The sequence below is a fragment of the Dendronephthya gigantea genome, unplaced genomic scaffold, assembly GCF_004324835.1.
Source record: "Dendronephthya gigantea isolate DGI-Jeju-01 unplaced genomic scaffold, DenGig_1.0 000049F, whole genome shotgun sequence".
Taxonomy (NCBI): domain Eukaryota; kingdom Metazoa; phylum Cnidaria; class Anthozoa; order Malacalcyonacea; family Nephtheidae; genus Dendronephthya; species Dendronephthya gigantea.
The window spans coordinates 702,366-774,454 of NW_021163059.1; the positions used below are offsets into that span (position 1 = coordinate 702,366).

Sequence of the window (72,089 nt, forward strand, 5' to 3'; positions counted from 1 at the left end):
AGTTCCATCCTTAAAGTGGAATTGTTGAGGGCCAAACACGATCTCCAACTGGGGCTACCGATCAGTGAAAAGAGGTGTGCTAACCTAATGAAGCTCATCAACCTAAAGAACACCATAGCAACGAGTACGGCAATTGTGGAGCGTAGCTTTTCTGCAATGAACAGAATCTGTTCCAAGTTGCGATCAAAGTTGACTCCTAGCAGACTCAGGGACCTCCTTTGCATAACCCTCAACAAAGATTTGGTACCGCGACTCGACGTTGATGTACCCATTAATATGTGGGCTTCAAAAGCAGAGAGAAGGGTGAATGTATAAATTCTGTGAAGGATGAAAGTTGCAGTATGTTTGACCAATTGACTTATAAGAATGTTAGAGTTAAACTATTAAAACTACATAGTACAGTCTCAACTCTCAAAGTCTCAATTCTCAAGCTTTCAGGAGATGCATTTATATCAATGGCCTATATGGTAGGCAGATTTGACTGTTCATGAACATTAATTATGTTTGACTGTTTTGATTCTGATATTACTGATCTAAATAGAAGTTGAATTCATTTAGTACTACACAATGTCACATGTATTGCAAAGTTAATTGTTCATTGTAATTTGTAAATAATTAAAATGATAAATCATAAATGTAATTCCAAGCCACAAAATGATACGCAATATACGATGGTCTCACTGCAGTCTCGCGACTCTTGCCGGCCGAGGAAACAACATTTTTATAGAAAATCTATCTTGACCTTTTTTCCGCTGCTGCCGTTGCACCCCCCCAGATATTTGTTCACCCCCCCAAGCCAAAATCTGAAAATCCGTCTCTGATCCACTCCACTATCCACGCCTCGTGCAACGCGTTTTTATCCAATGGATAACTATCCACTGGATAGCAGATTTATCTGTTGGATAGGACTTATCCGTTCGATAAGTTATCCACCTTTCGAACAACCGGCAACGCAAACAGGTCTAAAAATAGTAACTAATGCTACCGATTGTTATATAAGCATGATTTATACGTCAAGAAACTTACCTCCTGTTTTTTATGGTCCTCAAAAACTTTGCGGATACCACCCCTATCTCCTCTCCACATCATATACAAACTCTTATGTACATGATCGCCATCTGCAACACCAAGCGCAATTGATACATTGGACCAAAATCCGCCTGTAACTCTCCATGACTCTTTTGGGAGTCCTGAAACAGCATGCATTGCCAAGGCAACTTTGGACAAATCAAAGTTGTACGACGAACGGATTTTCCTTCTTGATATGACTTCAGTAGATTGCTTTTAATATATAAGATACAATATTTTATAACTGAGAATAAGGGATAATTTAATAAGGATGAAAATAACAACAATACTTTTAATTCTTTCTTTTCAAATTTGATATAGATAAATAAATAAACATACAGTGTAATTTTTAAATATTATTACATAATACTTACTTTCATCGTGAACGATATAAAAAATGATGAAATATAAACAATTTATAAAGTATCCAACTTATTCACAAAGTGTCAAAGTTGAAAAGAACCTTGAAAAGGTTTACAACGTCAATAAATACCAATGAAATCACATGATATCTGACGTCATTCGACAAAAATAATATATTCGATTTCTGGGTTTTTCGGTAGATTTATACAACGTAGTGTGTTTTTTATGTATGATTACTAATGTGTTATGGAGAGTTTCTCAGTATGCTTATCTTAACTAGAGAGTAGAGATAAATTATATTCTTGCGAATTTAGCTAATGACATAATGTATTATTGCATTAGCAAAATAATTTTTATATTGTAGTATACCATACATGCCGATGCATTGCAGACTCGTTCCCAGTCGTTATTTTAAAACCAGCAGATGCACGAATTTATAGTTATTCGTTATTTTAAAACCAGCAGATGCACGAATTTATAGTTATATATATATATATATATATATATAATATTATATATATATATATATATATATATATATATATATATATATATATATATAATATATATATATATATATATATATATATATATATATATATATATATATAATATATATATATATATATATTATATATATAATATATATATATATATATATATATATATATATATATATATATATATATATATATACATACATACATATATGTATATCGGTCAGTGGCAAAGGAAGATGCGCGCAATGGGTAAAGGGAAGGCAAGGGAAAAAATAACGACTGGGAGATTACAGATTCAAAATGGCGGACAATTTTCCAAATCTAGAAGATAGACCATACCACAGAGCTTTTTTAGCTGACAAGCTCCCTTGCCCTCATGAGGAATGTTATAATAACTTATCTTGCTTTGTTCGGGAGGGTTTAGACCATCATTACAGGACAATTCATAAATGCCCGGTTAGTACAGCTGAGATAAAAAAGGCGAAAAATCTTATGGTCGAGAAGCATTCAAAGGAAACATTGTTATGTTTAAAAAAACTCTCCATTAACAATAAGTCAAAGGTATTTGTAGTATATGAAAGAATTATAGCGTAATGAATCTTTTATCGGAATCTTTTCAATCTTTTTTAATCTTTTCAACCTGGCTAAGATAGACTTTATATGTATTCTATAATCTTTAATTTTTGTTCTACTTGTAGATAGATGAATCTGTGAATATAACCGCAGACTTTAAAGTTGAATGTGAGGATATTATGTTGACACTGCATTGTCAAAATGCTCAAGATGCAGCAAAATTGTTTGGTGTATTTCTTTACCACAGAGGTTTATTGTGTTCATACGAGAAAGGAAGTAGTCCTAAAATAGTTTCAGTAATATCAGTGGATATGAATGTCGATTTTAATACCTGGTACCACAAGAAGGAAGATGGATCAGTTGAAATCATTGTTGAAGCAATATATACAAAAATGGTATGTTTATTGTCTTGCAAAGTCTATGGCACCAAACAGGGGGAAGCCTCACACCCCTTCAAGAAATTTCTTTACATTTCATTTTCTTTACAAAATTTTTACATTATTTGTTTACATTATTTATTTTTACAGAAATATGTTCCTGAGTGCACCACTCCCTTACAAGAATGCACAATTCCTGATAGTGAACTGGAACTACCATTAGATGACTCAGATAAGGCCATATATGTTCTTCGTAAAATGTTTGGGTACAGCGAATTCAGGCCAATGCAATGTGAAGCCATTGGATCTATTATTGCAAATGAAGATTCACTAGTATTGCTGCCAACTGGGTCTGGTAAGACTGTGTGCTATGCAATCCCAGCTTTACTCATGCATGGGGTCACAGTTGTGATAACACCACTTTTGTCATTACTAAGTGAGCAGGTAAACAAATTAGGGGAAATAGGAGGCTGATAACAATTATATACTGTATATATTCCTGTTTCAAATCTAAGATGCAGAAATTGTTTACAATGTATATTTTTCTTCTAACCTAAATTAATATCATCTGCTTTTAGGTCCTTAAAATCAATCTGTGAATGGGTTGCAGTACTCGAACACTGAAGTAGATGTTCCAAACCATCCAGATTTGGAAGTATAGCCCCTAGTCCTATAAGCATTACAATAATACTATTAATTATGTAATTGTATATTTATATATAATTATTTAGGCCTTTTAGTAAATGTGGCTCACACATATGGAATTGTATAGGATCCAAAATTAAAGCTTTTATTTGGCATTGATGCTGCATTTGTCACACAGCAAATTATTTACAGTAACCTATAAAGTGCCAGTGCTCTTACCTGTACCTTAAAGAGTAAAATCGTCTGGCATTAGACAAAGCAGAGGTTACATCAAGGTGCAATGCCACTCAATGGGTTAGTATGAAGTTAAACCAGCTATTTCAATCATTTTATTCAAAGGTTGATAGGGGTTGATGCTTAGTATATTAATTTATTCTAACCTGTGAAATTCCACATCTTTGGGCTGATCTTCTTAAACAGCCTATAGTGTCTTTTTTTCCCTTTGTACATGTTAATATTGTCGATTAGAAGAATTACTGGTTTTGTTTTTGGGAATTTTTTTTCAATAATCGATTGGAAGTTGTAGAGGCGTTCATCTAGATGTTCCATTCTAAAATAAAAATTATTAATCCTACCTTAATTAATCAGATAATATATTATCATACATTCCATATAACCAGATCCTACTTTTTCTATATTTAACCAATCAGCTCTGTATGTTAATTGTGACATGGAAAACATATGATCACATTCACTTCAATACATTTGGACAGTCATACATGAAGGCCGGATACCAATTATGATGAAATTCATATTTTCTCTAGGTCTAAATGCAATGTTGACGCAGGTTTTATGAAGTTTTATATGGTAATATTATACAAAAATCAATATCTAGTGGATAGAGCTAGATACAACATCCCTCCGAATAGACACATTCTGTCAATTCTACCAGCGCTCTCTCCTTGATGAGTAAAAATCATCTGGCATTAGACAGAGTAAATACTGAAGTAGGGCACAACTAGGTCCAATGCCACTCAACAGGTTAATGACACGATGATGATAGACCCCCATAAGTGGCTAATGAAGATATGTTTAATGCAACATATATACTTAAGGGTATTCAATTAGTGCAAAACAAATGGCTATAGTAAGTGAAAACATTTGTAAACATCTTCACTTCGTGTTTTTGAATATTGATAATTGAATTACACTGTAATACAAGTGGACAAGTACACAGTGGACTACTACAAGAAATAAAATCCAAGTATTGTGTGAATATGTTGTACAAATACTTACAGTGAATCCCAGTGAAGACATAAACCAATAGAATTGAGCATGTTTATAAACTGTTTTCCTCCTCCATAGGACAAACATAATAATCCAAAAAATAGCTGAATGTCATTTGGATGTTTTTGATTTCCTAATGCAATAAAGCTAGATAGTGCATGACTGGCACGTTTCATTCTTACTTCATTTGTTTTAATTTTGTTGACATCTATGTCTTTAGTATTACCAATCAAGGTTTCCAGTATGTCATTAATAAGAGGGCAATCTTTGGCAATTGTTGTAGTAAAGTTAAGAAATATGTTTGTGGGCACATCAGTGAACCCCTCTTTTAGAGCACCATTACGGAATCCCACAACACACTGATTCTTGAACGTTTCCATTTCACTTTGCAATCTCTTCTTCTGCTCATTTGTGAGAATGCTATCTTTGTTCTGTAACTTTTGAAACTCTTTCTGGTAGCCATTTATTAATGTGGTAAGATAGTTTTCTCTACCAATGGTAAGGCTTCTATATCTTTTCATCAGGGATTTGGCCTTGTTTGTCTGTAAAGGAATTTGCTATGAATATTAATTTTCCAGTAATGAATTACAAGTGATATCTATGAAAAGTCAATCTGATTTGTTAGCAACCATATAAAATAATATGATTGTGAATGTCTGGCTTGGAGTACATCATTAACAATATTGTATTTTAGCTGCATGTCAGGCACATGCAGGTACATATATATTCAGACCTTTTCTTCCAATGCCAAATTTAGTTCTTCCCAAAAACTTGTCATCATTTTTTCCAATTCTTTTATCCTCTCTTTCATTGATGTCTCAATGGAGCTGTCAACTGGCATTTCAATTGATAAATTGTGCTTCAGTGTAATATTTTTATATATAGTTGTACATTAATATTAAGGACCAAAACAATACATACATACATATACATATACATATACATATACATAATACATTACATATACATATACATATACATATACATATACATATACATATTATATAATACCATATGTTATTGACTGTTTGTATAATATGCACATATGTTCAAAGGATATATTTGTTTATCTTTGCACATTACTCTTTTCTTTTCACATTTAGGAAATAAGGCTGTCAAAGCTCTTGAAAGGCAGCTTTTTGCACTCAGGTTATCACTAATACCAAGGATGTCCAAAATATCTTCTTGACTAACTCTTTCCCCCTCACTTTCAATGCAGATATTTTTTAAGGAGTCCTGAAGTTCTCCAGGACCAAGTGTGCTAGCATCACCTGCACATTCAAAGAATTATAATTTATTAAATCTTTTCATATAAATGATATTAAATTGCAGTGCTGATTGACTTTTGAAGTGACTGAAATACAACTCACCATAACTAACTTTCCTACATTTAGTTCTTGGTAAGCCGTGACTTTTTGATTCTGGTGTTAGGTCATGTTTTACGTCAAAATTCAGTGACCTTCTCGCTTCAGGACTCCCAGGAGTGTTGGTCTTATGGCATTCATCTAAGTTTATGCAATTGAAGTTAGTTAAGCAGTGTTGGCGCTAACATAATACGCAAAGCGTCCTGTTTTATATAAACAAATGAAACATGATACTCAACAGAGCGTATTTCCAGTTTCTATTTATACTTGCAAATTTTTTCTAGGGGTCACAAGGTCAACGAATTCAATGAGTCGAATATATTAATATTATATTAACATATACTTGCCTTCTAAGTTCATGAAACAAAATGAAGAATTGAGATCTTCATCATCTGCCATTTTGTAGATTTTGGCGTGCTATTGCCAGTATTGGTCAATGGTTGGACAATTGAAAGTTAAAAAACGAAATAAAAATGCATACAATACCGAGACTACATCATAAAATCATATTTTTATGTAAATAAATCTCAAAACAACCGATCTTGAAGACTACAATGTTAGTTTGCAAGAAAAAACATTTCTTGCTAGAAAATTCACCGAAATCTGCCAGTCGCTTAATTTTCTTTTCTCGCCCTTCCCGTAGACCTCTTCGCGCCCACGGCACAACCCACTGAGCTCTTCGCGCCCACGGCACAACCCACTGAGCTATATAACTAACTAGAGCTACAGCTCAGAAAGCAGTGGATATGATAAAGCGACTGGGGAGGAGTCTGGATGCATTGGCTGTGTTTGTGATTTAAATATTTTAATATGAATAACAACGTTGCCAGATATAATAATGTTATAATGATTAAATTAAAACCTTAAAAGCGTTCTGTTTTGTAACGATTTTACATATCGGCTTCTTTTAATGGAAGCCCTCGGGCCTCGTATAACAAAGATGCGACAAACAAAAACAACAAAGATTTGTTCGAAATAAATGTGATTGGATAAAAATATCACGCGTCATATGACGAAATTCCTGTCATCCAATCGTTTATAACCACGCTTCAATCTGAATATTTAATGTTGTGTGATTTTATTACCACCCTCTTTGGCTCGTTGTCGTCTGTACAGTTTGCAATTGAACATTAGGCAAAATATTTTTTTTGAAGATGGCAGAACAGGAAGAAAACAATTATGGTAAAATTTATATAGCATTATTCGAGGCATAGTTAATGTGGTTAATGTAGACCGTTAAATAAGAATATTACCATTTGCATATTTCTTCTTGCTTCTCATTTTTTTTTTCAATTCAAATACAAACAAAACCCTATCCCTGATCAGGAAACAACAACGCCACAATCAAAACGAAGTGAGTATTGCGCGTTATATACTTTACTTCAAATTCAAATTATACATTTATACACTTACATTTATATTATACATATTTATAGTAAGCTGGTCGATTTAGACATTTTTACGGGTGATGATGCAAACCCGATCAACTCGCGGCGAAATCGATCGAGAAATCCTCGCTTTGCAATAATAATGTTTATACATTTCGAAAAGTTATTAAGTTTGCATGGTTTTTTCACTTTTTCTCCGCTTTTATTTTGGTGATAATTAAAATATTCATACGTGTAAATTTTCAAAAATTTAACGGACACGCTAAATGTGTTGCAATAGATACAAATTCTAAATGTTTAAAATGTACAGCTATAACATTATGTATATTTACTATGTTCCTCTATTTTTTCGGTACATTTTTGCCATTGAAGAAACCCCCGATTATGAAACGAACAACCTGACGAAAGCGAACAACATGAAGAAAGCGAAGAACCTGATAGACGAAGTGAGTAGTGGGAGTTATATATTTTAATTTTATTCCAAATATTAAACGTATGTATAATTATATTTCTAGAGTGCAATAAATGTCACAAGAGGGGGCATCTACAGAAAGATTGCCCCCGTGAAAAGGTACAAACAGGTGGCAGACGTGGCGGCCGAGGAGAGGCCGAAAGAGATATACGCGACCGAGGAGATTGCGAAACTGCCGAAAGAGATAGTCGTGACAGAGGAGATCGCTAAAATGCCGAAAGAGATAGACGTGACCGAGGAGATCACGAAACTGCCCAAAGAGATAGACGCGACCAAGGAGATCGCGAAACTGCCGAAAGAGATAGACGTGACCGAGGAGATCGCGAAACTGCCGAAACAGATAGACGCGGCAGAGGTGGCCGAGGCGGTCGAGGTGGCCAAGGCGGAAGAGGCCGCGGCTATTGCAATAGTAGAAAATGGGGTGGGATAACCTTTAACTTTTACTGAATAAAAAAATTTTAAAAAATTGCGCATATTATTTTATTATAGCACAATAGATCACACTATGGGTAATTTTAAACCAAAACCAAGCTTATAAAATAGTAAAAGAGATAAGCTCCAATGTGGGGATAACTGAGTCAGCAATTTCAGCAATATATACCAGAGAGAGATGAACACATGTTTTTAACCCAAGGTTCCTTGTGCCACTCTGGGAACTTTTATATTTGAAATCGTCATAAAAAATAGTACTGAATACAATATCTGTCGGCTTTGGCACAAGCGTAGTTTTTTAGAAAATCCGCGGAACCTCGAATGTGAGGATAGCATAATTAATTTCATTAAAGCGCACGTCGTGGGTACTAGACATGAGATTTTTGAAATAAAGGTCTCTTGTGCAACTCGGGAAACTTTTATATTTAAAATCTACATAAAAATTAGTACTAAATACAATATCTCGTGACTTTGGCACAAGCGTAGTTTTTTAGAAAATCCGCGAAACCTCGAATGTGAGGATAGCTGAGTCAGCAATTTTAGTAAGTATATAGGGGAGAGAGATGAACACATGTTTTTGAAATAAAGGTCTCTTGTGCCACTCGGGAAACTTTTATATTTAAAATCTACATGAAAAATAGTCCTAAATACAATATCTCTCGACTTTGGCACAAGCGTAGTTTTTTAGAAAATCTGCGGAACCTCGAATGTGAGGATAGAATAATTAATTTCATTAAAGCGCACGCCGTGGGTACTAGGCATGAGATTTTTGAAATGAAGGTCTCTTGTGCCACTTGGGAAACTTTTATATTTAAAATCTACACACAAAATAGTGCTAAATACAATATCTCTCGACTTTGACACAAGCGTAGTTTTTTAGAAAATCTGCGAAACCTCGAATGTGAGGATAGCTGAGTCAGCAATTTTAGTAAGTATATAGGGGAGAGAGATGAACACATGTTTTCGAAATAAAGGTCTTTTGTGCCACTCGGGAAACTTTTATATTTAAAATCTACATAAAAAATAGTACTAAACACAATATCTCTCGACCTTGGCACAAGCGTAGTTTTTGAGAAAATCCGCGAAACCTCGAATACGAGGATAGCTGAGTCAGGAATTTTAGTAAGTATATAGGGGAGAGAGATGAACACATGTTTTTGAAAAAAGGTCTTTTGTGCCACTCGGGAAACTTTTATATTTAAAATCTACATAAAAAATAGTACTAAATACTAGGAGTTACTATCGCAAGTGAAATGCTGCCTGGGAGAAAGATTTTGTGTGCATACCTGCTCAACAGTTGTATTTGCGCGTTACGAGATAGGATGTAAGCTTATCATTCTGCCAAAAAACGTATGCTAGTCAATAGTGTTTAATTTGTTTTTGAATATAAAATCAAATTGCGATTGCTATAATATAAACAGAAGCGCCGAATCGAAGATAGGAACGGTATTGAACTGACGGCTATGGCACATAATTATAGTCATAAAGTGGATTCATCCATTCTTTATAAAAAATATAATTAACATAATATTCACAGTTACACGTTTTTCTATTTGAATATTATTTAACAAAGAAGTATTATTTTATATAAATAAATAAGGAGAAGACAATCACATAACATCACATTACATCACATTAGTTAACATAATTGATTATCACATACATGACATAAAAAAATTAAGAATTCTATGTACATGGTGACACTGTATGTATGCATTTTGTCAAAAAAATTTATCTCAGGTTAAGTTTATCTTATCACATTTTGTATACTACTGAGATGATACCATAGTTCATTTGGATTAATTGATAAGTTGTTCGTTATTCCTCTTTCAGAAAGCTACCATTATCGCATTCCACGTATGAAAATATCTTAAATAATAACATATTTAAATGTTTGAGAATTAGCTTTTTTTTTTGAGGAATGTTTTGGAAGTAAAACACTGTCAATAATACATCAATACATGACGTTATTTGAAACTGCCAGATCCATGAGACTGAATGTTAATTTGGTTCATGTGTCCACTGGTAGCACACGACCGACAGGTAACAATATACCATACACGTTTCTTCACTATAACTGTATTTTTCTTGAGCAACATAATGTCTCATCACTTGCCTCGATGAATCATTTTCAAAAAATGAGTGCACATAACAGTATTGCAGGTTCATTGTGTTTTCATTATTGGTTGTAATGCAATTGTTTGAAGCCATTAAATTCCAATGATTTTGGCAAAAATCAGGGTCCAGTGGCAGAAATGTCATCAGTTTCTGATCAGTATATTTATCCAGAAAGAGGGAATCTACAAAACAAAAGAGCATAACCTTAAGAATACAATTAGCCTAAAATATGTCGTAAAAGGGGAGTGAGTACGAAAACAGAAAAAACTTACCAAATTAATGTGCTGATGATAATATTTTCACACATACAGTGACAATAACATAGAGAAACATACAATAACATAGAGAAACATACAATAAACATTAAGGAATAAAGATAATAATTTATACAGAATAAAGGTTATGGGATCTACATCACAATCCCATGTCTAATTTCAAACCTATAATATGGTTTGTCAATTTAAAAGGCACTGCTGTTGGTTGTCTGTGCTAAACGATCTAGGCGGTTTTCTTCCTCTAGCCTGTATTGTAAATTAGCTGATGATTTCAAGCTTGTTAATCGCTCATATGTCATGGGTTCAATGACGCAAGAAGAAAGAGACTTCACTCTGCTTATGGCCACGTATGAAACTCCAGGATTTCTTTCTGTTTTGCCAATATCTATCCAAGCCTTTGGAAGAGTTAATCCTTGGCTCTTGTGTATTGTTAGAGCCCAGGCGAGTCTTAGAGGCAACTGTTGCCGTTCATGAAAACCTGTTTCTGACTGTGATGAAACTGTGATTGGACAAATTGGAATGCAAGATGGTTTATCCACATTAAAAAAAGGACCTCTATAGTTCTCAAACTGAATAATGACTGCAATAGGTAGGTCAGGTGGTTGATGGTTGTTCTGATAGACAACTGTTCCAGTAGCTCCATTACAGAGGCCAACATTTGACCACAAATTCATGGTTAACATGACCCTAGCACCCTTTGCTAGAAATACAACAGGCTCCAACCCAGACATATCATCTGAGGACATTTTTTTGGCCAATGCAGAAGAATGGCGAGCATTAATATGAGCAATTGGATGCTCAAGTTTTGTTAGTTGTTCATTATTGTAATTTGCAACTTGTTCATTACTATAGAAGAGTCTAGTAGCATCTTCAAAGTCGCATAAATTAGTGACACTTGATGGTTGACGTGTCAGAAGTAATTTCCAGTCATCGGCTGTTGGCTCCCCTTTGCGAAGTCGTAACAATAAATCTCTGAATTGTATTTGTTCAGATGTCATACCTTGCACACGTTGATTTACAGTGAGCTTAACAACTTTGTCAAAGATATGATATGCTTGGAAACCTTGTTCACCAACAGCATTTGATGGTTTGGTATGGTAAAGAGGCTTATCTGCCACTGGTGGTAATTGACCTGGATCACCAGTTAAAATTAATGATTTCCCACCAAATACTTTGTCATTATGACCAGTTGCTTGTTTGCAACGCTTATCTAACCAACCAAAAGTAACTTGGCCAAGCATGGAGTATTCATCAATAATGATGTATTCAATGTTATTAACACTCTCTTGTAACCTACACAAGCTTTGTCCTGTTAGGTCTTTGTTACCTCGAGACCCTACAGGTAACTTTAACAGAGAGTGCACAGTTACACCTTTAACGTTATAGGCTGCTTTACCTGTGGTAGCAGTAATAGCACATTTACTTTGCAGAAGATTTTTTATAGCATTAATAAGATAACTTTTACCCGTCCCGGCAACACCATTTATAATGAGACATAATGGCTCTTTGTCAGAAGATGTATCATCAAAATGGGATTTAACAATGTCAAAAGCAAGTTTTTGCATTTCACTAAAACTGTTTACCAATACCTGTTTACCAATTTTGTATCAATAATATATTCTTCTTTGTTAGTTTTTATCCATGTTGGCATTTCATGGATTTGTTGTTCAGAATAATTGCCCCTATCAAGGTGCCAGTCATATGTCGACGCTGGTGTTTGTTCAGAGGTATCAAAAGGAGTGTGAAGGTCTGACAATATCATCCACTCTTCTCGAGTTACCTCCTGTTCTTCAGAAGGTTCATCTTCTGATTCTTGACTTTGGATGACAGCTTGTAATTTGTCAAACCAGTCTGGGACATTGGATTGTCCACAACGTGTCTGCAAGAATTCTTGCCAAGAGTTGATTAGAACCTCGTCAGTTGGTTCTTGGTCACCCCACGCATTGTTTTGGGTTGTTCTCCAGGGTTTATATCTTAAAAGTTGATACTTACAATATAGGCCAAAATTTGGACCTTTGGGATTAGGAGAATAAGTTGGGAAAATTCTTGGTATAACATTCTCTGGCAATTTTGTCAGTTCATTGTGAACAACTTTATATGTTGTGGCAAATTGAACAAAATTCATATTCATGATATTTTGTGAGCTGTCATATTGCTCGCGATTAGCGTACACATCAAGAAGTGAGTAATCAGTGCATGACTCACCTTCTTCGAGGTGAGTGTGACGTACTTTACGTGAACCATTTAAACTAACTGGTATCACATTAAATGATGAGCTATGAAGTTTTAAAGACAACAAATGATGCATTGTCTCTTGAGCAGCATAATCTCGTTCACCAAGGGATCTCATAACTACCTTCTTAATAGCTCTGCGAGGGTCAGTATTACTGTCAACATTTTGCATAATAGAGTTGAATGCTTGTTTTAATAAAGGTGACCTTGGTTCACCTTTGGCTGCATATTTTGTGAGATATTCAACACAGGCATAGTGATCAATAACAACTTGAATATCACAGTTAGCTCTCCACCCCTGGAGTTGGAGTTGCTGATGGTTATTTAACCTTGAGTCATTTCGCTTAGTCACAATTTTAGCTCTATAATGTTCTTTATCACCTGAGGTGTGGATCTTCTCAAATTCTAACTTTGTTTGCTGACAATTGTCAAATGGAAAATGAAATCTACATTTCAATTCAGTCTCATTTGACTTTTTTCTTAGACAATAGCTAGTACTACGAGTGTGTCGTTGAACCATATTTAATAGATCTACATAATCTGATTGTTTTTCATGTTCAGGAATTTCATTATGGGGTTTCTGACATGGATGAGTCTCAGGTCGTACCCACATATCTTCGTCTGGTGGGTTTGGATTGACAGTTGATAATAGCCAATCAACATACCGACATACTGTTTCAGCTGCTCTCTGACCAGCATCAATATCATTGTCTAGTTCGGTTATATCAGAACAAATGTTCTCATCTTTAAATTTTTGTGCTAAGTAACCTTTCAAAGCAGTCTCAGTAAGTTTACACAAACCTGGATCATTATTTAGTTTAGCAGTACCATGACAATGGATACTGCCTCTACCTTGGTACTCATATCGAAACCAGTGCCATTTTGCACCAAGTGTTTCATAAAGCCAGTGTTTAACAAAGCTTTCTAATCTTTGAGTGAAAAACCAATCCACAATATGGGGATTGTTAATTACATTTTGTCGTCTGACTTCATTGGTATTATTACCAGTTCCACAACCATTATCAGCACTAAATAGAGTGTGTAACTCAGGCCAATGCATATCCGCAGAGGAAAAAGTGAAAAATAATGTTGGTGCTCCAACACTAGTTATAATAGCTTTGAGTTCTTCTCTTACTTTGTTCCAGTAAGCATTAGTACCAGCAATATTCCCAACATATCTAGACACTTTAGACATAAACAGATTAGCATTGTTACTGGCAGCCATTTCCCTTAATTCATCAATAGTGAGATGTGCCTCACCTGGGTTTTGCTTTAGGAATATTCCACTTTGCTGTAGACCCATTTGCCATCTATAACTTCAGCAAATTTCAACAGGTGTTTTATTCACTCCTGAAGAGGGACATCCCGTAGAAGTCCTTGATTAGTAGGATCACCTTTTCCATCCGGAAATAATGTTGGGAATGACATTGTGGCCAAATGTGATACCTGATACTCATTCAATGGCTCATTTTCAACTGAGGGCCATTGCATTGGCTCATTTTCAGAAAGCTGATTTCTAACAGCTTCAATTTCTTGTTGTTGTTGTTCTCCAACAGGTAAAAAACTACTCATTTCAGTCACACCATTATATACCACATCCTCTGAGGGGTTATCAGTTGGAGGACCTACATCAGGAGTAGAATCATTTTCTGAGGTGATTTCATCATCAGTTTCAACAGTCATAAGATCTGGTGGTACACCATTTTCAGGCAATAAATTTAATGCACCTTCATTTATTGTTATTTCAGAATAGTGTGGATTGTTATTTATGAGCCAAATTAATGCATCATGAACTTTTTGTTTTCGTACTCTCACATCTTTGAATGTGTTGTCTACCTTTAACCTTGACAATAATCACAGCTAAGTCTTTGGGGTATCTTGGCAAAGATGTTACAAGTTCTGTGACATTCTGTGGCAAGTTAATACAATGCCCTGAATAACCTCGTTGACCACCAGGTTTGATATAAACTCTCATGATTGGCAAAGCACGAGCAATTAACATTTCCTCAAGTTGAGTTAAACTTTGTAATTCATCTGGAACATGTGAAGGTATCATCAAGTTTTCACAAGAAAATTTTTTAGGCAATTTTTTATCTCTAGAGCATCGTGAACAGACATATGGTGACCTTGGTTTAGATTTCAGAGGCCATGCCTCCTGACAAACTGTACACTGACTGACAATGTATTGCATTGACTTATGAAACTTATTAATGTTAGCTTTTGCCCAACATTGCTCCTCAATATGACCACTACTACTGCTGGTGTCAAACAAATTTAAATAATCATGTTGACTTATTTTGGGTTGTGGCTGTGGCACTCCTTTTGTCTGCTTTTGTTTTTTAGACAATCTGTCTTTATCAAGTCTTATTTGTCTTTCACTGTCAGTTTCTTCTGACCGTTTCCTTTTTTTAGACTCCCTTTCTTTTTGAAGTCTCGTTTCCCTCTCGCTATCAGTTCTTTCTGACCGCTTTCTTTTTCTAGACTCCCTTTCTTTTTGAAGTCTTATTTGTCTCTCAGTATCAGTTTCTTTTGATTGCTTTCTTTTTTTAGAATCAGTTGCTTTTTGAAGTCTGGTTTGTCTTTCACTATCAGTTTCTTCTAACTGTTTTCTTTTTTTATAGTCATTCACTTTTTGAAGCCTTAATTGTTTCTCACTATCAGTTTTTAAATATTTAGTGTTGCGATCACACATTTTACATGTATTGAATTGCACAGATACAATTTCAAATAAGTTGGCATGTAGATCAATTGACAGAGAGTACAAATATTGCTCTAACTCTAGAATATTGTAAAATTTCATGATAACAGCAGTGCCATTAGGATCGGGCATGCCACTAGAATCTCTAGCATGCGAGTCAATGAGATAAAAATTGTCTGTTTCCTTAATCAAGGCCATCATATAGCCTTCTAATATAATAATAGCATAACTTTCATTTAAAAATATATTTGACAGTGCAGTGTGTATATCATAGTAGTGACACTCAATTTCCTGGTTTGTTATAACAAGACCCTGAATTTCCATTCCATACTTTATGAAAACAATATCTTTTTCATTTTGCGCCTCAACAGGCTTCACCACATTAGGCAGATCATTAGTTTGCGCCTCAACGGGCTCTACGAAAATGGGCAGATCATTAGTTTGTGCCTCAATGGGCTCTACCACAATGGGCTCTACCACAATGGGCTCTACTACAATGGGCTCTACCACAATGGGCAGATCATTAGTTTGTGCCTCAATGGGCTCTACCACAATGGGCAGATCATTAGTTTGTGCCTGAACAGGCTCCACCACAATGGGCAGATCAATGTTTGTCACCCTCATAGGTGATGTTGTTGCTTTTTGCTGTGTAAGCAGCTTATTGCCATTTTTTTGTGTGTCAATGTCTACTTCAATTGTGTTATTTTGCCCCTCAAAGAGTTCCACAACAATGGGTAAGTCACTATTTGTCATTGGAGATGTAGTTTTTCCCTGTACAGGACATACCTCATACGAAAAACCATTTGACATGTTCGTGCAATATGAAACACTAACATATGTTGGTAAGTTTTCCACAGACAAAAAATCTGCACCTGACGGTAAGACAATAAAGCCCTTATTAAGAGCTTTTATGTACATTTTGTCCCCTTGTAATAAGACATTATTAAATGTAATCTTCGACCACGACGATAAGGGAAAATTTCGGGCCGTAAGAAGCGCCGATAAACTCATAAAAGCACATTGTTTACCTCTCGAGTTAATACTAAAAAGTTCATCACCTTGATGGACATCGGCAGAAAGGAAAAAAACCATACTTACCTTGTATTTTAGGGAAAATTTCGTTCAATAACTTGGCAGTTTGCATTCGCACTCCAGCACATCGATGTTGCACCAGATTGCACACGCGTTACAATTTAAAAGATATAATCCGTACGTCCCCCTTTAATTTTTTAAACATACGCACGCTTAATTATTCCCCCGGAACAAAAATCTTTCCGGACAGACAGAAATGAATCCAAATTTCGACAATACATAAATGCGCGCAAAAGCCTGGGTCGAGTGAACTCTGGAGAAACATCAGCACGTCCAGAATAGTGTGCTGCCTCGCTGAGGCTCGGCAGCAACAATACCTTTCGACTTTGGCACAAGCGTAGTTTTTTAGAAAATCCGCGAAACCTCGAATGTGAGGATAGCATAATTAATTTCATTAAAGCGCACGCCGTGGGTACTAGACATGAGATTTTTGAAATGAAGGTCTCTTGTGCCACTCGGGAAACTTTTATATTTAAAATCTACATAAAAAATAGTACTAAATACAATATCTCGTGACTTTGGCACAAGCGTAGTTTTTTAGAAAATCTGTGAAACATTGAATGTGAGGATAGCATAATTAATTTCATTAAAGCGCACGCCGTGGGTGCTAGACATGAGATTTTTGAAATGAAGGTCTCTTGTGCCACTCGGGAAACTTTTATATTTAAAATCTACATAAAAAATAGTACTAAATACAATATCTCATGACTTTGGCACAAGCGTAGTTTTTTAGAAAATCCAGGAAACCTCGAATGTGAGGATAGCTGAGTCAGCAATTTTAGTAAGTATATAGGGGAGAGAGATGAACACATGTTTTTGAAATGAAGGTCTCTTGTGCCACTCGGAAAACTTTTATATTTACAATCTACATAAAAATAGTACTAAATACAATATCTCTCGACTTTGGCACAAGCGTAGTTTTTGAGAAAATCCGCGAAACCTCGAATGTGAGGATAGCATAATTAATTCCATTAAAGCGCACGCCGTGGGTACTAGACATGAGGTTTTTGAAATGAAGGTCTCTTGTGCCACTCAGGAAACTTTTATATTTAAAATCTACACACAAAATAGTACTAAATACAAAATCTCTCGACTTTGGCACAAGCGTAGTTTTTTGAGAAAATCTGTGAAACCTTGAATGTTAGGATAGCTGAGTCAGCAATTTTAATGAGTATATAGGGGAGAGAGACGAACACATTTTTTTGAAATAAAGGTTTTTTGTTCCACACGAGAAACTTTGATATTGAAAATCTACGTAAAAATAATACTAATACAATATCTTTCGGTTTTAACACAAGCGTATTTTTTGAGAAAATCGGAGATATGCTCGAATGTGAGGATAGCATAATTAATTTCATTCAATAGCGCACGCCATGGATACCATACATGAAAGTTTTGAAGTAAAGGTCTATTGTGCCACTCTGGAAACTATTATATTTAAAATCTACATAAAAACAGTACTAAATACAATATCTTTCGGCTTTGGGTCAAGCGTAGTTTTTGAGAAAATCGACGATAGTGTGGAATAGCATTTGGTGTATGTATGACGAATAGTGTGATGGAAAATTGGGTTTGAATATTGTGACAGTATGATAATTCCAATTTCCGTTTCAATTTTGACGGCTTTGACGACCTCTACCATTTTTTGAATTTCTCCGTAAATAAAGGTGTGCCGGATCTGAAATTTTACGTACACGTAAATGAAAGATTGGGGAATGTGTTTGTTGTGTTTTACATGAAAATGATGAAATATTTAGGAAGATACTTACCTGTAAGTTCGTCGTATTTTGCAGCTATAATTTTCAGCTTTTATGGTAGATAACATAAGTATTTGGGGTTTATTATGTCGGCAAAGCGTTACACGTTATTGCTAAAGTGTTATTTTAGCTGCAAACAGTGAATTTAGCTGTTTTTAACAATTTTGCGATTTGAATGTCAGGATGAATCTTAGGGATGAATCTTAGGATGAATATCAGAATGAATGTGAGGATGAATGTCTGGATACCTTCACACTAGTCACTGGTTCAGATATGAGTATCAAGGTAGAGGTAGTATCCATTGTCATGGAACTGCTAAATTAAATAACGACCCAGGTTTGTGTGAATTAACTCAGACTGCTTTGAAAGGTTTCTTAGCACAAAAATTTAAAGATGAAAATGACTGCTTTGACACAACAGAACTAGACCAGGATATTGAGGCTGGTCAAAAAGCTGCTGACACAGTATGTTGATTGGTCATTATCAACTGTTAATCCAAATTCACCAGATGAAGACATGTGGATAAGACCAGAAGTTCATCCATGTCAACGACGTCATCAAGATATCTCTGAACATGAAAAACAATCAGATTATGAAGATCTTTTAAACATGGTTCAACGACACACTCATTGTAGTACAAGCCTTGTCTCAGAAAAAAGTCAAATGAAACAGATTTGAAATGTCGATTTCATTTTCCCTTTGAGCATTGTCCACACACAAAGCTAGAATTTGAAAAAATTCACACTAAAGATAATGATAATCATTATAGAGCTAAACTTGTTACTAAACGAAATGATGCCAGGTTGAATAATCATCAACAACTTCAACTCCAAGGATGGAGAGCCAATTGCGATATTCAAGTTGTCATTGATCACTATGCTTGTGTTGAATATGTGACAAAATATGCTGCTAAGGGTGAACCAAGATCGCCCTTATTAAACCAAGTTTTCAATTCTGTAGTTCAAAATGTAGATATTAATAGCCAGCCTCGTCAAGCTATTAAAAAAATAGTTATGAAATCTCTCGGTGAAAGGGATTATGCAGCGCAAGAGACGATGCATCATTTATTGGCATTAAAACTTCATAGCTCATCATTTAATGTGATTCCAATAAGTTTAAATGGTTCACATAGAGTACGTGAAAATGTGCCTTCATGGTTAAAAACAAACAAGGAAAACTTCACTATAGACGACCGATATGATAATATTGATATTGACACTTTAAGTGAAATGCAAAAACTTGCTTACAACATTGTCAAATCTCATTTTAATAATACATCTTTACATAAAGAGCCATTGTGTTTGATTATAAATGGCGTAGCAAGAACTGGTAAAAGTTATCTTATCAATGGCATTCGAAATTTGTTACAAGGGAAATGTGCTATTACTGCTACAACTGGAAAAGCAGCGTATAATATACAAGGAATAACTGTTCATTCCTTATTGAAATTACCTGTCGGATCACAAGGTAAGAAAGATCTAACAGGGCAGAGCTTGTGCCGATTACAGGAGAATTTGACTGATATTGATTACATCGTCATTGATGAGTATTCTATGCTTGGGCAAGTTACTTTTGGTTGGATAGACAAACGTTGCAAACAAGCAACTGCCTGTTATGACAAAATATTTGGAGGAAACTCGTTAATTTTAACTGCCGATCCAGGTCAATTGCCACCAGTGGCAGATAAACCTCTTTATCATGCGAAACCATCAAGCGCTGTTGGTGAACAAGGTTTTCAAGCATATCAAATGTTTGACAAAGTTGTTAAACTCACAGTAAAGCAACAAGTACAAGGTAAGGCGAGTCAACAATTGACGATTGGAAATTACTTCTTACGCGTCAACCATCAAATGTCACAAATATACAAGAATTCGAACATGCTACTAAACTTTTCTATAGCAATGAACAAGTTGCCAACTACAATCATGAGCAACTTTTAAAGCTCAGACATCCAATTGCCCGTGTCAATGCTCGCCATTCATCAGAAATGGCAAAAAACATTGCTTCTGATGAAATGTCAGGATTGGAACCAGTTATTTTTCTGGCGAAAGGTGCCACAGTCATGCTAACCGTGAATCTGTGGTCAAATGTTGGGCTTTGTAATGGAGCTACAGGGACAGTTGTTGATATTATTTTTCAAAACAACCACCAACCACCTGACTTGCCTATTGCAGTCATTATTGAGTTTGAGAACTATAGAGGTCCTGCATTTTAATAAACAAGCCATAGAGTTTGCAATAAGACATGGATTCTGCTATAGGTCCATTGTGCTTTATTCTGTGTTTAGTCTATGTTTATTTGTATATATTTCATCACTTTCATAATTATGTATGATCACTGTATGTATTACAATATCAATATATCATCATCAACACATGCATCAAATGGTAAGTTTTATATTTTAAGTTTGTGTACTTTCTTCTCTTAGAACTTTTCTTGCTATAGAGAAACTAAGATGTTTCTAAAAATGTCTCTTTTGTAGTTTCCTATAACCTGCTCCAACAATTGAAACAAGATAAATAATGAAAACAATGGATCTATGATACAACTATGATGTGGATATAAGATGATTCCAAACTGAAAACAGAAAACATAATTCCGAGAGAGACGTAAGATAAACTAATAAAGTACAACAAGGAAAAAATACATAAACTACATTCTTTATGGACATATCGGCCATGCAGTATCAGCAATAAACTGAGCCAAGTTCATCCAGCATCATCATAGTTCCAAAAGTATTGTACTACAAACACATTCTACAAAAGCAAGAAAAATAATATACAATGTGTTTTAATTGAAGAAACTTTTGGTATTCAATACCATAATTGCCATGTCACTTAATCCCCACATTACAATCTACAGATGCAAATCTAATACAAATAACTTAACTATACCTAAAAACATACCAAATCCGATAAAATGATCTAAAAGAACTTCGCACAAACTACATACATACAGTGTCATTTGTTGGTTATACTGTGTTGTAAATAGAATACTGTGCTGTCCTGTGTTGCCATGGGCTGTAGTATAATATAATCAATAATATGTAACGTACTGTAACAGTAATGTCATGTCCTGTGATTATAATGATGTAATATTCACATAAAACTAATAATACTTTTTATACGAAACACCTGTTTGAAAATGATCAATTGTTATACATGCACACATTACTATTCTTATTTTTGAATTTCATCTTTTTAAATAAACAAAAATTGTTCATTCTTAAAATTGTATTGATTTTACATTTGCATATCAGAAATTCTAAACTGTTACCATAATAACATATTTGCCAGCATGCAGGTTATCAGTCATTGACCTATGTAAAAATACTTTGGTCAGCTCTACTTTCTTTGCACCAGCAGCTGCCAAACTTGTATGTACAAAGTGCTTTTTGCACATGGCAGCACTCCCCTTGCGATAGTAACTTCTAGTATATGCCATATACAGGGTGTATCAAAAAAAATGTCCCAAATGTAAAATTTCCGTTTTTCAGGATATTTTGCAGAATTTGGCAATTTTTTGTGTTCCTAGAGATAGTTAAGACTTATCTGGTATACCTAGGCCAAGTTTGGTTTTTCATTAACAAAATTATGTTACCGGGGGGGAGGTTCCTTTCCACTGATATTGAGACTGCTTGCGCGCGAAAATGTGAAGCTGAAATTGAGATATTATTTAGCTGTCTAAAAGTAGGAAAGCTTTTTAATAAACTGTCAAAGTTTCAGGGAAAATAATGCAAACTGGGAGCAATGCGCGACCCCTAAAAGTGACAAATATTTCATTGCGCGTAGTGGATTAAATGCATGGTTGATTTTAGCGTGACTGATCTGATGCAAGGCTGCATGGGCATATGAATAAATTAAAGCGAGAAACTGAACAAGAAGACGAAGCAATTTAATAACAAGATTTTTATTCTTGATGTTAATCCTCAACATTTCTGCCATTTCTTTCTAAGAAAACTGCGGCTCGTCTGAGCATGGTAAACACTGAACGCCGAACCACATTTGTCTGTCCTGTCTCAAATTATCCATTTCGTTCAAAATTCTTTCTTGCAAATCGCCTACGCTACCACCGGCAAATCTAGGCGAATGGACAGACAAATGGTTCGCTGTTCAGTGTTTAGTATGCTCAGACAAGCCGTAGTTTGCTTAGAATGAAATGGTGGACATGCTGAGGATTAACATCACGAATAAATCGCTTTGTTTTTGTGTTCAGTTTCTCGCTTTAATCTATTCATTTGCCCACCTTGTATGAGATCGGTCACGCTAAAATCAACGATGCATTTAATCCACTGCGCGCAATGAAATATTTGTCACCTTTAGGAGTCGCGCGTTGCTCCCAGTATGCATTAAATTTTCTGAAACTTTGACAGTTTATTAAAAAGCTTTCCTACTTTTAGACAGCTAAATAATATCTCAATTTCAGCTTCACATTTTCGCGCGCAAGCCCTCTCAATATCAGTGGAAAGGAACACCCCCCCCGGTAACATAATTTTGTTAATGAAAAACCAAACTTGGCCTAGGTATACCAGATAAGTCTTAACTATCTCTAGGAACACAAAAATTTGCCAAATTCTGCAAAATATCCTGAAAAACGGAATTTTTACATTTGGGACATTTTTTTTTGATACACCCTGTATAAGCATGTATATGTTGTGCCGCAAAGTCCTTTATGCCACAAAGTCCTACATAAGACGATCTTGAAGAACTTAAAAAACTGCTTAGTTTTTCAATAAACGAAGACAAAGGCAATGATATGATGTCCTTGTTACTGATAGATGATATTGGTGTATGCTATGCGATATATTCCCACAAACAATAAACAGTAATATGATACTGCACTATTGTAAATGCCACATTGCCACTGTTTTGCAATAGCGCGTATCGGAATATATCAAACACACACTAACACAGGTCCGTTTATCTACATAAATACTCAAGAAACACCATCCTTGCTGATTTAAATTGAACCTCAATGTCTTAAGAAACGACATTGGCCGTGCACATTAAGACCCCAAGGCCAACATCATTATAATTCATCATTAATGCATGTGCGCGCAAAGTATCTCGGCATTGATGATAAAATCAGCCTTTGCCTATATATCTGTTAGCTTTCAACTTGTGCTACGATCAGTTCAGACATCAAATGTATGCACAGAATCTTCTTTCAATACTCTTTTAAGGGATCTTGCTAAACAAGAGTCATATACGAATCATTGAAATTGACTTAGCCGCGCGCAAAGAACCGCGAACCATGAAACAGAAAGTCGGAACAAAATTCAATATTTTCTTCGATTTTGGCGATCCATCTTTTTGTTAGGAACATATGTATAGATATTTAACAATTTTGATGAATACTGGCTTAGTAGGGACTGTAAGAAATACAGGTTCTTCGTCGACGAGGCTACTTAACACTAGTATTTTTACGCCATGCTAAGAATCGGTACTCTTTTCCACGTCACAAACTACAATATGGCGGAGCAAAAGTTTGCACAGGAAGTGGCAAAAATCGCGACTTTGGAGAGCTATAAAAATCTTTTGAGAAAGCCAATTTTGATTCTGTTTTCAGAAATGAAATCAGAAAAGTGAGCACTTTAAATTGAGCCAATAAAAAAGGGGTCGAAAATTTCGTTGCAGTAGCACTTTAGGTGGAGTGTAAATGTGTTCACAAGTAGTCGCACTGATGAAGGCCCAGATTAACGGACTGAAAGCTTTGCAATATTAAAAAACTTACGTGGTGTACCTACAAGCTAATTTATTTATAATGTGATATTGCCATGAAAACCTACAAGAATATAACACTATGTAATTGTTTGTATATACATTTTAATACTTATTTAGGTACGGAAAAGAATCCTTTGGAATTAAAACTTAGCTACAATTTTTGGGCCCCTTTTGTTGGACTTAACTGTCGGAGAGGAAAGCTGGTATACAACAGCGAATTTCGCAAAGCCAACCATGGAGATGATATTCGGTCCGCAGGAGCATCACAGATAACCTGTCTGTTGAGAAGTTAATGGATATGTTTTGTGAAGGAAAGGTAGGGACCGTTTTATTATTCTCAAAATGTATATAGCAAATTTGATGCCAGGAATAGTCTTTCCTTTCCCAGAAAAGTATTTTTTTGTACACTAATTATAGGTTCCAGTGATTAGGGATTTGGCAAGAAGCTTAAATATTAGCGACAAGGGCTCAAAACTGGATGTAATTAACAGAATAAAAAAGGCCCTTGACATTGAAGAAAATTTTTGAAACTTTTCTCCAAAATGTGGGGTTGCTCAGGTAGGCGAATATACCACATTGATTTAACCTTTTCATAATGTGAAATCTTGCAATGTACCTTACAGATTATGGCATTAAAATGGTCTTGTTTTTATGTGGGTTATATATTTCGTACGCAAAAAGGTAGGTATATGTCTGTACGTTTTGATGGGCAAAAGATCGAAAATAATCACATGTATATCAGTGCTAAAAATATAGCAATATAACCTGGTCGTGCGCCTGCCACCCAAAAACTGTCATAAGTGGACGCGAGGCCATTTCAGTAAAGGGTAAGGTCTATTGACACGTTTTGGACCTTGCTCATTCTAACAAGGGGGAATTTCGTCCTCAACCAATCAGCATCTTTGTTTACATTTTGACTCTAAACCAATCAGAATGCGTATAACGCGAATGCTTGTAAACAAGCAAGGTGGTCACTCTCGAGCTTCGTTGCCATCGGATGTTTAATATTTTCTCATGAAATCAAGAAATGTTGATTAGAAAGGAATTATCCTAAACTTCACCGCGGCGATTTTTGATTTATGGCGTTTTCGCGAAGATATCGACGTCAAAACTTTGCCCTGGTTATAAGCCTAACTAATACTCCTTCGAATAAACAAAACCAGAATAAAACGCTTTGAAAATATCGTTTGAAGACATTTTAACAGCTTCTCTGTCCATTCCTATCAGCCTATGGATACTAAAATGACTACAATTTAATTTTAAAAGCTATAAGCTTAAATAATGTTAACCATCCTATGATTATAAACGTCTCCTATACATAGACATAGCAAAGAAACCCTGTTCGAAACATGTTCAAACCTCACTGGTTCAATCATTACATTTTCCTTTCCCGCCCGCGGGAAACTTTTCATTCAAACACTAAACACTTTCGAGGTCTGTAGCTTTCTTTGTTGTTATCGCTTTTAAATGCCGAAATTTACGAAACTTTGTAATAATCCTCTTCACCATGAGTGGTCAGGAGCGTGTAAAGGCTCAAGAGTGGTCAAGTTAAAAGGATTTGGTTGGGGCGAGTTGGCAAAAGCACTTGCTCAGTTTTTGGTTCGTGAAAAACAAATTAAAACGACAAAAGAAATCAGTCATCTTTGCAAGAACTGCATTCGCGTGTGTCTCAAAAAGAGGAACTTTACTCGCTATTTGCCAAAAAAACTCACTACTGACGATATTACAAGGAAGGTAATAATAAAAAACAGAATTGTAACTGCATTGCTTTTATTGCTCCGTAACTGCATTGCATATAACTCCAGATAGCACAAACTGTCACTTCTTTGCAAAGATGGAACATTTTGGCAATTAAGATTTTGACCCAAATTATTTTGCACAGTATTTTTTAATAGCTACCTGTTCTTCTCTACCTATATTTTTATATTGTAATTTGGGGTTAAGATTGTAATATTAAAGTTTACATTCTCTAATGATAGCTTGACGGTCTGTCTACTTATCTGCCAACTGAATCCAACAATAGAGAAGATGATGAGATGCCATCCACAAGTATCCTTAACACCCAGTTAACCAACAACCAAGAAAACCAAGCTGCAAGTCCTGCCATTATTCAGTTTTCTAGTAGTCAAGGCACCGAGTCAACTGTTTCGTTGCTTTCCCCAAGTCAAGACTCTAAAGCTGATTTTAAACTGACGACAGCAAGTGTTGAATGCCAGACATCTGAAGGTATTTTCATTTCCAAAGGAGAATATGAGGAGCTTTGTAAATCTTCAGCTGTTAATATCGAAGGTGACCTGGAAAAGTTAAAAACATTTTTTCTTGCATATGACCCACAGCCTACAGTAATGGATCCTGATCGCTTTGAAGATATTTGTACACAAGTTGGAGCTGCAAAAAGTTTCTCAAACTTGTATAGTGCTATGAGTTCAGCTCGGATGTCAGACGAACGGCAAAAGCTGACAAAACTAAGAGTCATGGTTGTACTGTATATCATGATGTACTCAAAGTCACAGCGGGCTAACTGGTTCCAAGTATCTCTAGCAAGAACCCTCCAGCAATTTGGAATAAGCCAACAAGGTTTAGAATCTCTCAAAAACCTGGGTATTGTTGCACACCCCCGTACTATAAAAGCCTCCATGCTAACCTCTTCAGCTTCCCACCTTGATAGAGTAAAATTATTCTTTCAAACTGTAATTGAAAATGAACAATTTATAATATTTTGCATTGATGATTATCATAACATTCACACTAAACACCGACCTGAAGCCAAGACTCAAACCCAAGCAGTGCACACCTCCACTCTATTGGTAAAAGTTTTCCCCAACATCAAGGCTGTCCGTAGCAATTCCCTGCAACCCTTACTACCTGCCAATCCAGTGGAGGAAAGTTTACTGAAAAAGTTCCTAGTTGAGAATATGAGCATTTGTTCCCAAACCTATGCAAGTACCATGCCAGACTGGGCAGTAGCAAAGTACTTTGATCCTGAAGCAGAAAAACAAAGAGTGGCAATTCACGATTACCAACAGACAGAAATTAGAGAAATGCGACGTATGGATAATACTAAGCTAGTAGACAGCCTCAAATTGCCCTTAAAGTCCCACAATGATGTACTGACTGCATTTAAACACATACTGTCTAACGGTTTGGAAGATTACCTCGAGCATTTTATAGCTCCGTTTCCTGCTGATTGGCCCATGCAATTCTTTATGCGGCAACTTGTATATAATACTGCTTCAGCTTCCCTACCCACTATCTGCAAGAATGTGATCCCACTAATTGGTCCACTGCACATTTCCCTAAACTCCCGAGAGTGTGTTTTGCTCAACTTCCACAAAATATTTGCAGATCTTTATTCCTTCTTATTTGGTGCAAAGGCAAAGCTGGCAAAAAAACCAAAGCCATGGCGATTATCACTACTCCTTGAAGTCATGTATGGGGGTTGGACACTTATTCGAGATACAATAATGTCAGTCTTCCCAAATTGTAAGGATATTGAATTCCTCACCTTACTCAATCTTATTGACAACTACATCCCACTTGTCCTCAGCATTTACTCAGTAGTCTTCAAGTGCAGCAACTACGAACTCTATTGCAAATCACTGCTTCGCTGTTGGATTATGATGACAGTATTTCACCGAAGACACTATAACAAGGCACTGCTTATTGTTCTCTCTACCTTCCAATATTGGAATGAAACCACTCACCCAATGCACAAAGTCATTCAGCAATTCCTGGTAGCTCTTGATGAGTACCCTGTGGAGAATTTTCATTCGTTGCTTCGAGCAAGGACAAACGAAACAGACACTGCTGAAAGAATTCAAGAGAAGGCCAAAGAGATTGATGCCTGCAAGCAAGAAATGCAAGAGTTTCAGTCAGCATTTGTCCCTCCCAGGAAATTTAACTACAGCAGAAAGCGGATTGACAACCTGAAAACCAAAGCTGCAGAATTCCTGGTCAACAAGTTTGAAACAATCCATTCCCACCCTGGTCAAGCAACAAAACAACCACGGCAACGCAGGCAAAGAAAGGATCTAACTAAGTGGGTTTTACCAAGTTTATTTGGCAATCAAGTTGTCACCAACAGAGTGCTCCCACTTGGGTTTTCCTCAGTAGAAAGGTCACCTAACCCAGACAAGTAAGTTAGCCTTTAGTGACTGACATAGCAAAAGAAAATTACGCTAGACCACAGTAATGACAATGGAATTATCAAGTTCAATAACCAAATTTTTAAGCAGTTTCTTAATTTCTCTAATTCTTTGCCTTAACAATATAAAGTAGAATTAGAAACTTTTTACCTTCTCTTAAATCCAGATTGTGTGATAGCATTCAGTGCACTCGTCAAAGCACATTATGGCGCATTTTCTATGGCTGTGGGCATTCGTTTCACATCGAGTGCAATCTTCCGGATATAAGCGTGTGCGAGATCTGCAAAGAATTCGTCAAGTCGAAGGCCGCATCACTCGGAGAGACAGCAAACAAAGCAGTCCATGATTTCAATCCTGAATCTGACGAGCAAGATTTCGACGTAGACGACTCGAGCGATGAGACTGAGAACAGCAATGAGTACAGCGATGACGACGATGTTGAAAGCGACATCCAAGATGAAACCACAAACACGCGAACTGTTCTCGATTTGATTTTAAAAGTTTCTGCCTGGCGCAGATTTGAGGGTTCGCCATCTTGACGTTAAGGTTTTATGCTAACACGCCAAGTATATGAAGTGATAGCAGCGCCGGAAATTATTCCGCTAATTGTGAACAGGAAGTAAATCAATACAGTAAGTTAATTTTTAAATATGCCAATTTGAGCTATTTCTAAAACCAGCTATAATTAGACCAATTCGTTTAGGTTTGTCTATTCAGCCTATTCGAAGGAGTATTAGTTAGGCTTATAACCAGGGCAAAGTTTTGACGTCGATATCTTCGCGAAAACGCCATAAATCAAAAATCGCCGCGGTGAAGTTTAGGATAATTCCTTTCTAATCAACATTTCTTGATTTCATGAGAAAATATTAAACATCCGATGGCAACGAAGCTCGAGAGTGACCACCTTGCTTGTTTACAAGCATTCGCGTTATACGCATTCTGATTGGTTTAGAGTCAAAATGTAAACAAAGATGCTGATTGGTTGAGGACGAAATTCCCCCTTGTTGCTCATTCTTGTTTAAAAACATCAGGCCACCCCCTTCATTTATGCATAAATTAATAAAACTAGATACTATTATGAAGTTACAGTATTAAACTCAAGATTCACAACAATCGGACAAAAAACATGCAGCAACATACAGATTTTTATCATGATTCCCACAATTTTTCTTGCGTTTTTGAGTAGTTGAAAATTCTTTGCCTTCAGAAAACTATACAAAAAATAGATTCAAAGAAGGGCCAACAAATATTTTTTCAAATCAGTCTGGCAAATCGCTATATTTTTTTTTAGTTTGGAAACACAATAAACCTCAGTTTATACGGGCAACTGGTAAGCAAACATGAGGAAGACCATGCCGAAAATGCACCGTTGCATCAACAAATGCATCAAAATGCCCTAAAGTTTCGATGGATAAGCCTCACGTTGTTCCCAATGCTTGCCAAAACATCGGATTGAATCTTCCAACGACAATCCACACAGCAACAAGTAGCGCAGCAGGATTAGCGATATCGCAAGCCACTGAGGCGCTTATGGTGGAAGCTGCAGGCAACCACAGTCCTCTTGCTGACAAGTCCTCGTCATTAAACCGTAGGTTGAGCAAAGTTCAGTTTCACAAAGCTGAAGAAAGTTCAATATCTGTATGGTTATTTCAGCCATGGTGTGACCAACCTGTCGAATATCTCAGCAAGTTAAATGCCACCATTTTATCCGGTCTTATACTTGGTAACATGGTGCTGTCTACCGATCAGCGTCTACCAGAGGATGGTCCTCTATCCAAAGACTGGTTTAAAGCTGTTTTCTATGCTGCATGAACCGGATATTAGTTGTCGAATGCATTTGAAGGTGGAGGAAGGCCGCTCACTGCTGACAAAGCCATTTTATACTTAGAACGTGATTTAAGGCTCACTATTGTTTTGCTCAAGACTACCCCAGTTCGATTGTGTGACTCGAATATTATTACACGTTTAGCGAATAATTTGGCGAACTTGATAGAAAAACAAGCAGCAATTTTCATCTACGCAGGTTACACCATATTCTTTTCAGCATCGTCCAGTCATTTATTCATGGTAGATTTTCATGACCGTGGGCATCTCGGTGCTGCTATTATTAAAGGACGCAAAAATTGCTTGGGCGAGTTCATCACATCCATAGAAAGCATATTTGATAAAGGCGCAGACTCTTATGGAACCTTTGTTTTATTTCAGTAACAATACTTCACTGAAGAGTTCAGTGCAGCTTGAAAAGAGTGGCAATTTCGAACTTAGAGCCATGTAACAGTAATTGAAAGTGTTTTAACACAAAAGCATATGTCAGCCTTTACTCCAGACTTTTTTGTTTGCATTGCGCGTAAATGAACATTCTTCTTCTGGAATACGGCATATATGCACAGACCATTCTTTCTCGCAATTTCTATACCAATAGTGTGCACAAATTTCTAAACCTTTTGAATTGCAGAACTGGGGTCGGTTGTATCAAGCCCATTTAGCTTAAACGGCGGATAAGTCAAAATTAAATAGCACTCTTAATCTCTCTTGAATGAGTCAACTGGAAAATGATGTATTGAATATGTAGTTGTTAACAGTATATTTGCATTAAGGTTAAAAACATTTTGTTTGCTTGTTGAAATAAACAATAGATGTGATTTCTTTTTTCAACTTATCCGCCGTTTAGGCTAAACAGGCTTGATACAACCGGCCCCAGGGTAGCATTTGGTAGCATTATGTTGATAGCATAGGATATTTTATTACCTACAAAGAAACTATATATTTTAATCTCATTTCTATCTCCAATTTTACCTTTTTCAGCGGTTTATCTTTTTTACATATTTTACCTTTTTTACTGTGTTTTACCGTCTTTCACCTCTTTTCTGCGTTTTAAAACTTTTTCCACATTTTCCCCTTTTCTTCGCGTTTTACCCTTTTTCTCGCATATTATCCTACTTTCCGCCTCTCACCTTTTTTCCGTGTTTTACCTTTTTCCGCGTTTAGCCCTTTTTACGTACATTTTACCCTTTTTACCACGTTTTACCATCTCTCACCTTTCTTCCGCGTTTTAAACTTTCTTCCGCATTTTCTCCTTTCCTCCACATTTTACCCTTTTTCTCGCTTTTCACCTTTTTTCTGTATTTTACCCTTTTTTCCACATTTTACCTTTTTTTCCGCATCTTACCATTTTTTCCGCATTTTACCCTTTTTTCCATCTTTCACCTTTTTTTCCGCATTTTCTCCTTTTCTCTGCATTTTACCCTTTTTTCCCTTTTTTACCTTTTTCCGCGTTTTACCTTTTCTCTTTGTGTTACCTTTTTGTGTATTTTACCCTTTTTTCCGTCTTTCACCTTTTTTTCGCGTTTTACAAATTTTTTCCGCATTTTCCCATTTTATTATTATTATTAGAATGGGAAAATCCCAACTTACTAACTTTTTAGAATATCTGAACTTCTATAAAACTTGGATTACAGAAAACCTTGATCCTATCGTCAATGACCACATCCGTAAATGGCTCGAAGTGCCCATCTCAGGAACATTGAGCAACGTGTATATTACCCGTAATAAATTTGGCCTTAACATTATCACACCTTCAACAAAATTTGTCCATTATCAGTCAACAATTCGTAATGCCTTAAAGTTGTCTCCTAATGAGTCTATATGGGGAATATCGTCATCTTCTGATTGTTTTTTTTGCCTCCATCCGGAGACCTTGCTTCATGTAGTCGCTGGCTGCAACTCATACCTGGATCGATTCACATGGAGACATAACTCGATTCTAAATTTCATTGCCAATAATCTGCCGTCAGAGCATTTTCAAGATATATTTGCCGATATACCGGGATTTTCTAACCCCTCAATAATAACTGGTGACAAGTATCGTCCTGATTTGCTCATTACAACAGAGGCCAAGCACCTATATATACTAGAACTAACCGTCGGATATGAAACTAACCTCAGAAATAACATAAGTCGCAAACACGCAAAATATAAAGAACTTATTAAAGAGCAAGAGAAGCACTTCAAATCTGTTAAATTTATTAATATATCAATCAGTGCTCTTGGTGTTTTTGACAAAGAATCGTCCTCTTTCATAGACATGCTCGAAGATATAAATGTAAATAAACAACATACTAATTACTTAATTCGAAAGATTATAAATGTAGCCATACGATCAACTTGTTATATTTTCTGTGTTAGAAACAAAGAATGGTCTAGTCCTGATTTGATGAAAATCTGAAATTGTAAAATATATTGTGTAATGTGAAATCTAGTTTAGCCCTTTGTAAAAAATGTAACCTCAAGTAGCCAATTGTAAGTTACCTTTTAAGCGAGATTTGCAATTGTATTTTTTAAAAAATTGAATAAAAGTTTTCATTATTATTATTATTATTGTCGTCGTCTTGAGAAGCAGATAAATGAAAACAGCACTCATCTTAACAGCGCGGAAACTGATTTAACTGAGGTAAATGTTAACATGGATATTGCGGAAAAATTGCCCGAATTAAAAAGAGGAATAAAGCTTCCAAAATGTGAGCATGAATGGCTAACAGCTAACGAGTATTTTAAATTATCTCTGCAATCAAACGCGCCAATCACAACACAAGATTTAAATTCAAATATTTCATTCCTAAGCAACCTAATTTACGATTATTTTTCGGAACACTTCGGGTACACTGAATCTGTTCCTGATAAAACATTGGTAGAGAAATACAAGAATCATACTGTTAAAGAATTAAAAAAGGCACTACATATTCTAAAATGAAACCATGATGACCTTACTGAAATCAAATATGTCGCCCGTGCGTTATGCAACAAATTGAAAAATGTAAACATCACAGATTACCCAACGTCAAATACCGCAGAAAATTTAAACCATGACAAATTTTTGGAACAAAATTTCAAAATTTTTGGAACAAGTCCTGAATGATAAATCGTCACCCCTCCCAACATTCAGTGTAGAAGATTGTCTCAAATACTTCACGAGATCGCTTGAAAAATTGCACCCAAATAAACTGTTTGAAATTCCTAATTGGATTCCTAAGTTATCTGAGCCTAAAGTCGAATTTAACCTTGACCCTCCAACATATCAACAAATAACAAATGTGTTACACAAAATGAAATCGTCTAGTTCGCCTTGCCCGCTTGATCAAGTTTCTATTATATGTTTTAAGAGATGTCCATATCTTAGAACTTATCTAACGGAAATAATACACTGCGTTTGGTTATCAGGAAATGTTCCTTCTCAGTGGAAGAAAGCCTGTACCATATTGATTCACAAAAAGGGAAACACTAATGACCCCGGCTAATTTTCGTCCTATTACCCTTGAATCCATACCCTTAAAAGTATATACATCTTGCCTCTGTAATGCCATCTACTCCTTCCTTGAATCTAACAATTACGTGGAAAGTAAAATCCAAAAAGGATTTACACCGCATCTCTTTGGAACTTTAGAACATACCTCGCAAATGGCAAATATTATAAATAAAGCTTGAAGCAAGCAACTTTCGGTTGTTATAACTCTCCTCGATCTAAAAAATGCTTTTGGTGAAGAACATCATAGCTGAATCAAGTCTGTCCTAAATTATCACCATATTCCAGACGAAATAAAATCAGCTATTGAAACCTTGTACACAGATTTCCAAACATCAATAATTACATCCGAATTCAACACCCCTTTTGTCACAGTCGGTCGTGGTGTATTACAAGGAGATTGCCTCCGCCCACTCTTGTTCAACATGTGTTTTAACACGTTCATCCAACATATAAAGTCTGAAAAGTATAATCAATTTGGTTTCTCCTATAATCTACTAAATCCTGTCCACTGGTTCCAATTCGCTGACGATGCAGCCGTGATCACAAGTCAAGAGTCTGAAAACCAACACCTACTAAATCGTTTCTCCATCTGGTGTAAATGGGCTGATATGATCATACGTGTTGACAAATGCAGCTCATTTGGCATTAAAAAGGCCATGACTAAATCTATCCAGTATCTTCCATAACTTCTAATAAATAACCACCTAATACCAACAGTTAAAATTGACGGAGACTTCGAATATCTCAGTCGTTCCTTTGATTATAAAATGACAGATAATACTCATAAAGATGACCTGATCTCACTTGCTAATGACCTGATGACAGATATAGATTCTAAACCACTTCACCCCAAGAATAAACCACATTTGTACAGTCGATATGTCTTAACCAAATTATCTTGGCAGTTCACTGTTTCAAGTATATCACAAACGTGGGTAATTGAAAACATTGATCAAATTATAAATTGTTTCGTCAGGAAATGGCTAGACATACCAATATCTGTAACTCTCAGTGCTGTATTTTTACCTCAAAGTAAATTTGGTTTAAATTTTTATCCCCCATCAGTCAAATTTGCTCAATGTAGAACGATTCACCGTTTAGCTTTAAAATCCTCTCCAAATGAATCAATTAAACATCTATGGAAATTGACTAGCATGGACTGCAATCTTCAATACGACGCCTATAAATCGACTAAAGAAGTGATTAAAACCTTCCATTCTAAATGTGAAGACAAACTACATAATGAACTAAAATCCCAAGGGTCCTTTTTGTCACATATTTCAAACCTGTCTTTATCGGAACTTAACAAATTGTGGTCTACCGTTCAATCGAAGCTTCTGAAAAATATTTATAACTTCACTGTTCGCTACATAAATAACTCTCTTCCAACACTAAAAATCTTCATAGATGGGGCCTATCATCAAATTCCGAATGTTCGTTGTGTCTTAATCAGGGAACACTATTACACGTGGTTGCTGGATGTTCATCATATCTTGACCGTTTCACATGGAGACACAATTCAGTACTAAAGTTTCTTGCTGAAACGTTATTACCTTTACACGAATATAACATCGATGCTGATCTTTTTTGGATTCAGTAATCCCTCAATACTTACTGGAGATTTATATCGCCCTGATTTAATCTTAGAAAGTAAAAAGAATTCCCTACTCTACATAGTCGAACTTACAGTCGGGTTTGAATCAAACTTGAAAAACAATGCTTTTTGGGATAAATTAAGGTACAAACAACTAATTATTGAACAGAAAAGAAATTATAATGATGTTAAATTTATTAATCTATCAATAAGTGCTTTAGGTGTTTTTGCTAAGGAATGTAGCCTGTATCTAGATATGCTAAATGACATAGGTTTTGACGAGAAACATAAGAAATACCTAATTAGGAGAATAATGGCTGTCTGTATCAGGTCTACATATTATATATTTTGCTGTAGAAACAAGGAGTGGACGAATCCACAGTTATTAAGTTACTAATCAGCACTCTCACAAATTTTGTAAATATAGTGTATACAATTTATTAGGATATATCTTTTTGTTTTTTTTTATAAACATGTCAGTATATATACATATATATTCCACAATTCAAGTAGCCAATTGTATGTTACCTTTTTCAAGTGAGATATGCAATTGTATGTATTGATTTTAAATGAATTAATAAAGTTTCCATTATTATTATTACTATTATTACTATTATTACTATTATTACTATTATTACTATTATTACTATTATTACTATTATTACTATTATTACTATTATTACTATTATTACTATTATTACTATTATTACTATTATTACTATTATTACTATTATTACTATTATTACTATTATTACTATTATTTCTATTATTACTATTATTACTATTATTACTATTATTACTATTATTACTATTATTACTATTATTACTATTATTACTATTAACGGCAACACGGCTGATCCTTCAAACTTCCGACCAATTACGCTTCAGTCTATACCATTAAAAGTCTTCACGTCCTGTTTAAGAAATTTAGTGTACTCCTTCCTAGCATCAAATAACTTCATCGAACACAAGATTAACATACTGCGCAAATGGCTGATATCATCAATAAAGCTCGGATCAGACAACGCTCTGTTGTCATCACCTTACTTGATCTAAAAAATGCGTTTGGCAAAGTCCATCATAACTTAATTCAATCAGTCCTTGACTATCATCATATTCCCGATCACATTAAATTAATTATAAATAGTTTATATACCGACTTCCAAACCTCAATAATCACCTCGGAATACTGCACTCCATTCATCCCCATTGGCCGTGGCGCAGCCGTAATTACTGGCCAAGAAACTGAAAACCAACATCTGTTGAATCGTTTCGCTATTTGGTGCCAATGGGCTAATATGATTATCCGTGTTGACAAGTGTAGTACCTTTGGCATTAAGAAAGCAATCACAAAATCAGTGCAATACTTGCCCAAACTCTTCATTCATAATAATATGATACCAACAATTAAGGACGTTACTTTGACTTCAACATGTCGAATGAGAACCACAAGTATGAACTTATTACCCTTATCAGTGAGTTAATGTCTGAAATTGACTCAAAACCACTCCATCCAAAAAATAAACTTCGTGTATATAGTCGTTATGTTCTAACAAAACTGTCATGGCATTTCACCATCGCTACACTCTCGAAAACATGGGTCATCAAAAATATTGATTCCGTAGTCAATCAATACATCTGTAAATGGCTAGAGATTCCAATCTCGGGAACACTTAGTTCTGTTTTCATAACTTCTAATAAATTCGGCCAAGGTATCTATCCACCATCTGTAAAATTCATTCAATGCCAAACTGTTATTCGGAAAGCCTTAAAACTCTCTCCTAATGAAGAAATTAACGAGTTGTGGAAATCTACTAATACGGACACTAATATTCAATATGACGCCTATAACAGTTCGAAAGAAGTGATTAAAGATTTCCGCTTAGGACATGAAGTTAAACTCCGAGACCAGCTTCATATTCAAGGATCCTTTTTCTCTAGTGTAACAAAGTTATCATTATTACAGCTAAACAAGGTGTGGTCTATCGCTCAATCCAAGCTTCCAAAGAATATTTACAACTTTACCATACGATATATCAATAACTCTCTTCCCACACGCAAAAACTTAAACAGATGGGGAATATCTTCGAGTTCAGAATGCACTTTTTGCCCTAACCCGGAGTCGTTATTACATGTGGTGGCTGGATGTCAATTTTATCTTGAGCGGTTTACATGGAGGCATAATTCGATTTTAAACTTTCTTGCTGATACATTGCAATCAGTAAATGATTGTACTCTTTACGCTGATATACCAAATTTTAAAAGTCCTACCATTATTACTGGTGATACATATCGTCCAGATTTGTTATTATCTTGCTCAAATGGTTCCCTATATGTGGTCGAGCTCACCGTCGGGTATGAGTCCAACCTAAGGAATAACGCTAAGAGAAAGAAATCTAAATATGAACAATTAATTTATCAGCTAAATGAAAAGTTTAAAAAAGTGAAATTTGTAAATCTTTCTATCAGCTCGCTAGGTGTATTTGGGGAAGAATGTTCCTCATTTTTAGATATGTTGAAAGACATCGGTATTACTGAAAATCACCAAATGCACTGTGTAAGAAAAATGTCCAGCATAGCTATTCGTGCCTCTTACTACATTTTCTGCCGCAGAAATAAAGAATGGGAAAATCCAAACTTACTAACTTTTTAAAATATTTGAACTTCTAAATCTATCTGTATAAAGTAATATATATACATATATAGTCAATATTGATATAAATTCTTGTTTTTGTTAAATATTAGGATATTAGTTGTGGTTCAAGTAGCCGATTGTAAATTACCTTGATAAAGTGAGATTTGCAATTGTATTATGTAAAAACAAAAGTCAAATAAAGTTTTCATTACTATTATTACTATTATTACTATTATTACTATTATTACTATCATTACTATCATTACTATCATTACTATCATTACGATCATTACGATCATTACTATCATTACTATCATTACTATCATTACTATCATTACTATCATTACTATCACTACTATCACTAGTATCACTAGTATCACTAGTATCACTAGTATCATTATTATCATTATTATCATTATTATCATTATTATCATTATTATCATTATTATCATGATTATCATGATTATCGTGATTATCATGATTATCATGATTATCATGATTATCATTATTATCATTATTATCATTATAATAATTACTGACATTGAGCAGCAGCGCATATTCACTCTCTGTACATGCCGTTCATTTAAATGAAAAATACTTTACTTGAATTTGGTACATTATCGTCGTATTGAATTTAAGTCTATAATGATTCATATAAGCTTACTTGCATTGTTTTTTACTCTCATAATATGCGGATCTTGTGCAAAAGAATCTGTACCATCGGGCTGCCACTCACGGCGTTGTAAAAGCAAAATTGATTACCGCGAAGAAACCACTGGAAAAGCTGATCCTGTTATGGAAATCCCTTCACAAGAATGCATGCCGATAAAGACGCGCAAAGCTATCAAATGCTGTTGTGGAAAAGTCTGTAAAGGAGCTTGCGGCCTTAAAATGCACCAGCAAAGCTGTAGGGTCATTGAAGATCTCGAAGAAGAGCTACAACAACAAATGGTAGAAGTCCTATCAGAACAACAGAACGAGGATGATATTGACCCGGTCAACATTATGGTTTCATCAGGTAATGTTCAAGAAAACTATCCAGATATTAAAAAAGGAATAAAACTACCTAAATCGCCATCACAATGGGCAATTGCTAACGACTTTTTCAGGTTAACTTTTTCAAACCACCCAATCACACCGCACGATATAGGTAATAATATCAAAACCATGGCAACAGAAATATACAACTATTTTGGTGATAATTTTGGATATATTGATAACAATAGCAACGCCAAATTTGAAAGTAAATACAAAACGTTTGCAGCCAAAGATTTGAAGAAAACCTTGAAGAAACTTAAATTAGAAAAAGGAGATGTTTTAGAGATTAAATTCGTCGCTAACAAACTATGCAATTTACTCAAAAACTGTGATATAATTGATCACAATAATACAAATACAAGTGGGACTAAGGAACACGACCACGACAGGCATCTGTTAATAACATCTGTTCTTGATTATCATCACATACCAGAAAACATTAAATTTATAATTAATAGCTTATACACGGATTTTAAAACCTCAATTATCACATCAAATTTTCAAACCCGATTTATCTCAGTGGGTAGAGGTGTGTTGCAAGGTGATTGCCTTAGCCCACTACTATTCAATATGTGCTTTAACACTTTTATCCAGCACATTAAAGCAGAAAAATACCGACAATTTGGATTCTCGTTTCAATTACTTAACCCTGTTCACTGGTTCCAATTTGCAGACGATGCTGCAGTTGTTACTACTCAAGAATCAGAAAATCAACACCTCCTTAATCGCTTCTCTGTATGGTGCCAATGGTCTGACATGTTTATTCGTGTTGAGAAGTGCAGTACCTTTGGCATCAAGAAATCACTGACAAAATCTATCCAATACCTTCCTAAGCTGATTATAACTAATAAACTGATTCCCACAGTCAAACTCTTTCAAATATTTGGAACGATATTTTAATTTCCATCTGTCAGACAAAGAACATAAGCTCGAACTAACCTCACTAATCGAAGATCTAATGACAGTTATTGACTCTAAGCCACTTCATCCAAAAAATAAACTAATAATCTACAGTCGCTATGTCCTTTCAAAAGTGTCTTGGCATTTTACAGTGTCCAACATATCTCAAACATGGGTTAAAGAAAACATTGATTCCATTGTTAACAATTACATACGTCGATGGCTTGAAATACCAATCTCAGGAACACTCAGTACAGTTTTCATGTCTAGAAATAAATTTGGCCTTGATATTTGTCCCATTTCTATTAAATTTGTTCAATGCCAGACGGTTATGAGAAACGCCTTAAAAAATTCCCCAAACACAGAAATAAATTAACTTTGGAAAACCACGAGTACCAATAAAAATATCCAATATGATGCTTATACCTGTACAAAAGAAGTTCTCCGAGATTTCCGCACAAACCAAGAGGACAAGTATGAGGCGCCGTGTGTTGCATAATTCAAACCGGCCTTTCTCTCGTTAACGGAAAAGGCCACAACACATGATAAATGCCAAAACCATACATTTCATCATTTGAAATACATGCAATACATGTTGAACAGCTAAACTAATTATTTTTCAGTGTATTTTTGTGCCGATTACAGTGTCTATTTTTATCCGAATTTCAGTCTATTTTTATGCAAATTTCAGTATACTTCACGTGCGAATTTTAGTCCATTTTTGTGCGAATTTCAGTCTATTTTTATGCGAATTTCAGACTATTTTTATGCGAATTTCAGTCTATTTTTATGCGAATTTCAGTATACTTCACGAGCGAATTTTAGTCCATTTTTGTGCGAATTTCAGTCTATTTTTATGCGAATTTCAGAACATACTTTACGTAAGAATTTCAGTTCATTTTTTTGCGAATTTCAGTATACTTTACTGTGCGAATTTCAGAATAGTTTAGTCCATAGAGCATGCAATATCCTAAAAATGGCGGCGTTATAAAGGCTAATTGACCCTAGTTAATGGCGTATTTTTGACAAGCCCCTAACGTGTGACATAAAAACTTCATCATAGGGATTGAGGGATGGGGAATTACATTGACTAGTGCTTTTATTTCACTTATGTATGCAATTTTATTATGTATGCATTTACTTGTGTATTGAATTTTACTTTTTTGGGGTAGGTACATCATAACTGATGGCCAATTGCAACATTTGCGTAGCACTGGTATGTCATGGTCATCTATCTCCACAACATTAGGTGTTGATAGAGCAACAATTTATAGGCGACGGAGATTGTTTGGCATGAACACAGACGAGGCATACAGATTTTCAGACATTCCAGATGGTGACCTAGACACTATACTTACACATTTACTACGTCATAGTCCAAATGTTGGTGAGACATATGTGCAAGGAAGTCTTCGAGCTAGAGGAATAAAAATCCAGAGATGGAGATTACGACAAAGGTTGCAGGTAAACTAATCCTAAGTCACTCCCACTATCTGGTAACAGATTTTACAACCAATTATATGTATATATGTGTTTATACATATTGGTTAGAATTGAATTTATGGCTAAATTGTACACTTTACTTTGGCACCATGTCTCAATAACTTGCAAGACCTCCAGTGTAACACCGCTTTTACATTCAATTTCGCAAAATTTTTGCCGAATTATTTCCTCTTTCGAAAGCTAATTTTTTGGCATTTGGCCATAGCCTGATCAGTGACAGTGGGCAAAGTTTGTGAAATTTACTGTTAAGCATGTTAAATCAATGCATATTTTTTACCACTCGTGTTACTAACATTTTGCGAATTTGGCTAGTAGGCAATGCTAGGAAGAGAATCTGAGTGGTAACTGATCAGTGCCTTGTTTGGAAAGATTTTAGATCCAGTCGGCAGGGCACTCAGACGACGGCAGTGTATCCGAAGGCGGGTGTATAATGTTGCTCGTCCAAACCTACTATGGTGCGTAATTAGATTGAAAATAAAATTAATATACACAAAATCTTATATCAGATGAAATGAACGTATAATCGAAATTCAGGGTCCTTTCCCCTTCCGACTTTCTTCGTAGCCTCTACATATATCTACTGCAAACTTTAGCAGTGGTCTGAAAAACGAACATATATTATGATTATATAATTTATTTAGGCATATCGATGGGAACCACAAACTCGTTTCATGGAGATTTGTCAACCATGGTTGCATAGATGGTTACAGTAGGGCTATTATATACCTCAAATGCTGCCCAAATAATAAAGCAAGAACAGTAATGGAATTGTTCCAAGAAGGTGTGGAGAGATTCGGCTTCCCATCTAGGGTTCGCGGTGATCGTGGGGGTGAAAACGTTGACGTCGCACGTTATATGATCGCAAATCGGGGTTTAAATAGGGGTAGTTTTATATGTGGACGTAGTGTGCATAATCAAAGGATTGAACGATTATGGAGTGAGGTAAATAGAATTGTAAATTCTCCATTCAGAAATCTGTTTACATTCATGGAAAATTCTGAAATTTTGGATTCAATGAATGAAGTACATTTATGGGCACTTCATTTCGTCTACCTTCCCAGAATAAATATATGCCTATCGGAGTTTGTTTCTCAATGGAATAACCACGGCTTAAGTACAGTGCAAGGTAGAACACCCATGCAATTGTGGCACTCTGGTATGATACAAAACGTTGATAGTATAGAAGACATTCAACCAGATCATTTGGAGGATTATGGGATTGACGATTTTGAGCAATCAGATTTTTTAGATCTAGGAAACAGTGTGGACATCCCGGAGAACGAATTCAATTTAGATGAACGACATATTCAGCAGTTGCAGGAACAAATACAACCTACAGATGACCATGGAAATTATGGCATAAACCATTTCATACATGTTGTGAACTTTATTTCCAATATCAATGCTTAGAAAACTGTAATTTGGTTGGTTAATGTTGTCCTACTGTATTTACAGTTTTTGAGAAGACGTAAAACAAATCTCAGGATTTACATAGTAGTGCGCTGACATTTTACAACAAGTGTTAAAGTTAAAGAAATGTCAACAGTTTTATCTACTATGCCAGTTAACAAACGTAAAAACAGAGAATAAATTTAAATAATATACTTAGTTAATATATCCAAACACCATTATTCACGATTTGTCGAAGCCAACGGATCCAAAAATGGATTCTTTCATCATTTCTTCAAACTTACTTGGATCTTCTATGCCTCTTGGTACAAAGAGTTGCAAGGCACATGACGATGCATAGGGAAACCGTTTACCTCCTTCTTCTAGATCCTGGTCGTAGAACCCGATCAAAAGGTTCTTATTGAATCCCATTGGTGGTATACAGTCCGCGCCTGTGATGAACTGGAGGACATCCTTGACCTGCATGTCTACAGTTATGTCGTCGAGTGTACAAATACTCACATTTCCATCTAGGTAAATTGCATAATAATGTTATATCAACGTTCGTAACGATAAACACAATTTCTCGACAAATTTTTACTAAGAAATAGACAAGATACCTTCAACATTTTTTAAAAATATTTCCCAACAGTAGATTGTCGCATCCTCTTTATCTCGTCTGTTACTGCCTTCTTCACTCCAAAGAATGTGGAACAATTCTTTCAGTTGTGCACAAGTTATCAGACAACGATTATATGTGAACATAATTCAAACTTTCTCGGGTGTTGTTTTATAGTCTCCCATAACCCTCCTGCCTCATTTAAGCCTTTTGTAAATTGCATCATCTCCGCTGTGACCCTAAAAAAGGTTATAGTTAAGTTTTAAAATGTTATGCTATACGGGAGAACATTCCAGAGTAACATCGTTACAGGGGAAAGGGATATTTTTATCCAGGGAGGGTCAAAAATCTAGCCCAGGCTACGTTTTCATGATACCGGACGAATTTCTAACCGGTCTGAAATACTGGTACGTTGTTTCCATTTACAAGAGGATGAATTTATGACAAGGTATATTTTATGACCTGACTGGTTTTATGACCTAAATACCTGTAGAACAAATGATATTTTAACAGACTAGCAACAATTCGATCCTTGTCTTCTGCTTTTGTAGAATAAATTTCAGGATACCCCATTGAAGCAATATAATCGCCTTTTTCCTTAGTCAACGTGTCAAACATCTCTTGGGTTTGAACTGATTTCAGCTATAAGAAATATAATTTACGTCATTGCAGTAATATGGTTATAGTAAATATATTAAAACCAAAGTACCTGTGCAACAAGTGCAGAAAAATCAGTATCAACAATGCTAGTCATATCAAATTTTGAAAGATCACATTGGATACCACACATTAAATGATACACTGATGGATGAAAACAACAAATTCCTGGTCCTCCTTGTGTCAGTGACAATCCAACTAAACGGCCAGCCAGGAAGAATTTGTTTTCCTCTACCAGCTTGATGTTATGGGAGAACATCATGTAGCCTTCACGACCCTCGAATAATCCAAAATAGGAGGGCAGCTGATTCATCGCAAGTCTATTAGAGAAACATGAAAATGTTGAACAAGAAAAATCCATAGCACCCATTAAAATATTGTTCTTCGCTTGTCAAGTCATAAGATTGTTTACAAACTTTAGCTGCTGGTTTTTAAACTTATAAATTATAGCTTATATGACTCGTTTTAACCCTGATTACAACCTAGTCAATGTCTGTGGCAGGGCTGAGATTAATTGCATTAATTAGTGGGTGGGTTTATATTCGTATACTCATATTGTCTACATACAGTAAAAACAAATGCTCTCACAAGAAATCAGATGTACTCAAGACAAATATATGAATATGCAATGATCAGACTAGGTTTGGCCCTGGTCAGTTGTACTTATGAAAATTGAAAATATATACTGTAACCGAAATATAGGCATTGGGATTGTAATGAAAAAAACCCCACAAACTATACTATGCTCCATAATATGCTTTTCAGCATACAGTATATAATCCATATGCTTTTCATATGACTCAACAAATTTGTATTTAAACTATGATATTGTACTGAAAATAGTGTAAATCATACACCTAAAAAATTCCCGGCGAGGTCCGCCTGCATCAGACCCCAATTCACCACTGAACTTTACAGATAGCTCTTTGCAGCAGTTGAAAGATTTTGCCTTAATTGCAGAAAAAGCTGTTTCGAGTATTCTAGACCTTCGAATAATTATTTCATTTGTTTCTTCACTCAAGATATGTTGCATGTGGTGATCTTTCAATATCTGACTTAAATCTTTTACATTTCTGTAAGAATAGAAATGATAATACTATCACAATCACATTTAATTTTAATGTGTAGCACATTGTAACTACTACAATGGCATAGTATGTTAAACAAAAAAGACAATGATTTACTAACTCATTTAAGTCTTGCATAGATGCTTCAATGGCAAGGTTAAGGTTGTCCTCCTCCTCTTTCCAGACAGATATCAACAAGTCATTATCATCATCCGAGTCACTCATCAGATTTATGAATGAAGAGTATATTGCTGCACTGCTGTAAGGTGAAAACATAGGTACACATTACAATATTTTATTAAATAACTTGCACAAACACTGATGATCACAAGCTGTATATGTGCATATGTGAAAATTGAAAGCATAACAAAATTGTAGAAGCAACTACATATATAACATACATCTAGTATACAACTATACTCAAGAAGTTGTCCTATAAATGGTAAATTGAAACAAATATTTTAGCAGCACATGTATATCACTTATAGAAATGGTGGTGTCTTTTGGGATAGAAAGTGTATAAAAGGAAGTGCAATATAGGAATAAATTATCTACGCTTGTTCTTTATTATGGACCAGATGCTCATTGTCACTTGAAGGATGAATTTGGAAAGAATGCAAGACTATATGTTTTAACCTCCAGAAGTTTTTCTACAACCATATGTATGGGTTGGAGAACAACAGTCTGGGTGTTGTAATCTATGGTATTATGGACATTGTCCAATTCTGTCATAAAAAAACAAGATTAAAGGAAATTGCATTTTTTGGATACCAAGTACAGTGAAACTTCAGTAACACTCCTAATAAAATTAATGGTATCCAAATATACTTGTAGTTGTGCTGGGCTACCTTACCCATTTTCACTTGTATTGGAAGGCCCGCTTTCTTCTTGCTTTCTCTTTCTCTTTGTTCCCATTTTAGCAGGATTTTCATGGTAAGACATTGATTCTTGCTGCATTGAGGTAGTAGGTGAATCTGAATCCTCATCACTTGATTCAATCTTTAGATGGCAGAGCAAAGAAATTAGTTTTAGCTACTACCAGTGGGCAATAGGTCATTGGACCAGTTCCGATACAAGACGTTTTCCATTGATTAGTAAAATAAATTAGGCATGCACAAATGTACAAATATATACCTTTATGTCAACAAGATTTGTTGATGGTCTGAGGTATATTGCTTTGCTGCCAAATATTTTGCCCAGGATGTATCCAGATAAGAACTGTCCAGGAGATGACATTGGCTTGACAAGCTTGTTTCCACACCCCATCATAACTTCCACCCTGTATTACAAAAAGCATATTGTGTGACATGATTTGCACAATGTGGTAACTACAATTAGCTGAATACTATAAGCAGATTACCTAGTAAAGGCAAATTAAAAATTAAAAAATGACAGTTTTCCCTGCAGTTCCTAAACATTTGGTCATGCAAGAGATACTTGTGAATATTATTTTGCATATTTGTCATTTATATCAGCAGAAAATTAAACTTGTTCCATGACATATAGTAGTGAAGTAATAAGGCCATGGAAGTATCTTTGACTTTGATATATCCCTGCAGCACTGTGCATAAGTCAATTTTTGGTGTCTAAGTCTTAAATATAAGTTCTGCCAATATTAGGTGTATTTTTAAATATTTTGTGAGATTTAAAAAGTTAGATGAATTTGAAATTAACACATGTCTGAAACCTCCACTGTGTCTCAAGGAGGTAGAGTGGGGCTTCTATTAAAGTGCTAAATATAGCATGATTCATACGTAGTGCCTTCAGGAATTCTGTCTGCAAAATAGCTGGCCAGATGAGAGATAACTGCACTTGCACTCCACTCTTTCTGGATCTCTACTGCACTCAAAATATGACCTATTTGATATAGTTCTTGCTTTCTACTTTGCTTTGGGACTACATTGTCGCAGGGTGAAGATAGAAGAATAACTTCCTTTGTATTGAAGACTGCATGTTGCTGTCCTGGAGTTCTTTTAGATCTACTATTACTTGAGTTCTTTTGCCTTTATTGAAAAGAGTATAATAAGGGATTTGTGGACATTTACAAAACACATTAAATATTCATACCAAAGAACAAAAGCATGATTATAAATACATTAACTACCTTTTTGAAACCTGAGGGGTGTAATTTCTACGCACTTGAAAGATAGGGTATGTCGCAGCCGGTGTAATTTGCTGTGCTGGCGTGGTCAATGTACTCGATTGCCTTGTTGTTGCAGAAGCATGCGGACCATGCACTGTTTGCTGTTCTGGCAAGCTGTTCATAGTTCCCGTTTGTCCAGCTGTTCGAAAAATGGACGAAACTTCTGACGAAGCTTCAACTATAGCGTTGTGTTGTACTAAACCTCGTGCCTGTTGTGAAGCTCCAGATCCTTCTATGGCTCTCCTCAAAGTACTTCGAAATTCTTCACTTGCCAATATGGCATCAACAATTCTTCCTGTTCCTCCCACCATTATCGGCTTTTTAACGATTTACAGATTTCGTCAAAGTTTTGGCCAGTGAACTCAAAAAAGACTGGAACGATAACTCCGCTGCCATCTTTGAAGCCAATTTGAAGGCTGCCATTGCACATCACGGGTCGGAAATTATACACCCCATTTTTACTCACACTTGTAAACTATTCCTGAAATTCGCACGGTAAAGTACACTGAAATTCGCAAAAAAGTGAACTGAAATTCTTACATAAAGTATGTTCTGAAATTCGTACAAAAATGGACTGAAATTCGCACGTGAAGTATACTGAAATTCGCACAAAAATGGACTAAAATTCGCTCGTGAAGTATACTGAAATTCGCATAAAAATAGTCTGAAATTTGCATAAAAATAGACTGAAATTCGCACAAAAATGGACTAAAATTCGCTCGTGAAGTATGTTCTGAAATTCGCATAAAAATAGACTGAAATTCGCACAAAAATGGACTGAAATTCGCACGTGAAGTATACTGAAATTCGCATAAAAATAGACTGAAATTCGGATAAAAATAGACACTGTAATCGGCACAAAAATACACTGAAAAATAATTAGTTTAGCTGTTCAACATGTATTGCATGTATTTCAAATGATGAAATGTATGGTTTTGGCATTTATCATGTGTTGTGGCCTTTTCGGTTAACGAGAGAAAGGCCGGTTTGAATTATGCAACACACGGCGCCTCATAGACAAGCTGCAAAACAAGCTTAGTACTCAAGGACTTTTCTTTAGTTGTGTTGATAAATTCGCCTTATCACATTAACAAAATTATGGTCAGTGGCTCAGTCAAATCTTCCAAAAAATATCTTCAATTTTAGTATCAGATATATCAATAACTCACTTCCAACTGGTCAAAATCTTAAAAGGTGGAATATATCTTCCATCTCTAGTTGTTCCAACTGTTTGTCATTTGAAACCCTGCTACATGTTGTCGCTGGTTGCAAGTCTTACCTTGACAGATTCACTTGGCGCCATGACTCGATTTTAAATCTCCTAGCTAAAACCCTTCATTGTGTTAAAAATACCAGTCTGTACGTCAATATTCCTGGATACAAGTGTCCATCAATAATCCCTGGGGACCAATATCGTACTGACATTCTCCTCGTTACTTCAGACAACACATTATATATTGCAGAATTGACCGTCGGTTATGAATCTAACCTTCGAAACAACAGCAACCACATGAAACAAAAGTATTCTGAACTTGTAAAAGAGCAAACAAGAATTTATAGAGATGTAGTATTTGTAAATATATCCATGAGTTGTTTAGGTATTTTTGCTAACGAAAGTAGATCCCTTTTTAAAATGCTCCATAAACTTGGCGTAGACCAGAAACAAGAGGATTACTGTGTGAAACGTATGGCGACAATTGCAATTCGAACTACATATTATATATTTTGCCGTAGAAATAAAGAGTGGGAAAATCCTGAACTTTTAGTGTATTAATGTTTAATAATGTATTATAAATAGCTTACATAAATGTATAATCTTATTTTGATCCTAATTTTTCGTTCCATATATAATTAGTATTGATATATAAGTAGATTCAAGTAGCCGATTGTAAGTTACCTAAAGTATTAGTGAGATTTACAATTGTGTATATATACTATAAAGAAAATCAATAAAGTTTCCATTGTTGTTGTTGTTGTTGTTGTTGTTGTTGTTGTTGTTACTATTATGCCTCAAGAAATTGCTATTTTAGTATCTCTATTTTTATTATAGCAATGCAATATTACATAATGTTAGCTGTCATAACGCATAATGCTTAAACACTGGGAGGAATTTTAATAAGACTAGGCAAGGTATATTTTTTCAATGATACGATGATACAGAGTAAAAATAATGTAATGTCAATGTGAGGGAGCAATTTTAATAAGACTTGGCAAGGTATATTTTTTCAATGATAGGATGATACGAAGTGAAAATAATGACATAATTTCAATGTGAGGGAGTTGTTTTAATAAGACTGGGCAAGGTATATTTTTCAATGATACAAAATTATACAAAGTTGAAATAATGACATAATGTCAATGAGTGAGAAATTTTAATAAGACTGGTGTTTTAAAAAAACCCATCTTAATATCAATGCTATTGGTTATGGATTTCAAAAGAATATTTTTTAATAAAAATCTACCAATGTAATTGCGATTTTAAGCTGAAGTAATTTATTCTGACCACCCCTAGATTCACCACTGCGTGAAACCTTGCATAACAATTATTTTTGAATAAAAGTCTACCAATGTAATTGCAATTTTAAGCTGAAGTAATTTATTCTGACCACCCCTAAATTCGCCACTGCATGAAATCTTGCATAACAAACCTGAAACGTGTTAATATAACATTGGCCTTGGTAAAGGCTACAAGTACATTCGACTAAGTCCTAAACTCACTTGTCAGGAATTAACTTCAATATAGACAATATACATGCCAAGGATATGCTCATTTTCGAACCTATATCAATCATGTGTTTGCTTGTTCTTCCGATAGAATACCCTGGTTGACTAGTAATTGCTTTATGTGATTTTTAGATAGCTGTGTGGCATGGGCGGCTACACTTTTGTTCGTAAATCTCCCGCGTTACGAAAGCGCCAGGAGTTGACTGAAGTAGGGATTTTCTTTACGAAAACCATTATTGGTTTTGGAGCTTTTGCAACTCTTCCAATGACTAATGTGCCATACTGTTGACACAACTGTTACAGCGCATTATCAAATTCAGTTGCGGTTACCAGTCGATGGGAAGAAGGCGACAAGGATTGTTTGAAAGCCCTGTATGTTAAGACAGGACTGGGAAAGGACAGTATTGCCATCTTTAAATCAAATTGCATGGGTTGATGCCTCACCTTGTTGCAAATGTCATTTGTTACGGATTGAATAAACTAAAATATTAATTGAGATGATCTGTCAAGGTTTGCATACAGCTGGCCTTTTACAATTACGTTTTAGCAATAAAACATTAGTATTATTTGAAGTATTTATGATACGATTTACCTGGGAGATGGCATCCTTTTGTTCCAAATGATTTACCAAAGCAATTCCGCGGTCAAGTGTTTCCTTGCTGATCTCAGTTGTGCACGTGTTGGCCATGAAGTATTAGTTCTGTGGCAAGGTGAACATGTGTAAAGCAAGGGCGATTCACTGTAAGTGGTCAGACTTCTTTGACTTAGGAGTCATTTACCTTCAAGGATAGCCACATTGAATTCAGCAGTTCTTCCTTGTCAAAGGTATAGCCTTAGGTGCGCTGTTGGTGAATGTCATTTATCATGTTGAATATCTCAAGGAAGCTATCGATCGGCTCTGTCTCAATAATCATTAGCATAAGCCTGCTGTTGTGGTGTAGGAAGTGGAAGCAAAGGAATGGATATGAGAAAGCAGTCCATGGCCTTGGTCCATTCGTGCGATAAGTTTTGCTGCATTTTTATATTTGCGTACAGCCTAGAATTGAGAAAGGAGTGTTAGGTGGCTCATTCTCCAGAAAATAGTTTACAGAGCGATTGGACGTTGCCACTGGCAGTTTCATCATCTGACTTTAACAGTTTATTGAGCATGTCATATATTTCTGATGACACAACGTACGCTTTGCGGTTATCTGCTATCTGCTTAGGCCCTGTCCACACTAAGGCATTTTCGTTTGAGAACGGACACATTTTAATGCCTTTTGGCCTTCCGTCCACACTAAAACAACCAGAGATGATAAGCGTTTTCTTAAAAAATGCATTGATTTGAAAACGCTGTTGAAAGTGGAGCCAAATGAAAACGCATAGGTATCGTTTTAGTGTGGACAATCAAAAATGCTATGAAAATGATACGTAATATTTCCCCAAAAATCAAACATGGCGGATCCAAACATGCTATTGCTTGGTAACTTAGTTGCATGTTTGCAGCTAAATATCTTATTAATTAACCATCTGATGTTAACCCATTCACAACGAGTGAGTTCGAATGAGTTTTTTGAAGGCGTTACTCCACTTTTCGCCAACATGTTTTGGCGCCGTACACAAAAAAAGAGAAGGCCGCAAAGATTTTAGGTTTAGCCAGGACGAACCAGCACCTGGTGAGATAACTTTGAGTCCAACTCAATGCTACAAGAAGAATGGAAAGAAAATTTCCGGATGTCTCGGTCTTCCTTAGTAAAGCTCAGTGAGGAACTCAGACCGTATATTGAAGGCAAATCCACGCGAATGAGACAGCCTGTAGGTGTGATGAAGAAAGTAGGATGTATCTTGTACTATTTGAGCGACAAAGGTCGAATGAGAACAACTGCCAATGCATTTGGTCTCTCAAGACAAGTTGTGTCAAAGATTGTTAGAGAAGTTTCTAATGCAATTACTAAGTATTTGAGACCCGTCTATATAAAGCCTCCTTTCACCGAAGCAGAAGTGACTGAGTTAGTCACAGAATTTCAGAAGGCCTACGTTATTCCACAGTGCCTTGGGGCAATTGATGGCACCCATATTAACATCAAACAAGCGTCAATAAACTCAACTGAATTCATAAACAGAAAACAAAGGTACAGTTTAAATGTCCAAACCGTCTGCAACTACAAATATAAATTTTTTTTATGTCAGCATCAAATGGCCAGGCAGCGTACACGATGCCAAGGTTTTTGCAAATTCGTCTATAAACTCACACTTGAAAAATGGAACAATTCCTTCAATGCCAAGAGAAATTGTTGAAGGGGTAGAATCTATTGCAGTTTTTCTTATTGGTGATCCTGCCTACCCACTGCTACCTTATGTAATGAAGGAATATTCTTCAGGTGGGACAGCTGCACAGGAACAATACTTTGGGCTTTTGGGTCCAATGTTATCTATGCCTGTTTTGTTTTGCACAACTACTGTGAATGTAACAATGAAATGATTTTACAAGATCAGGTTGCTTCTGCATTTGCATATATATGAGAAAGATGTTCAGCCAGGCATGCCAACTGGTTACAGAGGTGTGTGCAATGAAACAGAAGGGAAACCTGTCAGGAGAGTCCTGACAGAATATTCAGATCCATGAACTGTGTTACTTGGCTTGGACATAAATTGACTCTAAAGAGTTAATTTTAGACAGTGCCACTCTTGTTTATATATTTTACTGACCAGTCGGCATGTCAGACAATTATTAACCCACTTTTGTTGTTGTTAGTAAACCTTAAATAACACTTAAGGTTTACTAACTTGTTGTACACAACACAATACCAGTAGACTTGTTCACAACATCTACAAGTTTCTAATGTGTATTAAGTAATATAGGGAAGTAGTATAGAATAAAATAAACTCCAAATAATATCATCTTGTATCAACCATATCTCCAAATAATATCGTTTCTCATTAATTCAAGTTATTCAAAAAAGTAAGATACAGGATTCTGTATCTTTCTTTTTTTATGAGTTTGTATAAGATGATATTATTCAGAGTTTGTTTTACTCTATACCTCATGAAATTGTCGGCTAGTAAAGGATGTAGGCAAGTAGATAAATATTAAGTAATATAGCTACACAGTATGGTATGTACCTCACATAAAAATGTGGTAAACAAGTATATAATAAAAGCTTTTATGTGAAGTCTCTAAAAAGTATATAACTAACAATGAAATCACAGTGCTTATTCAACAATCAAAATAATATCAAGAAACAATAGAAACAACATCATCAATATCAAGAAACAATTTTAACCTTCCTTTGATTCATAAAGTTACTCAAAGGTAATCTAACAAGTTCAACGTTGCCCATGGCCATGATCATTATCTATGAACTCAAACTGTGTATAGTTTGTATTGCTTTGACTTGATGTGTTCATCAGGTGGGGGGGTGTTAGAGTATCCAATTGGAATTTGTTGATGGTGATGGTACTGTGGGTATGTATGACTGTGGGTCTCCAGAAAAACCACTCTTGTATCGAGAAAAAAAAATCAGAAATGGAATTGGTGAAGAAGAGAGTGACTTCGTGTTGTCAGAGTAACCGTTCTCCATATGGTCCATCTTGTATTGCAAGTCTTCTTGAGCACATTTTAGAAACTGGCTATAAAGTGTAAGTTTCCTTTTTAATTTTTCTTGCTTGTGAGTTTGCAACTTCTCATTAAGCAATGCTCTTCTTTCATGCAGTATTCTATTTGTGTTGCTACTAGTCTCGTTTTTTGGTGTAGTAGCTTCACTTTCGTTGCCATCATCTCCTGTTGGGCTGTCTGTGTTGAATAATTCACCATCCATAGGGTCATCAGTGTTGTTAGTTTCTGAATCTGCATCAACTGATGTAGAAAACTGTCTAAAGACGAAACATCTGATGATTCAATTCCTGGCGGGTAGATTGGTGTGTTCGCTTGTGGGATTTTTATCCCTGTTTTGTATATTTTTCTTTGCTTCCGGTTCGAAACAAATAATTGAGTACTTCAACACTACATGGAGAGTTGATATTTCTTCAAGCAATGTACTAGTGAAACGTGCTGAGCCTATTTTATTTCAGCATATAAATGTTTATCGGAGGCATATAATTTCCACAAAGCTGAATTTGTCTTTCGCTATCGTTAGAAATACAAAGCGAGGAATAACTATTTTGGCTCTACCATCAAAATCATTTGAAATAGATTTAACAATCTACATGGATATTTCGCCAAATCCTGGTCCAGTCAACGAGCGTGATACACAAAGGACTTGTGCTGCGAATAAACAACAACGTCAACGGTGCCATTTGCAAATTGCCCATTTGAATGTGAGATCAATCAAGAATAGAGAACATCATATTCTTGTAAAACACCTCATTTTAAAGAATGAGTATGATATCTTAACTATTTCTGAATTGTGGCTGAATAGTACCGTACAAGATTTAGAGGTGGAAATTCCTGGCTATAATATTTATCGACTCGACCGGTTGGATAAACTCGGAGGGGGCGTTTGTGCATTCGCAAGAAGTTGTTATAAGGTTGAATGCCTGAGCGATTTATCAAGGATTTCCATTACTGGTATGCATCAACTTTGGCTCAAAATACAAGTAAGACATTGCAAATCTTTTATCGTCTGTACAGTATATAGACCACCAAATACAACTACAGCATTCAGTTTATCATCAACATTGTCGAAAACGTCGACGACTGACCAAGGGACTATAGACATATCTTCCTCAAAAATTCAATGCCAATAGGTAAAGCTGCCGGAATTGACAAAATAACTGTACGTGTATTACAACATTGTCTGCCTTCAGTTGTTCCTGTTTTAACGTCTATTATAAATGGTTCATTCAAGACCGGAATCTTCCCCACCATCTGGAAAATAGCTGAGGTTAGGCCTATTTTAAAGCAAGGTGACCATGAAGTGCCTGACAATAATCGTCCTATATCACTTTTACCTATATTATCGAAGGTATGTGAACGAACTGCTTTAAATCAATTCCTCCCATATCTTGAATCCAATCAGCGAATACCGGCGATGCAGAGTGGAAATAGGAAATTGCACTCCACAGAAACGTCTTTAATACATACAACAGATATCTGTTTAAATGCCATCGACAAACAGAAGGTAACTGCTGCGGTACTGTTAGACATGAGTAAAGCGTTTGATAGTTTACAAAATAGGACTCTTTTGGATAAACTACAAGATGTTGGTGCATTGAGATCTGCTTTAAAGTGGTTCAATAGTTATTTGTCTAATAGGAAACAGACAGTTCGTATAAATTATGCAGTTTCTGACCCGCAGCCTGTTGTAAGTGGTGTTCCTCAAGGCAGTATATTGGGACCCCTGTTATTTACCATATACGTCAAGGATTTCCCAACTGTTCCTCAAAACAGTTCACCCGAGTGCTATGTCGATGACACTAAGCTACTTATGTCATTTCGTGTTTCTGAATGTAACAACGCCCTCACAGCTTTGAATCAAGATCTCCTCAGTATCCGTAACTGGTGTTTTGACAACTGTTTGTTATTGAACCCAGGTAAAACGAAACTGATTATATATGGAAGTAGACAGATGACAGACAGGCTGCCAGAATATCGCCTCTCACTGTTGGGAAAAGTGTTGGTACCAGTAAACTCTGTAAAGGACCTCAGAGTAACTTTTGATAAAAACTTAACATTCAATGAACACATAGTAAAAACCGTCTCTGAATGTATGTCAGCACTTGGACAGATAAATCGGTGAAGCACATTTTTAAAAGAGAGTTATTAGTGATGATAATTAACGCGTTAGTATTTAGTAAACTATACTATTGCTCTTCAGTTTGGTCAAATACCGCAGAATTTAATATCAAGAAGTGTCAACGTGTTCAGAATTTTACTGCCCGTATAGTCACTAACACAAGAAAATATGATCACATAACACCAGCTTTAAAGGACTTAAAGTGGACACCTGTCAAAACTAATTTATATTTTAGAGATGCTGTAATGGCATTTAAATGCATGATGGGTTTGGTTCCTGATTACTTACACCAGAAATTTAGCACTAGGGGCAGTGTAAGTGGCCGTAAAGCAAGGAATTCTGATAAATTGCATATCCCTTTGTGTAAGACCAAATCTGAACAAAGGTCATTCTCTTATAGAGTTGCCAACATATGGAACAATCTGCCATCTTCTATAAAGTCAAGTGAATGTTTAAGTAAATTAAGGAAATATCTTTTAAATTAATTTTTATTGACTAGCTAACATAACATAGTAACTTAAATTTTTTATCATAGTATCGTAACTTATTTATTGTAAATTTGTCACTGAACGATACTTGGCTCTGATTGCCTTAAGTTTTGTCAATAAAATAATCTTTGTAATGTGACTAGGCTTGTGAGGAAAGTCCTTATTAGCATGTGTCTGGCCACAGATATAGTTTCTCCTTTAATTACTTTACCGCAGATAGTGTCCCCGATGTGAAATTCCAAAAATAGTTGATATTTACGATAAAATACATTTTATTAAGCTTACTTTATTAAAGTTATTAAGCTAAACCCCAAGCCTAATAAACATTTTGCCTCACTGATTGTGTCTGGGTGCACACTATTTTGGTTTAAAGCCTTAACAGTTGATGCAGATACGCCTGTAATTTTCGAACCCACTGTTAATTCATTGCACGGCATCAGTGGCACCACTGTGAGGAGGAAATATTCGCTGGTGCACAAAAGTCTTTAACATTTTGAATATCTGATGCTGAAAGCATGCGTGCCAGAAAACACATAATACGACACCTCACACTTGTGGATTATGGATAGTTTAGTTAGTATATTACTGTTTTTATAATAATTGCATTGCATCGTTGAGAAATATATCTATAATATTAAAAAAATTTAAACGAATTATGGTCTATGAAGTTATGAATTTGCGAAAGTTAATCCAACGGCTGTATTACATTTTATCTTTATAAACTTTGCGGGAAGTTTTCATAACAAAGAGATAAACAAACGTAAACAATCACCATGAGCGAAATATAATGGAGCTATAGTTATCAATTTGCTGGGTTCTTTTTTAACCTGGGCTATTCTATTCAATACGAATTTTGCTAGTGGGTTTAGGAACAAGAACCACTAAAGATAATGAAACAGACAATCTGCATTAGCGAAATATGAACTGTGCAAAACAAAAGCTACCAATGTTCCATGCATAAGAGAAATATAATTTTACCGACTGTGAAATCAATTCTGCGTGGGTACCAACAGAGAATATCTATTTACCGATGGGATATTCAACACTCCCGAACATTAAGAAATCTAACTGACGAACAGCTGGAAAGGTTAGGCTTCCAACTTGGGGAAATTGGAGGTATAAAATCTGCATTAGCAGAAACATCAGGTGTTCTAATTTTTGTCTTTGTAAATTGTCAGGGTCCAAAAAACTTTCATCAACATTTTATTGGTTTGAAATGGTTTGTAGAACTTTGTACAGTCAGACCAGGACATCAATCAACAATCTTTCAATGGCGGCCATGCAATTTGTTGCTCTAACAGTAATTTTCTTATTGGGCTGTTTATTGGAACAAAAACTTAGCAACAAGGAAGCAACTAATCTCTCTTATACTTAAGAAATCCCTAGGTTTGAATTTACCTTTCGCTTTGCCCAGGAAAGAAAGCTATCTGGTCACGAAGAAGTTTTATCAAATGACTATAATTGGAAAGAATAAGCATCAATTTCCCTACTTGCTTCTTTCTGGTATAACGAGTATCGAGATCTTTCCGGATAACTATAATATCTTTAGAAAAGACAGAACTACCGATCATCACAGGGGCGTTTTCCAACCTGTAAAGAGGGATATTTTGTTTACTGAATGCTCCGATTTCAATACTGGCTGTGAAATAAAATATGTGTCATCCCCCATGTTTACCCCCCCCCCCCCACTCAACCATTTTAGCCCCCAAGTCCATTTTTGGAAGATATTGACAAAAACTGCTGAATAATTCAGCTCAAGAAAATGAAAAACAGTTATTCTGACTATTCCTTATAAAAAATCCAATATTTGTTGAATGTACATTATGTCTTTGTTGAACAAATTTGATGGCTCAGAATGTAGGAATGGTGTTTCCAAACTAATGATTTCAAAAATTAGCTGGGGGACATTCCCTCATGCCCACAACAATTGGCATTCCTACTTTGTTCCTCCTTTGTTGTGGGTTGTCCCATTTTGCCAATGCCCCCTCCCCCACTCAAAAATTCTTAAAAAAGGCCCTCCAACAGGGGAGTGGTATTCGACCTGGAAAAATACAGTAGCTGTCATCATAAACATAACTCCTGTTACAAATGACATTCCACAGTTAATGCAAATTAGCATCCTTCGCAGGCAACTCTGTGCATGGCTGAGGGGTAGAATTATGTAATAATTTACATAGCCAAGACCAACAGGGGTGCCTGCAGAGGAGGCTAAATGCACTTGAACAATGAATTAACTCCTATAAAGACTGCTTAGGCTAAGGACAGTTTCATATCCACTTTCTTTCTTCTATGGGTGTTAAGATACTACAAATTTCCTAAACACTATGAGCACTTTATTGAGTTTATGCTGTTGTACCTTTTTTAAGGAATTCCGAACAAATGGGTCAGGAATTTCTACTATACCAGGTTGACAAAACTCTAATCCTTTTGCAATGTAACTACATATAGCTGGAGAGAAATTCTTGGGTGTTCACCCCCTTGGATGATTATAGTTGCTAGCATTTGACCAATAGTTTGTAATGCACGGACATTGCATCTCATAACATAGCCAACTGATGTACCTGCAAAATTTAAGAAGGTTCATGTATGATGACAAGTTCAACATTAAATTACGATTTTAATGAGTATTATATTTATTAGGTATATACTTACAATAATACAAGCAATGCACTTGTAACTGAATTGGAGTCAGCCTCGTGCAGAAAATCACATACCACAAGACGTTTGAAACATTGAAATAAGCAATTCGCATATTAAATTGCTGAAAAGGTATATTACTATAGTTTGGCCTTAGTAGACTCATTCCAAATGAGGTGGAGATTTCCAGATTTCATGGGGACAAACTAATGTTTAGCAATCATCTGCATTCATAATACTGTACATGCTATTTGATCTTTCTTATATAAAACCAGTGGCATAGCTAAGAGGGGGGGGGGGCAACTGCCCTCCCTCCTCCCCAAATCTCTTTCATGACCATTTTTGCAAAAAGTCTAAATCCGTATAGATGTTTCTGGGGCTGCTTCATAAAAAATAATTTCATTCATGCACAATATAATATTCAAATTTCTGAAAAATCTCACTCCCAAAATGCAGGAAAGCCCAAAGGAAGTATGCCCCAAACCCCCCTAATAGTGCTTTGTCCCCAAAATTAAGACCCTGGCTACGCCACTGTACAAAACTAACGTACTTATTAATGTACTGCTATAATTGCATATGGCCCCGAAGAGCAGGTGTAGAAACTCTCGTCTAGGACCATCATGATCGATTGCATCTTCTTCTTCAAGACCAGTGGCCTACTCAAGAAAGGTTGTCATTTATTTACTTTACTTATAACAATTTACTTAACACTCAGTAAAAGCAATGAATAAAGCGTTGAGATCGGATCGATTTGATGTAACTCCAAATGTACAGAATGCTGCAAAACGATGGCAGCATTGGTTGATGACCTTCAAAAACTTTGTAGCTGCTATACCCTCTTCACCAGACTCACAAGTGAATAATTTGCACATGTTGATCAATTATGTTACATCTGATTTCTACCAGCTCTTCTGTGAATCTGAGACGTACGAAGAAGCTATCACTTGTTAAAAACTTTATATGTTAAGACTCCAAACAAGATCTTTGCTCGACATAAGTTAGCAACACGAAAACAGCAGACTGGTGAAACGCTTGATGAATACATTCAAGAACTAAAGCTTCTAAGTAAAGATTGTAGTTTCTGCCAAGTTTCTGCTGCTCAAAATCGTGATGAAGCTGTTCGTGATGCATTTATCAGTGGTTTATTGTCTGGAAGCATTCAACAATGTTTACTTGAGAACAAGACATTGGATCTACAAACGGCATTTGACCAAGCTTGTGCTCTGAATACGGCGAATAAAACCTCGGAGACTTACAACTCAGATTTTGCAACAAGTGCTGCTGCTTCTACCTCACCAGAACCCGACGAACAGAATAAAGCAGGAGAAACGGGTGAGAGTTATGTAGCATCCACTTCACATACTGCAAAATGTTTCTTTTGCGGTAATAGACCGCATGCTCGTTCAATATGCCCTGCAAGAGAGGCTATCTGTAACGAATAAAAAGAAAGGGCATTACCAGAGGGTTCGTCGTTCTACTGCTGCAGTCAGCTATGATTCAACACATGCACAATCTGCTTATATAACTTTGGCTGCAGCTGGAAAGTCATTACATAGTTCATGTGTTCATATCTCAGTAGAAGGGAAAACTGTCACAGCACTTATAGACTCTGGAAGTACCCATAGCTTTATACACACAGATTTGGTTAAACAGCATTCTCTGACAGTACATCAGACACATGAAAAAGTTACTACGGCATCTTCAACATTTTCCACAAATATGCAGGGGTATTGTTACACTGATATAACTTTGAAAGGTAGGATATACCCCAATGTTAAGCTGTATATCCTGCCCAATTTGTGTACTGATATTATTCTCGGACAGAATTGGCAAGCACAACACAAAAGTGTAACAATCCACTATGGCGGAGCTGCCCCACCCTTGAAAGTATGTGGCTTGACATCTTTGAAGACGGAAACCCCTCCCTTATTTCAGTACCTAACAGCTGATTGCAAACCTGTAGCTACCAAATCTAGGAGATATAGCTGTGAAGATAGAGAGTTCATTACGATTGAAGTTCAAAAACTCTTAGAAGAAGGTAACATAGAACCAAGTGATTCACCGTGGAGAGCTCAAGTCGTTGTGACTTGGAACGAGAGGCATTGGAAGAGGCTGGTGATTGATTATTTGCAAACAATCAATCGATTTACTCAGCTTGATGCATATCCATTGCCTAGGATAGATGAAACCGTCACTAAGATTGCTCAGTATAAAGTATTCAGCACCATTGATCTGAAAAGTGCGTACCATCAAGTTCCAATTAGAGAAGAAGAGAAGAAATATACCGCTTTCGAAACTAATCAACGTTTGTATCAATTCCGCAGAGTGCCATTTGGAGTGACGAATGGTGCAGCAGCATTCCAAAGAACAATGGATAATTTTATAACGGATGAATCTTTGGAAGACACCTTTGCATACCTCGACAATATCACAATTTGTGGTCATGATCAAGCTCATCACGACAGAAATCTTGAAAGTTTTCTAAATGCCGCAAAGAGAAGAATTTTGACATTTAATCAAGAAAAGTGCATATTCTCAACGACAACCATTAGTATTCTTGGCAGTGTGGTTAGCAACGAAGACATAAAACCGGATCCTGAAAGGTTGAGCCCACTTTGAGAATTACCTGTCCCTAGAGATCGGAAAGCACAGAAACGAGCGGTAGGGCTCTTCTCATACTACTCGCAGTGGATAAAAGACTTTGCTACAAAAGTGAGACCGTTGGCGCAGAATGCGACATTTTCACTAGCAGGTGATGCTCTGAAGTCATTCAACTCTTTAAAACTAGATGTAGAAAAGTCTGTAGTTCAAGCAGTGGACGAAGCACAGCCATTCCAAGTGAAACAGATGCGTCAGTGTTTGCCCTCTCGGCAACTTTGAATCAAAACAGTCGACCAGTTGCATTCTTTTTGAGAACATTGAGTGGCTCGGAATTAAAGCATTCATCAGTTGAGAAAGAAGCTGCCGCTATTGTAGAAGCTGTAAGAAAATGGAGACACTGTTTAACAGGAAAGCATTTCACCCTGATCACCGACCAGAAGTCGGTACCATATATGTTCGACACAAAACGTAGAAGCAAGATAAAGAACAATAAGATTATGAGATGGAGACTGGAATTGTCTACTTACTATTTCGACATAGTTTACAGAGCCGGGGAAGAAAATGTTATGTATATCCGATGTATATCCACACGAACAGAGGTTCAGGTTTTATGAGTGCTAAGCTTAAAGATTTTCTGTTTCAGAAAGGAATCTCATCGAGCCAAACTATGCCATATAACCCTGGTGGAAACGGACAAGTGGAACGATTGAATGGTACTTTATGGAAGGCTGTTATACTAGCCCTCCAGACACGAGATCTTCCTGTCAGCTGTTGGCAAGATGTCTTGCATGACGCTTTACATTCTATCAGATCGTTGTTGTGCACCACAACCAATGTCACCCCACACGAGCGCCTCTTCATCCATCAACGTCTATCGACCAGTGGAACTTCTGTACCAACATGGTTAACCACTCCTGGGTTAGTTTTATTGAAGTGCCAAGTAAGAAAATCCAAATTTGATCCCCTAGTAGACGAAGTGGAGTTGATTGAAGCAAATCCTCAGTATGCATATGTTAGATTTCCGGATGGAAGAGAAGATACTGTAGCCATCAAGTATCTCGCCCCCCAAGTCAATGGAACGACAGAGATCTCGCACAAGTCATCCCATGAACAGCCACGGGTTACGACAGAAACCAACAACGATGCCCTGGATTTGCCAGGGAATCATTGCCCTGGATTCGCCAGAAAATCATTGTATATATATATATATATATATATTTATATATATACATACATCTATCTGTCTACATATATATATATATATATATATATATATATATATATATATATATATATATACATCTATCTGTCTACATATATACATATAAACGTATATACATATATATATATACATATTAAAAGCGTGTCGTTGTCAAATTGATATTATATATATATATATATATATATATATATATATATACATCTATCTGTCTACATATATACATATAAACGTATATACATATATATATATACATATTAAAAGCATGTCGTTGTCAAATTGATCTCTATACACATTTAATAAACAAATTACTTCATGGTTGGCTCGTTTGTACGATTTTTATTATGCACTCGTTGCAAAGGATCCTTCACAACTCGTGCATAAAAATCGTACGCACTCGCCAACCATGAAGTAATCTCTTTATATACATATATACATGTGTCACATATTATCCACGCGTGAAACAAGGTTCATGACAGTGCTTGGACAGGCAGAGATGAATTGTCAAATTGATAAGTTGATGAGAGTGCACAATGTGTGTGTGTGTGTACAGTTAGAGTGTTCACTATGTACGTTAGTTTCCAGTTGCCCCATGTATAATACAATATACTATTAATTTTCTTCTATAAGATTTCGTTCTCGGTCTACGAGTTGGAAAAGCTTAAAGCAAGCATCTCGTCAAATGCATTAAATATTGTTCTAATGTATGACATCGCATGTTTGTTATCAAATCTTCTTCAGGTTGGCAATACTGACGAACCTCATATTCATAGAAGATGCGTGCACTGCAGCATGCCAGTCTTTTTGAAGTTGGTAATTGAATATTCCATTAGGTTTTTGATCAGGGATCTTTTTTGTCTGACACAAGTCTGGCTATACCCATATTTCACAGTTATGGTCACAAACCTTCTTGTCAGGTATTGATGATTATTTATAGTCTAAATTGATATGTCATATGTGGTCATGAGAAACGCAATCCTTCAAAAATTATGTCACAATGACTTTTTTCGCCTGATTATAATGTAGTCATTTCGTATGATTGGATAAGTTTGGCGTGACAATTTTTAATCAGATTTATCATACAGGATGTTTCATATTTTCCTGGCGCATTAGTATGTAGTCATTTTACTAATGATTTCCTTTTCGAATTTTAGGTAAAATACAGTCCGCGAAGGACATTCATGAGACAATTTTCTACCATTACCAAAGAAATGTCAGTTGACAAAAGAGTTGATGTTTTGACGGATGCTTCAATTCATTACGGCAAACACCACAGTAAAGAAATAAGATGATTGTTATATAGGTGCTGTGTATTCTAAATTTGGTTGGTTCATTCGTAGTGACATGATTTTAAATAAATGCAATTTCCCTGGCGGGAAACAAGTGAAAAATTGCATGTTGCCCTTCTTGTCATAACAAAGTAAAGTGGGTTTTTTTAATGAAATTGTTTTTGGATATGTATGTTTTTGTTCCTATACAGGGTGTATAAAAAAAAGTAGACAAATGAGATATTTTGACAAATTTATAGTTTTCTTAACATTTCAAAATTGTCTACTTTTTTTTTATACACCCTGTATAACAAACAACTTAACGTACACTACCTCGGGAAATAGTGAGTCTTGTTCTACGTAGAGTCTCAATGTTTTCCTCAACTTCGTCTCGGGAAACATTCAGACTCTTGGGAAAACAATACTCGCTATTTCCCTCGGAAGCTAGCATACATTAAGTGTATAATATTATGACCCAAGTATATGTTTTTATAGTATATTTTTTAAACTTTAGGCCCAATGTTAATGGCAAAACACGTTCGGACCACATCATTATTGACTACTGTTGAAGCAGAGCTGAGCAATCTTTTGACAAATCTACCAGGTACGAAGAAAACTTTTCTCTTTAGACTTGTTTATAGGTTACTCTGTCAAACGTTTATGTTATAGATGGATGTAATGAGACAGTCATTAGGGCATGGATTGAAGAAGAAAAAAAAGAAATATCACCAGTGACAGAAAGTAATGCCAAATATTTTTCTATGTGGAAACAGAACTGTTCAACACAATTACGTTGATCAGTTCCTGCATTTTAGACTAGTATAGTATCTTACTTTAGTTACGGCATTATCATTATCCAGTATGGTGACTTTTTTATACTTAGACCTGGACTATTATCAGTGGGATGAGTCCCATGTTGATTTGCTACTTACTTCCAAGAAATCAAGGTAAGATGAAGGATGAAACAAATCGCTCAATGATATAAATGACTTACAGCAATTATTTTTCGATGGAGCCTTACAAACCCACTGCCCACGCGTTTTCTTGCAACATTGCATTTTTTTTTAAAAATCGGTGAATAGTGAAAATGTTTAATTATACCAGAGCGGGATATGTTACATATATGTTATAGGGATGAATTGAATTACGCTCAGGAAGAAGAGCCAGAACAGATGCCTGTGATTGAGAAGAAAAAGAAGAAGTAAAGTACTGTTGTTTATCATTTGCAATTGATATTGGCAAAGGTATCCTTTGAATGATTCACCGGTTGATTCATGAATGGAATGATTCCTCGCATCCAGAGGCTGTGACTAATCTAATCGACTTATGATCGACAGGAACGAAAAAGCTTTATCAGGAATGGAAAGAAAACATGGTGTGCGAAAGAGATGGGAAGAAGGTGAACAGGCTATTCAGAATGCTTCAAAAAGGCTAAATGTCAAGAAACAACAAACCATTCTACTCACTCTTCATTGTATGGCATCCGAAAGAGTCTTTTTACTGGAACTAAAGGCAAAGTATGCAGGTATTGAATACAGATATCATGTGTTTAATATTATGAAAATAACCTGGCATGGTAAGTTCCATAAAAGAAAAATGGTTGTTTAGCAAAGTGACGTATTTTTATTTTAGATGGACAAGCAATTGCCATTGAGCTTGGGAACCAAATTGATCGCATGGTTTCCAATATGAAGTGTAATCTTGGTCTCATTAATGGACTATCTGACAGTGTCATGTCTTTCAACAACATAAAGAATCCTGTTGGAGAAATATTTCGCAGTGTTATGGTTGCTAATAAAGAAGCAGACACACTTATCAGCATAAAAAAAGGGCAATTGAATTATTTTGCCTAAAAGAAAGGTGCCAATAACAGATTGTTTTGCTTCAAAATGAAATGTTGGAATTTTCTTCATTCTTTCTCAGTCAGATAGAAATTATCAGGTCATTTCTGGGTCATAAAGTGCTTGAGAAGAAGTAAATTGGTTTGCGTTCTCTTGCATGGTCAAAAATGGTATATTATCAGCAACAATTACAGAGCCTTAAAAAGATGTGGTCTGATATAGTGGTCATACCTGTCCCAGATCATAATATTGTAACGTTTCAGCTAGCAACACCCTCTCAGAGTGTAGGAGGTTTGATTGAAGTAGACAATGTGAAATTCGATGAAGCAATGGATGACATACACAAGTAATTTTAAACAGCTCGTGTTAATTTCAATTCTACCGTGTATGAATTACATGTGACTGAGAAACAAATTTAACTTTAGAATACTATTATTAGCTGGAACTAATTATTAACTTTCTACCTATAGCATAAGATGTTTTTACAAAAAAATTCCTAGACCCTTCCTAGCTACATTCATAATATAAATTATAAAATATAATAATTTCAATAAAAATTTAACACTCTAAATTGTTAATCACAGCCTCCGATTAACTATAAATGTTTGAATTCCTACTCTCCAACGACTGGCGTCATATAGCATTTTAGTAAAAGTTACCCCAATATTACAGTTCATAACACGGGTGTCAAATTTCATTTTTGGGGGTAAGGTTTGTCAAGATCGGTATAGTTTATAAAATTCTTGAACCATGTTAGTAAAAGGTACCCTCATATTAGAGTTCATAAAACAGGTGTCAAATTTCATTTTTTGGGGTAAGGTTTGTCAAGATCGTTATAGTTTATAGCATTCTTGAACCATGTTAGTAAAAGTTACCCTAATATTAGAATTCATAACACGGGTGTCAAATTTCATTTTTTGGGGTAGGGTTTGTTAAGATTGATATAGTTTGTAATATTCTTGTAGCATATTAGTGAAAGTTACCCTAATATTAGAATTCATAAAACAGGTGTCAAATTTCATTTTCTGCGGTAAGGTTTGTCAAGATCGTTATAGTCTATAGCGTTCTTGAACCATGTTAGTAAAAGTTACCTAATATTAGAATTCATAACACGGGTGTCAAATTTCATTTGTTGGGGCAAGGTTTGTCAAGATCGATATAGTTTATAATAGTCTTGAACCATGTTAGGTGAAAGTTACCCTAATATTAGAATTTATAAAACGGGTGTCAAATTTCATTTTTTGGGGTAAGGTTTGTCAAGATCGTTAAGGCGCTGTTACACTATGCAACTTGTCTTGCAACTTGCCTCGCAATGGCTGTATTTTTAGAATTGAAGATATTGCAGCTGCAACGTCGGGGGTGTTACACTGTTCAATGATGCTTGTAATTTTTCTCGCAATCCTGAGCGATTTTTTAAATGGGTCTGGGTAAGAGGTTTGATTTTGGCGCGTAATATAAATACAAGATGGCGCTCGAAAAGGTAAAAAAAGCAAAGTGCAAACGTTTGCTGCTAATAGGGGTAATTGACATAATGATGGAGGAAGAAGAAGACGATATAGTTAAGAAAAGAGATAGAATTCATTGGGTAAGATCGTGGATAGCAAGAAGGGAAGAAAGAGGGGCCTTCCACCAACTAGTCAAAGAACTTGTTATCGAGGATTCTGTTGGTTACAGAGAATTCTTTAGAGTCAACAGCCAACAATTTCAGTTTCTTTTGGACAAGATTGGCAGCCGTATTGCCAAAAAAGAAACGTTACTGCGACCAAGCATTAAAGCAGTAGAAAGGTTAGCTGTAACATTAAGATATTTAGCTACCGGTGAAACATTTTAGTCCTTGGAATACTCATTCCGTATTAGCCGAACTTTAATATCTTCAATTGTTATTGAATGCTGTGAAGCTCTATATGACACACTTCAGCCAACATATTTGAAAACTCCTACGACTGAGAAGGAGTGGCTTGAGGTAGCTCGGGCATTTGAAGCACGGTGGAATTTCCCAAATGGTATTGGGGCTATTGATGGAAAGAGAATAACATTACAACAACCTTATAATGCGGGATCTCATTATTTTGACTATAAGAGTAATAACAGTGTAACATTTTGACTATAAGAGTAATAACATATTGCTGGCAATTATTGGCCCCAATTGTGAATGCCTTTGGGCAGACATTGGAACTAATGGCAGAGCACCTGATGGTGGAATCTGGCAGAGAAGTGACATGAAGAGATTACTTGAAACAAATGAGATATGTCTGCCACCCACTAAATCACTTCCAGGGAGAGAAAAATTGGTGCCGTATGTTCTGACTGGTGATGACGCTTTCCCTTTGACAACTTACCTTATGAAGCCTTATCCCCGCACTGGATTGACCAATGAAGAAAGAGTATTTAATTATCGACTGTCTCGAATGAGACGGATCTCCGAAAATGGGTTTGGTATAATTGCAAACATGTGGAGAGTATTTCGGGCTCCCATTCTTCTACAGCCAGAGAAAGTAATTAAAATAACACTGGCAGTACTTGTATTGCACAATTTTCTTAGGTGAGTATAAAAGAGTTCTGAACAAACATATGGCCTCTTAGAATATAGGAATTTTGGTAACTTCTTTTTTTGATAACGAGGCTTCGTGTTACAAAAAGTTTCACCATATTACAGAAAACCATATTTCCTAGATAGATTTACTCGTGATCTTAGAACACCCTTGTTTATAATTATTTATACAGTTTACTCACAATCTAGTTTCACTGTATATACCTTTAATATTTATATGTCTTATTTCAGGCCGGAAATGCCATCAATCCTACTAGATACTGAAGATTACAGAACTGGTAGAATCATCCCTGGAAGCTGGCGAGCTGATGCGCCCAATACCTCTTGGTTAGATTTTTTCCCTTCCTGTAGCAACAACTTTTCAAATGCAGCAAGGGACATTCGTGAGGAGTATAAACAGTATTTTAACAATGAAGGTGCCGTAACATGGCAATGGAGGATGTGTGGAATTGACTAACTTGCTCACATGTTCAGTTAATGTTTTGTGTATAAGGGATACTCCTTTCACACATCAATCAGAACTATAAATGTCATTAAATTCAGATTAAAAACTCAACATGATTATTATCTTGTTTAGAATGTCAATAAAATTAAGACATTTTTGTAATAATATTTTCAATAAAAGTTTTGAAAATAGGAACCAAATATTAATATTGTACAAATAAGCAAAATTTAGTTTATGCACATTATAGACCCAACCTTGTATATGTTTTTAGGCAGCCATGAAAAACATGTCTTGCAAGTTTTTTTTTCACAATACAGACTACTCCCTAGTAGAATACGAACAGTCAGGATGATGGTTTGTAAATATTTGCATATTTTCTGGCAGGACAAACAACTTGTAGGGAGTGCACACACTCCCTACAAGTTGTTTGTCCTGCCAGAAAATATGCAAATATTTACAAACCATCATCCTGACTGTTCGTATTCTGTCATACCATAAGAACTTGGTGGCATGTGTGTTAGTGAGGATCGGTGTCCATCTTATGAAGAAGTTGAACTTGCAGGTGATAAACTTCTTGCATGATGGTATGGGGGGAATGAAACTGGGGTCTCAGTGTGGTGGAAGGAGAATGGAGGCATATGCCCATGTTGAGATTGAAATGATGGAACCATCTGTGGTTGGGGCACATTTCCTCCATTCATGTTCAAACCCATTTCAACTTCGTACAAAACATCATTGATTAGTTTTCTAGCTAGAACTCATTGCATTGGATCAAACCTTGCAAGAGTCTCTTGGACTACCTGTCCGAAGGCAGAAATCTCTCTCATACATGGACGGGGGTCTATGTTGTCACAGCTTCTATTTTCTTCTGGGCCTTTGAGAACCTCAACTGCTTGTTTATAGAATTCCATTCTGGCTTCAGCTATCTCATCATTCATTTGGTTTGATTCTTTTTTTCGTTTTTTGCTAGTTATACCCAGATCATTCTCGTTAGCAGCAGTTGTGAGAGTAGACACTGAATTGTCAATATCTTTGCACTCTTCAGTAAACTGCATAGAATCGTAAAACTTCCAATTCGGCTTATATACCGAATCAGTCCCAGCGCCAGATCTTTTGCTTCCCTCCTCACGTTTATTTTCTCTATCAAAAATTGTTTTCAAAGTATGCCAGTGATTTTTAATATCTTCGATCGTACGACCACTTAGCGTATCCAACAGCTTGTTTAACCTAGCATCTCGCAAGTTACGATCTTTGTACTGTTCCATGTGGTGATCCCAGAGAAAGTCGTGCTCTTTGTAAAAATCAATAAGAATTTCGACCTCATGGTCATCCCATTCTCTGCTGCTTTTATCTTCAATACTTTTAACTATTTCGTCCTTTAAAAATTCCATGTCCTTAAAGAATTTCCAACAGGATACATAGGCCTCGTTCCCTTGCTTTCGCTTGATCTCCCTTGCCATGGAAGTTCGAAGACTGTGAAACAATTTCTTGATCTCATCAACTGACATCCTGAAACGATTTGCCAGGGATTGCGTATCCTCTATCTTTTTTTGTTTATCTTTATAAATGGTGAACGAAGTATTCCATAACGAAGGACAATCTTTGAGAGCTAATATTAATTCCTTCTTTACTGCATCTGTGATTTTAGACGAGAGTTCAGCGCTTTCTTCACTGGCAGCCATTTTATTTTGTCGGAGTGTTCTGTATTCTTGGGAAGTAATTAAATGGCGCGCTTTTATTGGCTGCTCGAAACAAAACATTGCGAAACAAGTTGCAGAGGGATGTTACACTATGCAATGTTTACAAAATGTGTTGCAGCGTTGCCGCAATTGTTGCGAAAAGTAGAACCTGCTTCTACTTTGTGCAATGCTTCATGCAACAAAAATATTGCGAGACTTGATGATTGCGAGGCATGTTACACTCTGCAATTTGTCTTGCAACTTGTGTCGCAACAAAATTGCGAGGCAAGTTGCGAGACAAGTTGCATAGTGTAGCAGCGCCTTTATAGTTTATAGCATTCTTGAGCCATGTTAGTAAAAGTTACCCTAATATTAAAATTCATAACACGGGTGTCAAATTTCATTTTTTGGGGTAAGGTTTGTTAAGATTGATATAGTTTGTAATATTCTTGTAGCATATTAGTAAAAGTTACCCTAATATTAGAATTCATAAAACAGGTGTCAAATTTCATTTTTTGGGGTAAGGTTTGTCAAGATCGGTATAGTTTATAACATTTTTGAACCATATTAGTGAAACTTACCGTAATATTAGAATTCATAAAACAGGTGTCAAATTTCATTTGTTGGGGTAAGGTTTGTTAAGATCGATATAGTTTATAATAGTCTTGAACCATGTTAGTGAAAGTTACCCTAATATTAGAATTCATAAAACGGGTGTCAAATTTCATTTGTTGGGGCAAGGTTTGTCAAGATCGATATAGTTTATAATATTCTTGTAGCATATTAGTAAAAGTTACCCTAATATTAGAATTCATAAAACAGGTGTCAAATTTCATTTTTTGGGGTAAGGTTTGTCAAGATCGGTATAGTTTATAACATTCTTGAACCATGTTAGTAAAAGTTACCCTAATATTAGAATTCATACGAGTGTCAAATTTCGAGGTTCACTCCAAGCATCTGAATTGTGTTATATTTTGACTGTTTCCTGTGGTTGCAATAGTTGATAAAATCCAGTATCGTGTTTCAGTTCGTCTCGTATGGCTTCTTTGCGTAGACAGCGTGGTTTTTAGTCAATGAGAAGTTGCTTTTATATCAATCTAAGCGTCATAAGCGTATTGAATTTTTAATTACAGTAAGTGAAATTTACAAATGATCGAATCTCCTCAATTTTTTGCGTAGAACATTCTGGTTTTTTATATCGCTTTGCCTTTGGAGTATGTAATTTAAAGTGCATGTATGTTGATTTGATATTTGAGCTTATCGCGTGTGTACGCTATCGCGAACGACTCACAGGGGCAAGCTTATATGACCTTTCGCGTGAATATAATTGTAATATTTAGGTACTTTGAATATATATTCTGAATATTTCAAATCACAGATGAGGAGGAACCGGTCATGTTTCCCTGCAAAGGTGAGATCTATAACCTTATTGCAATTCAGGATTCAGTTATATGCAGTATTCGTATAATTACAAAGGTGATATTGAAAATTCTGGCATCGCTCGGTCGAAGTCGGACATTACAAAATATTAATTGGAAAATTTTTTTGTCTAACTAGCATTTCGATGTAAACCAAATAGCCAACATGTTTTTTAGAGAAAAAATGGTATTTGTAGAATCTCAAGCC

At 35.7% G+C, this 72,089-nt stretch overlaps 2 protein-coding genes and 1 long non-coding RNA gene across 7 annotated transcripts; 1 reads left to right on the plus strand and 2 right to left on the minus strand.

Annotated features, from left to right (window-relative positions):
• Positions 1-25,181: 25,181 nt before the first annotated feature.
• Positions 25,182-29,454, minus strand: LOC114528366. 4 transcript variants are annotated; one of them, XR_003687490.1, is made up of 5 exons: positions 28,600-29,454; positions 27,810-28,148; positions 27,065-27,286; positions 26,949-26,992; positions 25,182-26,598 (listed from the first exon to the last, which is right to left on the minus strand). It is a non-coding gene; the product is annotated as an uncharacterized LOC114528366 (long non-coding RNA). The 4 variants fall into 4 exon arrangements; XR_003687488.1 differs by having other exon boundaries at positions 27,065-27,684; XR_003687489.1 differs by having other exon boundaries at positions 27,460-28,148.
• A 13,532-nt stretch (positions 29,455-42,986) lies between these two features.
• LOC114528364 lies at positions 42,987-46,710 on the minus strand. Of its 2 annotated transcripts, XM_028549985.1 has the most exons (8): positions 46,514-46,710; positions 46,288-46,432; positions 46,007-46,152; positions 45,275-45,412; positions 44,139-44,406; positions 43,917-44,071; positions 43,431-43,668; positions 42,987-43,340 (listed from the first exon to the last, which is right to left on the minus strand). In XM_028549985.1, exons 2-7 carry the CDS (start codon positions 46,420-46,422, stop codon positions 43,551-43,553), a joined length of 960 nt encoding a protein of 319 aa, XP_028405786.1. In that variant the 5' UTR covers positions 46,423-46,432; positions 46,514-46,710; the 3' UTR covers positions 42,987-43,340; positions 43,431-43,550. The 2 variants fall into 2 exon arrangements, with proteins under 2 accessions (XP_028405786.1, XP_028405787.1); XM_028549986.1 differs by having other exon boundaries at positions 46,288-46,710.
• Positions 46,711-61,229: 14,519 nt separating this feature from the next.
• Positions 61,230-62,074, plus strand: LOC114528328. The gene is made up of 2 exons (XM_028549957.1): positions 61,230-61,462; positions 61,648-62,074. Exons 1-2 carry the CDS (start codon positions 61,230-61,232, stop codon positions 62,072-62,074), a joined length of 660 nt encoding a protein of 219 aa, XP_028405758.1.
• Positions 62,075-72,089: the final 10,015 nt, after the last annotated feature.

Excerpts from the sequence above, each read along its gene's own strand:
- LOC114528328 (XM_028549957.1), top strand. The coding sequence starts at position 61,230 with ATGGATAATTTTATAACGGATGAATCTTTGGAAGACACCTTTGCATAC. Across the intron at positions 61,463-61,647 it reads ATAAAACCGGATCCTGAAAG|ATGTAGAAAAGTCTGTAGTT; the intron begins GTTGAGCCCACT and ends CTTTAAAACTAG.
- LOC114528364 (XM_028549985.1), bottom strand. The coding sequence starts at position 46,422 with ATGATGGGGTGTGGAAACAAGCTTGTCAAGCCAATGTCATCTCCTGGA. Across the intron at positions 44,407-45,274 it reads TCTATGCAAGACTTAAATGA|ACTTGCGATGAATCAGCTGC; the intron begins GTTAGTAAATCA and ends TTTCTCTAATAG. Across the intron at positions 44,072-44,138 it reads TTTCTGCACTTGTTGCACAG|CTGAAATCAGTTCAAACCCA; the intron begins GTACTTTGGTTT and ends TATTTCTTATAG.